This window comes from Rhizophagus irregularis, chromosome 17 (genome assembly GCF_026210795.1).
Source record: "Rhizophagus irregularis chromosome 17, complete sequence".
In the NCBI taxonomy this organism is placed as follows: Eukaryota; Fungi; Glomeromycota; class Glomeromycetes; order Glomerales; family Glomeraceae; genus Rhizophagus; species Rhizophagus irregularis.
In genome coordinates this window covers 3186514-3258602 of record NC_089445.1, presented here as the reverse complement: position 1 = coordinate 3258602, position 72089 = coordinate 3186514, and the positions used below count along the sequence as shown (strand labels likewise).

The following is a 72089-nucleotide window of genomic DNA, read 5'->3' as shown; positions in this document are numbered from 1 at the left end:
TTAGAACCATATAAGTAAGGTTGCTTGCCAAAACTAGGGTTTCGGCAGAACGGCGTATGCGAAACTGCCGAAACTAGTTTTGCAAAATCACCTGAAATGCCAAAACTGCTGAAACTGTTTCGGCGTTTCAGCATAGTATATCATATGACATACTATAGTTTCGGCATTTTGATAATCTATTGATAAAAACTGGCCAATCAATCTATTTTTTTTTATCGGCCAAAATTTTTTTTAATAAAAAAATAATTAAAAAAATTATTTTTAATTATTTTTTTTTCAGTTTTTTAAACCAAAATTTTTTTTTTATATTTCTTTTCCGGCTTTCTAAACCGAAATTTTTTTTAAAAAAATTTTTTTTTTATATATTTCTTTTTCGGTTTTCTAAAACCGAAATTTTCTTAAAAAAAATTTTTTTTATATATTTTTTTTCGGCTTTTCTAAAACTGAAATTTTTTAATTTTTTATATATTTCTTTTTCGGTTTTCTAAACCGATTTTTTTTTTTTGGTTTTATTTTTTAGGTTACTGGACTCCTTGGACGAACTGGATTTAGAATGTAAGTTGTAAAAATGGCGGGTATATTTTTAATATTAAAGAAACGTTAGTAACGTTTCTTTCTCTATCTTTTTTAGGTTACCGGACTCTTTGGACGAATGTGGATTCTATTGGAACGAAGTAAGGGCAGTTTTTGGTCCTTCCTTAGAGTGAAGTATGTGGTAAGTAGTTTGGATGGATGTATAATATGAAATGACATTATAAAACAATACTGACGACATTCTTTTTTTATCTTTTTTTAGATTTTCGGCTGTAGAATATGCGGTAAGTGAAGTTTGGGTGGGTGTATAATATGAAATGGCGTTATAAACAACATTAACAACATTATTTTTTTATTTTTTAGATTTCTGGCTTTCTCTTGAAGTGGGATATGCGGGTAGGTGTTTGAGTGGTGTGTAGTTGTGTGTTTTTAATATCAAGAACCATTCTAACTATACATGCCACCCAAATTATTTTGGGCTGCCGTAATTATAAGTAAAATCCCAAATTCAATTATGGCATCCCAAATTATTTTGGTACTTTATATAGTAAATTATATATAAACTGAATGAATTACGGCATCCCAAATTATAATTATGACATCCCAAAATAATTTGGGCAGCATGTATAATTCTAACATTTTCTTCTACTTTAGGTTGCCGGAATTCTAAGATGAGCTGTTGGCCTTGAATGTAAGTTAGAGGAAAAGGGGAAATATTTCTTAATATTTTAAAGAAACATATTAATGTTTCTTTCTTTGTTTTATTTTTTTAGGTTGTCGGATTTTTGGATGATGGGGAGTTATACTTAATTGCGTAAAGAAATATATATTTTTTTACTTTTAGGACATGAACTTAAAGGCATATCATTGATTTATAAGAAATTTATTGTTATTACAATAAAATAAAAAATACAATAAAACAATAAAATAGAATATGTTGATGTTTTTATTGAAGTGTAAGTAAAAAAAAATAAAGAATGCCGAAACTATGCGAAACTCATATAAAATATTATTATGTATTATGCCGAAACTATGGATAAATGAGGTTTTGCAGTTTCGCAAGTTTTGGCAGTTTCGCAAGTTTTGGCAGTTTCGCAGTTTCGGCCGATTTCGGCATTTCGGCATTTCAGCAGTTTCGCTACTATATACGAGTTTCGGCATTTCGCGTTGGGCCAAATGGGTTTCAGCAAGCAACCTTACATATAAGGATAAAGTACGACGCATCCATACAGATGGATTTATTCTAGAGGAACAGCCGAGTAGTCCTACACTTATCACTTGTCCAGAAAATGCATCCAAAGCATTGAAAGCTCTCAAGTTTGAAACCGCAGGATACTGCCATATGAAAAATGCAAACAAGGTTATCTGGACATGATTGCCAAGAATGCGGTTGGGTTTACAGTAGGTATATATATTTTTTCTTCCTTGAATGTAAAGTCAATTTGAAGATTCCTATTTATTACAAAGTACAAAAAAGTATAAGGAATCATGTCAACATATAGCATTAGTGATGAAGTTATTTATGATGCATCACGCAATCAGTTCACCATTGTCTCTGATGAAACTGTCCTCAAGATTATCCGTGTATTGAAAGACACTATAGTAGTCGCATTAGTATCTGGGTTTAGCAAAACCAGCTACCTTGTCCAGGATTATGTGAAGTATATCAAGAGAATCCAGACAGCAAAGTCTCCTGTATCATATGTGAAGTTCGTGGCCAGAAAACTCTTCCCAGATAATGCAGCATATACTGCTAAGATAGCAAAGATTCGTGAATCATACAAGAATAAACAAGCTCTTCTAGACAAACTTGAGGCCCTCTTCAAGTTGTATTATAATGTGACTAAGGACACATCAACAGGTCCCTCAAAGCGAGCTGTCACTATGAATGAGGCTGAGAAAACCTTAGCAGAACTTCTTGCATAAGCGGCTCCTGTATGAATTTAGTTTATATTTTTTATTCATGTGTAATGGGCATACAGTAATTAAAGATAGCTATAGTATAAGTAACATAACATCATGTTGGACCAATTACCAGTAAAAATAGTCAAACGCATTGTCGCAAAGATCCTAGATACTGACCTTATTGCAGCAAGTAAAGTAGATAGTGTGTGGTGGCAGGAGGTTCGTCAAGAAGCATATAAGAGATGGAAAAATTACGCTACTACAATTGGGCATATCCAAGCTCTTGGAAAGCCATTTGAAAAAAGGAATATTGATTGAATAACGTTTGAAGATGTAAACGACTTCTATAAAAGATGGATAAACCGCCTTACCGAGAATCAGCTTTATATTATGGAGAAAATGCTTAGGAATGGGATGGTCGTGAACCTCCAGGAAAGGGAAACCATAGAGTATGCATTAAGTGAACATAGATGGGGAGGCGATCCTTGAGGACTGGACTGGGAGTGGAATGAATGGACTCAACAGGAGTAAGCATTTTGTACTTGCAGATTTATATTTTTTTTTTGTATTTTTCAACAACAAGGGCTGATGACAATGTAACCTTATCATCAGGTATCCTTGCATTTTTCGACAAGGATTGATGACCATGTAACCTTATCATCAGGTATCCTTGCATTTTTTAATAAGGACTGATGACCATGTAACCTTATCATCAGATATCCTTGCATTTTTCGACAAGGACTGATGACCATGTAACCTTATCATCAGGTATTCTTGTATTTTTTGATAAGGACTGATGACCATGTCACTTGGTTATTATAAATTGAAGAAAACTATTAGGTATGTAGACACATACAGAAAAAAGACATGTCTTACTCTTATATAGCTAACCCTATAACTGGATGTCCAATTATTATCGGTAGAGATACCTTTAATCGAATAGTTATGGAATCCCATGATTATATTGATGGAAGGCTTGTCTGTAGACAAACTGCACCTCCACCCGAGGAGCAACCTGTATATTTTAATACAGATACAGGACGTTATCTTTGACGTGGTACTAGAACATATCATAGACTGATTGAGAGTGACTATGAGAGGACCTCGAACAATATATAAATAGGTCATAGGAAATTGGCAAAATTTTACTATTAGCTCTACGCATTTTTTCAGGGCCGGAATTATGATAATGTCAGTCAGTTACTAAATAAAGTAATATATTTCTTACCAACGTTATCAAAATTTATCTAAAAAAGGAAAGATTTTCATGATTATTTTAGCCTATTCTACGCGTTATTTCTTGTTACCTATTTCAGTATTGCTCGGGGTCCTACTATGAGGTAGTTGAGGACTACTACCTTGTCCATTATGAAGAAGAGGAGCTTATAGAGGAAATCATCAATGAAACACGCTATAATGAAGAAAATCTTGATGGGCAGCGGTTAACTTTCAATGATACACAACAAATCAGGACTGTTATTCATGCTGACCAAGATGAATATGATGATTTTATCTTACAGCAGGATATGACTGATATGACAACTATCGGTCCTTCCGGTCATCTATGAACTTTGGAGGACCATGCCCCGAGACTTACAGAGCTTAATATTGAGTTGTGTAGGGAATGTCTCATGCCTGTAAGCCCAAGTGACTTAACGGACAAGTTGTGCAAGAACTGCTCTGAATAGTTACTTAATTTTGAATAATTCTTTTTTACATAAAGAAAGATAGCCATGTTAACATCAATCGTAATAAACCAGTGCCAAAACTGTGGAGTAATCACTCCAAAAACAGCACATAGAGGATTATCCAGTGTATTATACAGACAGATTATAAAGAAGATTAGTGACGAGAATGATCCTCTACAAGCTTTAGGACTTGCTAGGGATAAGTTAGTTCAGATCATTCGTCGGGCAAGTAATGTGGACTTTACACAATTGTTTGCACAAAGACTGGATATGAAAATTATGGATGGAGAGCCATATGAAGATATTAGGAAGTGACTTCTCGAACAGCTTATAGCCATAGGTTGTGACAGTGGAGAAATTGCTTTATATCAATTTCTAAGGGATACATATCCAGATGGTATCGACGAGCCTTTCACTACATTCTATGAGAACTATGTAAATCATGTAAGTAATCCAATGACTAAGAACTTTGCTTCTTGTGCTTTAGGAGCAATAGGGTTGAAGGCTAAGATGTTAAGGATTGACTTTGAGGGCCGTAAAAAAAGTGCTATGATTCTTAGAGTTTCTGCAGATGAATTACTTGGTATTCTCACAAGATACTATTAATCCCTACTTGTAATGCTCGACGGTCCATGTGGCCCTTAGAAAAGATCTGTAGAAGGACTTCAATACCTTCTATTATTTTTTTATTATCCAGAGGGCGACTAGACTTCAGGGCTTCATATCGGGAGAATAACTTCTTCACATTCTCAGCTTTCAAAGTTTCAGTCTTTGCAGTTCTACCCTGTACTTTTGCTAAGAAATCCTGAAAGTCCCTTCCCAAGGTTTTACCAGAGAGTCCATAAGCTTTTCGAAAGACATATTTAATCCAGGTATCTGTATTCTTGGCTAAGACACCAGGTACAAGTAAATGTTTACATTCTTTAGGGGATGGAAATACCCGAGCAAATTCAATCAAGTGTCCACCTTTTTTTGCTTCAGATACAGCTTTCTGACCATAGGGACTAAACTTGGATTGAACTATGATCGAATTGGGTTCAGACTCAGATCGAACTGGGTTCAAACTTGAATCAAACTGAGATTGAACTGAGATTGAACTAGGATCGAACTGAGATTGCTCTGTGATCGAACTGAGACTAGTATCCCATTTTACTCGAATGGACAGTGGATCACTCTTGGACCGTCTAAGATCAAACACTACAAATTTACGTTGCAGAGTAAGATCATCAATTACTGGTGCTAATGACTCTGATTCTTCTGTATATAGGCGGATGATTCTCTTAGTATCTGTAAGGCTCCCATGACCTCCATGCAGTGAGATGTAGTTAACATTTTCTCGAATAGCCTTAGGAATGGCAAAGAATCTATGGGCTACATAAATACATGAAATATTTTTGTGTCGTCCATGTGTGAAGTATCCAGTGATGAGATCCTGGATTTTTTTAGGTGCATCCATCAGATCCTCGAAAATTACCAGAATAGCTTGAGTAGGGTCGAAGGAGTCAATCTCTGGAATCTCACTATGGGTTACTGCAGTGAATGGGATCTTCTCCTCTTTGAAAAAATCATGTACAACTGTTCACTTCGGCTCGTCAAGATATCTGCCAACTAAAAGTACTGCATCACATAGTACATACCGATTACCATCCTCCTTTGCTTTCTTGTCACCCATTAACAAGTTAATCATCATAGTTGTCTTACCTGAGTCTGAGCTACCTGCTATGGCTAATCGAAAGGGCCATGTTGGGGCAAACTCATTGCCTTGTCTTGAGTCGGTCGTGTACTCGTCCAAATTGTATACATAAAGATCCATTTGAATTTTATTCTAACTTAGTTTAAATACTATGTCGACATCAACACCAATTCCAGTTTATACTCCTTCAGAACCTATTAGACCGCCTCCTGCACACTTGACCAATGAAGAAAATGATGATGAATTAGTTAGAATACTTAAGGCTCATGCAAATTTATTGACTACCAGGGGTCGTTTAACTGTTGATTCAGAGATACAGGAGGCAAATAATCAAATCAAACATATTATTAATATATTAATGTATCGCTGTAAAGTAAAACATGAAGAACTTGGTATTACAAAAGATTTGTTAGTTTTTGCACAGGGTAAGATAAATGCATTTGATGAAACGTTTACTAATTTAGAATGTCAATTAGTTATTATACGTGCTGCCAATGATAATTTCATAGAAGAAAACTATAACCTGCAAAGAGATTATGATACTATAATAGAGCTTCGTCAACAGGCTATAGGTGAACGTAATCAGGTATGATATGAACGTAATGTATTACAAGCAGATTATACTCAAGCAGTAAGGGATCGTAATGAGGCTCAAAATGCTGTGAATCGTGGTAATATCCTTCTAAATCATTGGCGGCTGAGGGCTACTCAGACTGGAGGACAACTTGTATTGGCTAATGCGCAACTTGGACAGGTTAATGCACAGCTAGCACATGCTAATAATAGGGTGTGTTTTAGGATTCAGACATTAGGGAGACTTAGGAATAGACTTTTCCAACAGATAGCTGCTCTTAGAATTCAGGTACAATGGTTTTGAATTAGACAATTGAACCCTCCTCCACCTCTTTTAAACAATCCACTAGAGACGATATGGCTACCACTGCGATAGGATTGCCGATTTTTGAGGGTAAAGCTACTGATGATATTGATACATTTGTTAGGCTTTATATGGGTTATCTTGATACTATCAATCTTAATCCATACGCTGCTGGAGGGCCACCAGAGTCTTGGAAAAGAGCTATGGGTATACTTAGAAGCTGCATGGCTGGTGAAGCGGCTGAATGGTTTGATCGAGAAATTACAGGAAAAAATTGGGAACTTTCTGGTATCACTTCAAGAGGTGGAGTTAATTTAGCTGCTTTTGTAGCATTAGTAATACCAGAAGGTGCAGGAGGACCAAATGCAGGTACCTATGTAAATGGGTCTGAAGCACAAATCTATTCAAGAGATATAAATAATGCATTAGCAACTATTAGAGCAGCATTTATTCCTACTCATGATTTAATAGGTGGAGATAAAGCTTGGGGAAGAGCTGGTGCTCGTCTGACAGATACTGCTGCTCCAGCTACTGCAGATGCTGGTGTTGCTGCTAATAATAATCAGCCTATAGTTTTTCCAGGTATTAAACCTAACCAGGTGCTTTATTGGCTTAGAACACAATTCCCAACTATTTTAGATAAAAAGAAACATATCCGTTTTAACAGTCTTTATCAGGAAAATGAGCCAGTTGATGCATTTTATAGAACTGTAAAGAGGGCTGGAAAATTACTAAAACTAACTGATGATCTTATTATCGACCAGTTCTTTAGAGGTCTTTCGGCTGATAATATTTTTGAAGCAGAAAGGTTTAGTAATCTTAATCCTGATGATTTGGTTAAACATCTGAGAAATTTAGAACGGAGAAGGGCTGAAATGCGCTTGGGATTACAAAATAGAAATCGATGACTTCGAGCAGATTACAGTGATGTAACTCAACCTCCGTTAGGAAAACAGGAACCTGTCGTACTGACATCAAAGTCATCTGGGGTTACTCAAGAACAATTACAAGAGTTACTTAAGGCTTAAGCTGAGGAACTTACCAAGAATTTTCAGGTGCAATTTAAACAATTACAGGCTCGACCAGTTCGTAATCTACCAGTCTATAGACAGCAGATTAAACCTGTTTGACCAAAACCACAGAGACGTATTATTCAGGATCATCAGGATCCTGATTGGGATGATGGTTATGTAGAACCTGATGTTGGTGATGACCCTGATGCTCCTGTTATGACTTTGTATGATCATCAAAATGCTATTGATCTTATTATGGGATATAAACGTGGGACGTCTAAAATACTTACAAATTAACTTCAGAAAGCTAAAGATAGACGTGATGATCTGGATTTGGCCCAAGCAATGAGAAACCTCGATCTTAATGATGATGCTATGGACATTGATACTGTGAGTTTTGGTGAAAAGGTAGAATTGAGAGAAAAAGATGGTGATATCTATATGGTTTGTGTTGGGTTAAAAAAAAAGTAGGTTCGAGTATCTCAAAACTTCTTAAGTCATCGCCGAATAAGACAGCAGTTAGCTCTCCTAGTGTGCCCTTAAGGGGCAAAGCAACCCCTGTTAAGATTCCTGTAAAAGTTACTGGTAGTAAGTCTATACCTGCAAAAGCTGTTACTAAGAATGACTTATTAAACCTGTTAAGGTCTGCAGACTTTAGGAAATTACTCTGTGAGATTCTTCAGGAGGAGATGATGTCTGCTAGAAAAGTCACAGAGATTTCAGAGGTTCAGGATCTAGCTGAGGAGGAATAAGAAGAGGATATTAGGGAAGACGATCCTATGAATATTGATATAGCTCGTTTGGAGAATACTAAAGATCTTTTAGCACTGGATGGGGAGGTTAATGGGACAGCAATTCAGTGTTTAGCAGACACTTGTGCTAATGCGTCTTTTATTCAGAGAGAAGCTGCTAAGGAATTAGAGTTGAATATCGACAAGAGTATTACACACAACATATCTGGTGCTCCAGGAACAGGTAGGACATTCGGCATGGTAAAAGGAGTTTCAATCAAATTCACTCCTGAATGTATTATCACTGAGGACCTTGCAGTTTTAGATGGATACAAGCATAGGGAGATTGGGTTAAGCCAAACGTGTCTGAAACGTTACAATTATGATGTCCATGAATCATGTGAACATATAGCCCTTACCTGTGATGGGAAGAATGTTTTTATCCCAATAGTTCCTGATGTTAATCAAGGAGACAAAAAATAAGACCCTTTAATTCTTCTATTTTTTTTATTCCCAAAATTTGCGAATTAAGTCAGGAACATTCTCCTCTAACCGGTCAGCAGGTTCCCAAGTAGCCTCAGTGTCTGGATAGCGCTCCCACTTGACCAAGTACTGATGTTGACCTTTCCTAATGCGATGCCGAAGTATCTGCTCAGGAACAAATCTTTCAGGTTGTCCTCTTATCACAGAGTCAGGTGGAGGCTTTTCATTAATAGGAACTACTTGCAATTTCTTTTGGGTATACAGTCAACTCTCTTTATAGTCACACATTTGGGACAGTCCATATTTGGTGATTATAAAGAGATGTGACTATATAAAAAATTTCTTATATTTGTATATCATAATTCCGGCCAAAAATTAACATAATTTTGGCTAGAATTATACTTAAAACTTTATTGTATCGTAACTTCGCCAATATTAATCGTAGAGAAATGATCTTACCGCCATTCGATTCGTCTTGATGAGACGGTTCTAATTGTATAAAATAAGTCGAAATCCAATCACTAGATCAATTTCCGAAATTAAAAAAATATTAATGGTTTTTAAGTAATAACTCCGTCAATATTGATCACAGAGAGATGAGCTTACCACCATTCGATTCGTCTCGATGAGGCGATTCCAACGAGCTATAAATCGTCTTTTTACAATCACTAGGTACCGAAAAATCTAGCAAAATGTTAAATGGCGCAGTAAACGTAAATCAAGAAATATTATAATGCCGATGTTTAACATTTTGTTGAATAACTCGTCAGCCAGTTATCGGAAAAGGATAAAACTAACTCTCTCCCGTTCTGCTCACTTGACAATATTTACGAAAAAAATAAAAAATTTTTTCGAAGTTTTTTATTACTTTTTCTTTATATTTTCTTTATTTTAGATAACTACGACACTTTACAAATGGGTAAAGATAACAAAAAGAAAAATAACCAGTCTAACAAAGATACTACATCTAAACGTCCTGCCTCTAGCTCTCCAACTGGCAACGTTTCTGGTCAAGGTTCCTCTATGTCTGGCCCTTCGAACACTCCACCTTTGACCACCTCTACTAATAAACGTACCAGAGTCAGTGCTGAAGACTCTGTCATGGATGTTGATAAACCTCTCACACCTCCTGGCCCTGTTGAGACAACTTCCGCTGAGATACCTTCTCAACCCGATACCTTCTCTCTCGATGCTTCGCAACACGCCCCTGCTAACAACAACGATAAAGGCAAAAGCCCTGAAATTACTCCCGCAGTCTCCTTCCCTGAACGTGCTGCCTCTCCGGACGCGTCTCAAGCTGCAGTACAATCTCAACCTACACTTTTCTACGCCTCGGCCGCTCCTAATGACGTTGATGGCTTTTGGAATCACTTCGCTTCGAACCGCGATGCGTGCGACGCAGTTGATCGACAACTTTCCTTGTTCTCCTCTTATGGTAGTCATGCCACGTGTAGTGGATCCAACGATTTGAAGAGGATCATCGTCCACTTCCGAAAAAAAGAAGATCTTGACAACGTCACAGCCTCCCCTATGGATTCTTTATTTGGCTTGCATTTCCATGCATATGACCCCCAGGCTATTAAGGCTGATGAACACGCGCGTACCCTGGTGGTTACCGATATCCCCCTTTTTCTTACTGACGCTCTTTTGCGTGGTACCTTTTCTCGTTATGGCAATATTACTCGTTGCCATACCCGTTTATCTAAACTTTATCGTACTGCATACATTACCTTTGAATCTACTGGTGCTTTACAGAACCTTGACTCTACCTGGGGCGTCCTTTGTGGAGGACATTGTTTGCGTATCTGCCCCGCTACTTTCTCACCTGAACAACGCGCTGAAAGACGCGCTTATGTTGCTTTACTTGCCGGTCTCCCGCGTGGCACTATAGCGGTCGATCTTGCTAAAATTGCCGATGAAATTTCCGCTAAATCTATCAATGTTCCCTTCTCTATGAATTCTTACAATCCCAAACCTTACGCCTATTGCCATTTTGCCTCTGAAACGGCTATGGAAAATGCTAAATCTATTTCATGTGCCCTCAAGAAAGTTGGCCTTACCTGGCATTCTCCGGATGAAGTCACTTCTCTTTGTCATCGATGTGGTCGCCCTAATTGTAACCCTGATCGATGTGGTTCTTCATCTAGACCTAATCGCCCTTCTCGCCCTTGGCAATCTAATGATAAATTACGTGCTTTATATAATAAGCATCTACCTCCTTCTCATCCTGCTAAACGACATAACCGTTTTGCCCGCCCTGATAACAATAATGATGGACAAAGCCGTACCAATGCTTCTCGCCATCGCTCTAAATCCAGACCTAATAACCGACAACAATCTCGTTCTCGTTCTCAACATCGACCATGGAATCGCGACAATCTTAACAACAACAATAATAATCAACGTCGTCGTATTCCTGATGCAAATGAACTTGATCACTATGCTGATGGCATGGATGTTGCATACCCTGCTCCTCCTACTGTGCTTACTGATTGGAAATCTATTGGTGCTGCTCTTGAAAAAGTAGTTGAAGAATTAGCCCTTCTTACCACACAATTTGCTTCTATGAACAGCCGCATCACTAATTTGGAATCTGCTATGGCTGCTCGTACTCCTATTCCTGGACCTTTTGTCGCTAAACCTCCTTCCTACATCCCTTCCTCTATGCAAGGATGGGATGATACAGTGAATCGAACTGATAATAATATCCTCGTTGATGTTAATTCTCCCCTTTGCAATCAACAAGTGGTTTTTCCCCGATTCCTCATTTTGCTCCCATTCCACCTTCCAACATCGCTCCTTCCTCCCCTATTGATATGGAACAGCGTCTCTCCTCTCTTTCCGATACTGTTGCCTCTTTGGCTGGCTCGATTAAAGAAGGAATCCAACAAAACAACCTCATCTTAGCTCGGCAACAAGGCCAAGCTAATCAATAATTGTTCCCTTTTTTCCCCTTCTTTATTACCGATTTATCAGTGTGTAATAATGATGGACAACAATAAACATAATTTTTCCCCCCACCCCTCTCCCCTTATTAAATTTGGTCAATTAAATGTTAATGGTTTATGTTCCCCAGTTCGACAACAACATTTACTTAATTTTTTTCTCCACTCCTCTTTTGGTGCTTTATCTATTAATGATACGCGTCTTTCCCCTTCAAATGCAAAATTTATTTTCAAAAACGAACACTCCCAACATCACTTTAAATCCTATTGGGCTTGTTCATCTTCTTTTCGCCCTCATGATGGTGTTGGTATTTTGTTACGAAATTCCCTTCACAAACATGTTCAAACAATTGATCCTTGGAACGGTCGACTTCTTAAATTAGACTTGTTCTTTCATCAAACTAAAATTTCTATTATTTCTATATATTATCCCCCTTCTGGTTCTGTTCATCAATCTATTTGCAATGATCTTATTGCCAAACTTCTTTCTTGGCTCGATTATGCCCGAGCTAATAATTATTTTGTAGTTATTCTTGGCGACTTCAATGCTGATGTAATCGCTCATTCTAATTATTCACCTAATCATTTTAAGCTTCTTCGCTTGCTTTCTTCTTGGTTTTTTACCGATCATCAAGCTCACTCCTCTACAAATGGTCCTGATCCCACCTTTTTTCATGATAATGGATCTTCAAGACTGGATTATATTTGGTCCTCACCTGGTTTTCCTGCCCCTGGTCTTTTTTCGCAAGTGGTTACTTGCCCGGATCTCCTTGATCGTCCTTTTACAGATCACAAAGTTCTTTCAACTGTTTTTGACTTCAGTTCTTGCCTAGCTATTTTGGCTAAATCTCGTCTTAAACAAAAAAAAGAATTGCGTACTATTTTCTCTTACGCTTCCACTTCAGTTGAACAATGGAATAATTTTACCACTGAAGTAGATGATTCTCTTGGAGTTTATTTAGATAGACAATATCACCCTAATTTTGATTTCTCCTCTCTTTCTCTTGATCGTATGTGGCATGCATTGAAAGCTGCCATAATTAGTGCTGCAATTGAAACTTTACCCTTTCAAAAAGTCTCCAATACACACTGACATTCGTACTCTCCTGAATTAACTAAACTTATTGCTATTAACAAGTTTTTAGATCGATTTTTATATCGCCTTACTACTCGTCGTTCTAATCGGCCTACTCAGATTGCGCAAATGACTGCCGCTTTGCCCTCCCACCTTGAAAATCTTGCATCCTTACTCCCTGATTACTCAGTTCCTACCTATTCTACAACCCCTGTATCTGTATTTAAATCGTTTTTACGATCACAGAAGAATTTAGTTTCTGCCTTTTTATCTACTAAATTCGCCCAACACCTTACGGACTCAGTGGAATATTATACTGCACTACGTGACGAACACTTTTCGAACTCGCTTGGCACCTTTATAGATTCTGCCCTATCAGTAGAAAAACGCTCGATTGTTCTTGATCGTGTCCTGGTCGTACTGGACTCAACTCCTACTTTATTAACGGATCCTTCGGACATTAAACAAGCTGCTATTTCTCATTTTCAATCGATTGTTTCTCCTCCGTTGGTCCGCTATTCTTCCATCACTTCATTTCCCGCCCGATGGCAACAAGCTTACACTCCTCTTGCAAATGTGTCTGCTTCATTATATGATCCTGTTTTGGCGCCTATTTCCCTACAGGAATGGTCTACTGTGATTTCCTCCATGCCAAATAATAAAGCTTCCGGCCCTTCAAAAATTTCTTATGAGATGATTAAACACTTGTCCGGTGAAGCCTTGGAATTTTCTCTTTTACTTGCCAATACTTGCCTTTCTCGTGGTGATATTCCTGCTGACTGGCGTGAAGCCGTGGTTTATCCTATTCCTAAACCTCATGACTTTGATGCTCAACTTAAGAACACTCGACCTATTACCCTTCTGGAAACAGTTCGAAAATGTGTAGTTAAGGTCGTCACGAATCGTCTTTCCAACATCCTTGCTGATAATAAAATTCTTCAAGGTGGTAATTTTGCTGGTTTACCTGGTGGTTCTACTGATGTCCCTATCAAAATGCTGGATGCGATTATTCATCAACATAAACATGACTCTACTGATGATCAGGAACTATGGATCGTTTCTCAAGATATCTCTAAAGCTTTTGATTCTATGGATTTAAATATGCTTAAATTAGCTTTAGATAGGTTACATATCCCTGCACTTTTAGTGCATTTTATTTTAAATCTTTTTACACGACGAAATAATAAGATAATTACATGTCATGGCGATACAGCTGCTTATAGAGTATGTGTTGGTATCGATCAAGGAGAAATTATTTCCCCTCTTCTTTGGGTTATTTATTTGGATCCCTTACTCACTGTTTTGAATCAAGAAGCACGAGATCCTTTTAATTTAAAATCTTCAGCTCTTTTAAATTACTCTCCACTTGAATTTGAACAACATTCTTTACCAATTTCACATTTAACGTTTATGGATGATTCTACACTTATTGCTTCTTCAAAATCTGGAATAGAAGACCGTCTTTCTATTACTGCTGAATTTTATACTTTAAATAATGTTCAAGCTAATTCAGCTAAATATGTTCTCCTTTCATCTTCTTCCCCTTCTTCAAAGATTATTTTTGATCTTACACCTTCTTTTTTAGTCTCTGATTTGTCTCTTTCCCTTTTTTCTTTATCTTTGCATGCTTCCTTTCGCTTTTTAGGCGTTTGGTTTTCCTTATCCGCCTCTTCTGATTTTGTTCTCAAATAAGCGCGTTCCATGGTTAAAGATATGGCAGCTCTCCTGGGACCGAAGAAATTATTAGCACAACATGTGGCCTATCTCTATAATGCTGTCCTTCTTCCGCGATTGGAATTTCATCTTCAAACTACCCTTCTCTCTGAAAGTACTATTCAATCAATTGTCAAGCCCCTGTTTTCAGTACTTCGAAGAAAAGCTGGTCTTGCTACGACTACTCCGTTGCCCTTGTTATTTCTCAAACTTCCCTTTTCGATTCAAAATGCTTTCTATCGCTTTCTTTCTTCCCATATGGCATCTTGGCAAAAAATTTTCACTCATCCTGATTTCAAAGATTTTGCTCTTTATGCTATCTCCTATCTTCAAGGATATTTGGGTGCTGAAAGTTGCCCGACTACTATTAACTTAGAACCATGGTCACAGATCGTTTCTTTGCGAACGCACACTTTGTTTAATTCGTTATTGTTTTCTTCGCGCTTGAACATCACGTGGTCTCTTTCCTTCCGGCCTCTGAGGCATGATCTACAACCTGCTCTGCCACTCCGATCTATTCTACCTCATTCCATTTTTCAATCGAGTTGGAAACTTTGGAAAAACCTGAATATATTTGCGCTTGCTCAGTTGGTTTCTCCTTGTGGACGTCATCTTATGAATTGGCCTGACCTTCGTTATTTTGGCATTGTTGGTCGCAAAGGACGGATCCCTAATTGGTTTACTTTTATTAATAAAAATTTTCTCTCTTCTTCTTCTTCTACTTTACTTTTATCTTCATACTTTATTAATTCTTCTTTTACTTTAGCTTCTCCTTGTTTATTAGATCATACTGTTAAAGATTATTCTTTTTATCCTCAATGGGCTATTACTCTTGACTCTGCTACTCAAACTTTATCTGTTGGTCGTGTGTGTATCACTTATAAGAAACAAAACTCGGCTATTATGTCCCATTGGCTTCCTGTATCTACCTCGGCTGATGAACGATCCTATGACCCTTGTCCCGGTTGTGCTCTTAACATTCCCGCCTTATCCATGAAATCTGCCATCAGACAACGCTGTAATAGCGAGAAATGCTTTTTTAATGTAATTCTATCGGATACTGTGGGCTATCCTACCAGAAATGCCAAAGTTTTCGCAGCTTATCTTCTCATTACTCTATCTACTTCATGGAGTTATGCGACTTCCTTGGCTCTTGTTCATTTTTTGAACGCGTCTCCCGCTCTTTCTCCTCTCTTTAAGGATAGAATCGATAGAATTGAAGACACTATTTTACCACTTTCGGTGCAATCTCTGTACACAGATGGTTCGTTCCATCCTGCCAATGATTCTTCGCCTTCTTCCATGACTTCTGCTTGGATTGCTCTTGATGATGTTGGACTTGTTCTGGAATCTTCTTCCATGCATCTCCCTTCTTACTTTCCTTCCACTTTGCGTTCCGAAATTTCTGCTGTTCTATTAGGATTGAACGCCCTTTCCCGTGACTCGTCAATCTCTATTCATACTGATTGTAGTCAGTTAATTTCACTATGGACACGGTTTGTTGATGCTCCTTTCTCACCGAAGTTGCTCCGAGAACCTAATCATCTTCTTTGGCTTTCTATTCGACAACTTATCATGGACCGTAATCTTAATGTCGATTTGATTAAAGTCCCTGCCCATGGCGATGACATCTACAATATACAAGCGGATTCTTTGGCAAAAGCTGCTCATTCGTCTTTACAACCCAATATTCCACTTTCAACATTTTGTCATGCTCCATGCTTGTTGACTTTTAACTCCTTGCCTATTGACAAGAATATTCGACATTTTCTCCGCTCTATTGCAGATGCTCGTGCTCTTTTATCTTTTTGTTCACTAGCGCGTTTTACTGCTCTTGGTTCTCCTTCACTTTTTGATTGGGCTGGTATATATTTTTGCCTTTCACAAATTAAAGGTTTCGTTTCACATAAGAATGGTCGTCCTGAGTTTTGGATCTTCCGTATTAAACTTCTTTTGGATATGTTGCCTACCTTAACTACTCTTCAACAACGTAAACCTTACTTATATTCTCCTGACTGGCTCTGTCCGCAGTGTAATTCTGCTCCTGAAGATTTGAATCATCTTTGGACTTGTCCTTATATTTTACCAGATTTAAATCCCTGTTTAACACACCGGTCTGAAGTCATTAAATTTAGAGATTCTTGTTTATCTTCTTTCCTATCCTTGAAATCTTTGGATAATTCCTTTCATACTGAGTTCTTTGCTTTGGATTGCTGGAACTATGAAGCTCCTTCTTCATCCTGTCTTTGGCTTACTCGAGGATTGTTGCCTGCACATTTAACGGCATTTTTGAATCAATACTTTCCTCTCTCTGTTATATACAAGATTATTTCTCCCCTTCTTAATGACTTCCAAGTCGAATTATATGGTGAAATTTGGCTGTGTCGGAATGTTCTTTTCCATGCTTGGGAGGAGTCGCAGGGTATCTCGGCTGCTTCCAAATTACGTGGCCCATCTACAAATTCTTTCCCTAATACTACTTCTCCACAACAACACAACTCTTCTTTGGCGTCAGTTTCTCAGGATTCCTGGATTTCTTGGATATCCTCTTCTATAATTCGGGGTGGATCTTGGATCTCGCACTTGGATTTTCTGCGCCGCTTAACAGTTCAACCTCTTAGGATTTCTTTCTGGTAACGGACTGGATTTTTGGATGTTGGATAGTTGACTCACACTGGCCTTCGGGTAAAGTTGGGGTATGCGATTCTGTAATAGTTCAGTTTTTCTTTGCTTTAATTTTATTTTAGTTTAGATTTCTTTACTTGTATGAATCGTGAAGCTACTCTTTTATTTTTTATTAGTTTATTTTCTTATTTTTGTAATATTGTTCGATTACTTTTCGAAATCCAAAGTATAAATAAAAGATAAAGTCATAAGACTGTTTGCACAGGAAAAGGATAAAACTACCACCATTCGATTCGTCTCAGTGAGACGATTCTAATAAGCTATGATACATCTTTGTACGATTATTAGATGCCAAGTTATTTAATATATTCTTTATATAACTGTGATTATAAACGGTTCTTTTTAATATAAGATTTTTGAAGATAGGTGTGATAGTGACTATAGATAGATTGTGACTATATAGGATAGTTTTTAATAATAAAGTGTTTTGAACATTCAACTGGTGTGACTATATAGTAGAATGTGACTATAACGGGAGTGACTATAGAGGGAGTTGACTGTATGCACATCTGGATACACGTAATCGACCATGTGGTCCGTTAAGGAGATATGTAGGAGGCTGTTCGGGTGAAAGTATCATTTTTTTGATAACACGAATATTTGGGTTCCATCTTATGTCTCCTGTACGAAATTTTCCGTGAAGTTTGTTACCAAGTACAGAAATAGGTTCATCTAACTTGACTTTGACACGTATTCCTTCAGAGAGGAGGTCTGTCTTTTTTGATACTTTGGGTGACCCTATCGGAATATCTGAGGGATTTCTCTGCCAGAGTTCATTTACTTTACTCACTATATTATGGAAATCTTCTGACCATTCCACGGATGTCACCCCAGTTTTCAACTCCTGTGCCACCATTCGTTTGAGAAGGGGTTCTTGGATGGCTTGGATAGCTCTTTCAGCATATGATTGCTGTTTATGTCTACCTGGCTCTCTGAACCTCATCATTACCCCTAGGCTGTTCAGGAAAAAATCACGTACCTAGTCGTTAGTGAATTCTGATCCAGAGTCTGTCTCTAGTCGATGTGTTGATAGCTTAATACGATTTTTTCTGTAGATTTTAACAAATCCATTGAGAACCCTATTTGCAGTCTTATCCTTTAGGGGTTCTGCATCGACTTTCTTTCCTGCAACTTCCACCACTACGAGAAAATAGTGGAATCCTTTGGGGTCAACTGGCATCTCTGCAAGATCTGCCTGATGTGTTGCATTTGGTTTCCATACAATTACCTTTGGGCGTTCTGTTGACTTTTCATTTAGGGGCTTTTTGTATAGATTGTAGTACTCTTCATTTTTTAGAATTTGTACTGATATTCCAGAGAGATTGTAGTACTTATAGTAATTCTCTAAGTGTGATATATTACGACAAATTAAAGGAATGGTTTTAGACTTCAAATCTTAAGATGACACGTTTTTACTGCCTAAAGTGCAAGAAGGAAACTGAGACGGCTAGTGAAATACAAGATATGACTACAAATGGGTGCTACCAGCTGCATGGTGACTGCACAATTTGTGGTATGCATAAGAATACTTTTACTGGAATAGACTGGGTGATCAAAAAGAAGACTAAGGAGAAAAGGAAAGAAACCGCTGCTAAGAGACATCAGACGGCTTACAATCAGCAATGCAAAAAACTCGGACAGAAAATTTTAGATGCTGATGACACTTGCAAGCAGTGTATTGATAAATGTCTTAAAGAGGCAAAAAAGAGGAAGACGGATTAGTACTGCCTTCTAAAAGTATTCTTTATCATCTGAATCGTCTTGGTATACCCATTGTTCAATTACTTATTTTTTCTGACGGGGACAGGACAGGGTTAGTCTTACTGGTTCTACAGACCTTCTAGGGGCTTACCTGCTAACCTACCTGGTTTGCTGTCTCACTGCTTCTGACAGATGAATAGACTGAATCCTGATCATATGACAGATTTATAACAGTATGACAGATCTGGGGTAAAATCAAAACTTTTTTCTGGAAATTATCCTCTCCCGATATTTCTGAAACATCTGTCATATCTGTCATATCTGTCATACCCCTCTGATTCCCTCTTATTTTCCTCTCTTTTCCCTTATTTTATCGTTTTTTAGTATATTATTATATGACAGATGTTTATGACAGATGGTGACAGATATATGGGGATTCCTGAGCCCCGTAGGGGCCATATAGGTACTGCGAGGCCGTGAGGCCGAGGTGGGTGGAGCGGTAGCAAGATCCACATCCAGCCCGACGACTATGTAGTAATAACAGAATGACCATTAATCTTATCACATTCCCAAAGCTCACATAAACGTTCACCTGCATGCCTAAAATTACAACGTCCAAGATCTTCATCCACGATAGTAACTTTTCCATTGATACTTCCAAGATGTTTACTATGTGCAAATGCATCCAACTCGATGCCTGCTAATTTACCAGAAAGTGACGCCATACTTCGTTCTACTGGATTGTAAGCTGATTGTCCTGGCGCATGTGTCTGAATGGTAAGGTAATCGAGATCAAGTTTTTTAAAAAGTAATAAGTATTTCAATATATTAGCAAGGAACCGAGGTTTTCATCTGGTCCACCATCTGTTAACAAACACCAAAATGGCTTTACAAAATCTTCATTATGCGTAAATTCATGGAATGGCTTCTCCTTTGCAATCGACATAAGATCTACCATGTGTGTTTTGCAAGATGTACCTAAAAAATGTTCCAGATGAATAAAAATTCGTACTTTACCAGAACATAATGAATCATTACTATCAGAAGGATTTATCAACAAATAGACGAAAGGTATCAACTTGTGCTTTGTAGCTTTTAGAAAATCGTAATCGTGTTGTTTGTATAGTCTTGAATGTTCGTCCAACAGCAGTTATTCCAAGAGGAACCTGTAAAACTCGAAAGTACAACTCAAGCTCAAATTACAATAGAAGAAAAAAAAGGTAAACAAGAGTACCTTTGCTTTATCATCTTGCGAAATCAAAACAACGTCTTGAGGAAAAGCTAATGCAAACATTTTCACTTCTTTAACTGATGCCAGGCAATAATAATGTTCATCAACATGACTGTTCATTTCATTTCTCCTGACGGCTGCAAAACAAATCTGTGAAGGGTGATGATGACGTTGTATCTCTTTTGTTGCTGGATGTCTGGGCTGCATGTAATTTTGCAACATAGTTCTTGCAAGGTATATATTATAGTTTTCTTCCATTTTTTCACGAAGATGCTTAACTGTTCGTACTTTGATTGTTTCTTTTCATTGTTTATAATCAGCTGCTCCAAATTCAACACAATCATGCATCTTTTCCAAAAGATTAGGATCTTTAACGAAAAATGATGGGTGACTAGAAGCATCATATATTTCCACAACATTTTCTTCCAATGCCGCCTTCTGCTTTTTTTTCATGTTCGTTGCTGAGCTGCTGCATTATCCCTTAATCGCTTGAGCTTCTTTTCTTTTACCGTTACAGTCTCTTCCAATTTTTTAATTTTTAAAGTAAAACTTGAACGAAGTTTCAGTGTAGATGCTGCTTGTAGCAGATTATTGTATTCGCATAGATCGTTCTTGACTTTTTGAAGATTTTCAAGTAGATGATTTTGTGCCGTTGCATTTGATTTAAGTTGTATATTATTAGAAGGTTTGGGAAGATTATTTATAGGCGTCAAAGGTGGTCTCGTCAAAAGTGGTCTTGGAGGTTCTACAGTTTTTTTTTGCGAAATAAAAGGGTACTAGGGTGAGGGTTGAATAGGAGTATGGAATAATTCAAAAATAATGTTTTGAATGGTATCTTTATCTTTTATCTTAATTTTACACCAGTTATCTTGAGCTTGTAGTTGCAACTCTCTTTTGTTTGGTGCTTTATTATGACTTTTTACCATTTCTGAGAATGCAAAAGCATTCACGTATTGTTCATAAAGATTTCCAGGTTTTTGAATAAGGTAGTTTTTAGAATATATTAATTCTTTAAAATACGTTTGCTTCATACCGCCTACGAAAAATTACATTTTTGATTTTTTGGATGTAAATTTTTTAAGATAAAACCTCTTAATATATACGCCGAAGCATATGAAGCAGATGAAATTGTATCACCAATCTATCGTATTGTCATCTTTCCTAAAATGGAAATAAAGATCTTGTGTAACATCATCCTGCGCCCTCCCCCTCCCCTAATTAGTTCCCACATAATCATACCAAAACTATATATTACTGAAGCTTTAGTATATTTTCATCCTCTAAGGACCGCCATAAATCTCATTATTATCATCTAATGATTCAATTGCTGCTGTTATTGATGGATAGAAATTATAGATAAAAATTATGGATTAAAATATTTCCACTATGATAATCTTTGTGAATAATATTTGCATCATGTATGTTTTTAAGTCCAAAGATGTTATATCTTGCAAAATTGTAAAATTTTTGGTAAGAGGATTTTAAGTAATACCACAATAAGTGTTGATATTAATTAAAATGGAATATTGCCTACGATATGTTGATATCTGATATATCGCATCCTATATTAATTATGAATTATGTCGATCATTTTGATCACATGACTTCGTTAAGAATTTTCCATTATTAAAAAAATCCTGGCGTGAGACCGGCATATATTAGTATGTTGCAATTATTAATAGTATATCCGTGTAATACAACTATAAATAATATTGATAATCAAAAAATTTTTTCATATTGAACCTTTACTTTCTTTTTCAATTTCAAATTATGGATAACAATTTTATTAATGAATATAAATAAAGTTTCCATTTATTGGTTGTAGAGGACAAAGATTGGATAAAGAAAGATTTAATGCCATTAAAATTCATAAAACATACAATATATATACCCAATAGAGGGCGTGACAAAGGACCCATAACTCGCAATGTTCAGTCTAACAAATGTAAAGGTAATTAAAAATTATGACTTTATTTAATTATGATTTATTTTATTAATTTTTTTTATAAATTAGCTAATACACAGGTTAAAAATCGAACGTTACAAAATCAACTGTGAAATGTAGACGCGTAAATTCTAACAAGAAAACTAAAACAACTGTCACAATTTCTGATTCCGATGATAATTGTGATGATAATAATAATAAAGAAAATTTAAACTTAAATTTCAATGAGCTTAAATATCGAGAGGGAACTAGCTTTAAAAGAACGTGAAATTTTATTAAGAGAACATGAAGCAAAAGTTTGTGTAATGGAACTGTCCAACCTTGAGAAGGAGCAGGAGTTAAAGTTACATTAGAAGTTTAGAATAGTTTCATTGAAATTAGAATAGCTTTATCAATAGTAAATTATAAAAGTAAAAATTTGCATTAATTAAATAAAAATGAAATCTGCATTTTATACTAATTACTCTTTAAATTAATTAATATAATACATGTTTTAAATGTAAATTTCATTCATTATACTCAACATCAGTTATTACGTCATACAATACTCAATAGACAACCCATACTATATTACTATTCGTCTTACCTCATGAGACCTTATGCACTTACTATGTATTGTAAGAAACCTTATATAACTATGCATATTTTTGACTGCTCTACAAGTTTTCTTAATATATCAAAAAGGATTTAGAATGTCATTTTTGACTTTTATATGCAACATATTATAGGGTGCGAGATAACGTAGGTGCGATAAAAAACAAAACTCATGATTAGTGCTCCTAATGGGTCGGGTTAGGTCGGGTTTGAGAGATATTTGAATTCGATTCAAATATTCATGTAATTTGACTTGAAAATTCGGATTGATCAACTGTGTAATCCAAACTTAATTTGACCTGACTATAGTTTAACCCGGATAACCCAGGTCAAACTCGAATTTATATTAATTTATGATCATAAAAATTAATTGTCAAATTATACAAATTAATTTATGAAAAATTTAACAATTTTTGTAATTTTTATTATAACAATGTTTATTTATTCAATTAATATAAAATTCAGTTTAATTTCTTTGATTTTTCACGCCCACCAAGATTTTAAACACATACATGCATGAATAGTTTGTGTTTTAAGGCTGCATCTTTTTGTTGCCAGTAGATCAGCTCCACCAGAAAAAATTCATTCTACTGGAACACTCGTAGCTTTAATGAAATTAGATTATTAGTTAAATGATAAATAATATTATCAATAATTGCATACAATAAGCTTATTTACCTGTAATAGCCAGATAATCCCTTCCCATTTTGGCTAAGTTTGGAAATGTCGCTTTATGTGTCTAATAATAATACTATACACGTTAATTGAACTAATAATTTAAAAAATTATACAATTTATTATTAAATACACACCTTCCACCAAAGAAGAATATCTTCTTTTCGTAATGTTCGAGGAGTTTTTAGATATAATTCCACTTCATTTTCCTGATTTTTTTTTTGCTTACCAAAAAGTTGATCAAGAAATTCATCATTTTCATCATCATTAATATCTTCTAAGTGCCCATCAGTGGCGGAAGGTGCATAATTTGCATTGTATATGCTAAGAACAGTTTCTTTAGCATAACGTATAAAACTATGCTTCCATTTATTGTCTTCATAGTAATTTAGCTTCAACCGTGGATCAAGTACTATAAAATTTAATTATTGACATTATAAATTTATAATACAATTCAGTTAAAAAATGAATCATAATTTTAATGCCTAACTCACCAGTAGCAACAGTATACATATTTGTATCATCTGTTTTAGTATAATATGTATCTAATTTATTGATGCCTACTTTAACAGCATTTGCTATATCACTATAATTTGACTTATCACAATAACTTTCAAGTTTATCAATTAAAAAATTGTATATTGGTATAGTAGTAGAAAGTATGGGATACTTTGCAGAAGAAACTACCTTGGTGGCTCGTATAAATACCTATAATAAAGTTCTGAATGTTAACTTTCAAATAATTTTAGTAAATTACTAGGAAATTATTATTTCTTACTTTTAAAACAGACATGATTTCTTTAATTGTATTCCATTCATTTTCATTGAGTTCAAAAATTCGAAGATCTTTATCTGAACTTGCAGTTGCATCCAGTGCCTGTATAAATAGCATTATAATAAATATTAAAATATAATAAAACAAAAATAATTAATATTAATAATATTTGTATATACTAACTTCACGCATTTCTAATGCTCGTTCTAGCATATCATGTGTAGAATTCCACCAGGTTCTTATATCAAGAATAAGGTTGAGCCCCTTAAGATCAGCCGCTTCAGCTTGTCGCGCAAATCTTTCCTTATACTGTGGTGATGACCGAATTTTAACAATAAGCTTACGAAGCTAAATGTTGAATAATAGAATAAAAATCAATATATAATACAATTCATTATAAACCACCTATTTTAAATAATAAATTTACCTTTGGAATTATTTCCCCAGCAGGTATAGTTTCATCTATATTATCCAATATAAAATCTTCAGTCTGGGCTTCACCTGCTTTGATTTGTTTTAAAATATCTTGTACAACTATATTCATAATATGAGCAATACAACTAAAGCTCTGAACGGTTCCGGTTTGAACCGAGAACCGATCCGGAACCGGCAAAAAATTCGGTTCGGTTCTCGGTTCGGTTTTGGACTTAGAACCGTCCAGTTCGGTTCGGTTCTATCTGAAATTAAGAAAAAATGCGAAAAAACGAATATACGACTATCCAGTGATCGTACAAGGACGAGCCATAGCTCGTTGGAATCCTCTCATCGAGACGCGTCGAATGGTGGTAAAATCAAGTCTCTAGCATCGATAGATCACGAGATAGAACATGGTGAGTGTTTCTTAAAAAATTTGCATTAGAAAACGATCCGTTGATGCTAGAGACATGAATTTACCACCATTCGACGCATCTCGACGATACGAATCTAATGAGCTATAATTCGTCCTTTTACAATCACTGGATGGTCGTGTATTCGTTTTTTCGCATTTTTTTTTAAATTTTCAAACATCAAAAATTAAAATTCCGATACAAGCGATTAAACGCCATCTATTGATCACACAAAGACGAATTATAGCTCATTAGGTTCGTCTCACTGAGACGAGTCGAATGGTGGTAAATTCATGTCTCTAGCATCAATGGATCATTTTCTAATACAAATTTTTTAAGAAACACTCACCATGTTCTATCTCGTGATCTATCGATGCTAGAGACTTGATTTTACCACCATTCGACGCGTCTCGATGAGAGGATTCCAACGAGCTATGGCTCGTCCTTGTACGATTACTGGATGGTCGTGTATTCATTTTTTCGCATTTTTCTTAATTTCGGATAGAACCGAACTGAACCGGACAGTTTCGGTTCGGTTCCATTTTGGTTTTCGGTTCTACCCGAACCGCAAAAAAACCGAACCGAACTGACCCGTTCAGAGCTTTAAATACAACGACAATGGGAATCAATAGCATCAAAAGAAATACTTTCATTTTGACAAACATTTTCCAAATGTTTCATAAAAGTATCATTATTTGAAGCATTGTCGCTTGTAATCACAAAAACCTGAAAATAGTAAACAATTTTATTAATATCATGCTCATTTTAAGCAAAAAAAATCATATTAGGATAATAGGAAATTTACCTTTTTTAAAACTCCAAATTCTTGGCAGCTTTTTACGAAAGCATTACAAAGGTTTTCACCAGAATGAGGACCAGAAAGATCTATAAAATCAAGTAAACTGTCTTGAAGTACCCAATCTTTTGTAATCCAATGCATTGTAATGGCTAAAAATCCATAACCATTTGTGGATGTCCATGTATCTAGAGCAAATGAAATTTTCCCTGGAATACTCTATTAAAATTCATTGCAAATATATATATAAGTTTTAAGAACAAAAATTATTTTCGTGCATATTTAAAAACTTACTTGAAACAAACTTTTTCTTATTTCTTGCTCTTTAACAAAATTTTCCATAATATCCTTTTTTATTGTGTCTGCTTTTGGAACCACTGCATTTGGATTTAATACTTTCACCATGTGCCAAAATTGCTGATTTTCAGGTGTTGTGAATGGCTGATCGTCAGCAACTATCCATTTAGTAATAGAAGTACGAAATTCTGCTTGTGTAAACTACACTTGAGAATAATTAATAGAAGTAAAAATAATTAATAAATATTATAAATATTATAAATATTGAAGCTTACTAGCTTTTCAAATAAAAATTTAATTGATAAATTCTACTCACTTTAGATGGAATTTCTGCTTGACCCACAAATTCATCTAATGTACTTTGGCCTTCTGCTATTAAGATTTTTGCTTTTTTTAATTTTGGATCTTTATCTGGATGGTATTTCTCCAAATGACGCCAAAGATTGGATGTATTGGAGTCACCAATTTTTCGTAGCCAAGTCTTATTAACTCTAATTTAAATATACATTTAATATTATTTCATAATTCTTTTTAAAACTCTAAGTACTATACTTTAAACATTTTACTTACGGACAGTTAAGACACCTGACTACACGGTGTGTATTTGCGTCTTTATTTTTTGGTGGGAGTTCTTTCTCCTCAAAGAGATTTTTAATAAAAAGCTCACTACGTAAAGCTTTTCATTTTCCAAGTTGAGTTATTGGTTCAGCAATATCAATAGTCTCAGACATTATTTCTTATTTATTGATAAAGTTCTTTACAAACAATAGCAATAAAAAAAAACTCTCACATTTCATGGCTTAGTGATGGAAAAAAACGCGTCATCCAAGTTACCCAGGTTGATCTGGGTCAAAGTAACAGTACGACCCTAACCTGATGGGTCAGGTCATGCGGGTTACAAGTCATCAAAATGATTAATCCCGATTTGATTCAAAATTCGAGTCGGGTTGATCACCCGGGTCTGATCCGACCCGTACGGAGCACTACTCATGATATATAAATATTAATATAAAAAAAATAAAAATTAAAATGTATTGAATATTTATAATAATACATTACAAAGTAAAAGAGTATTAACTTATTACTACATTTGTTTACGTATAAATTTAGTAATCATTTCTTATAATACTCATAATACTATTTGGTTAGCAGGCCAAAATTTGTAGCTATAAGATTAACAGGGTCATTTTCTACGTGATTAATACACGTCCATATGACCCACAAAACGTATAAATCTTATAAATCATATATAATTCTCAAACTTCCTTAGTTTGCTCTTGTTAAAAATTTTTCTTCTCTCTCTTATGAAAACTCTCTTCTATGAAACCTGTATATTTGTTTAAAAAGAAAATATCATTCAAAGCTAAGTATTTTTTTAATTTTTAAATTATATTGTTATAGAAAAAGTTTTTATTTATTTTATTTGGAGATAAGGATCGTATTCCTGAAAATTACTCGAAAGAGTATCAATAAAGTTTACGCGAATACATCTCCGAGCCCAGTAGTTAGAAATGTATTATAGTTATTTTAACAGTATTTCTTGTTTACTTCAAGCCTTTTTTGTTGAACTCGATATAAGGTCTATTGATTATTCTGAATGTTATGTAATCATACGCTGAACGAGCCATCCAAGCGATTCAACCTTTCCTTATAACAGCCTTCAAAAAAACTTGTTTATGGCAAGCAAATCTGGTGTAAAAAGTAGTTTTGATAAAAATATTTTAAGATATTTTATTTGTATGTTAGAAGTATACTTACTCTTTTATTTAATTTACTGTATACAACTACAATTCCAATTGGAGTTGGACCTGGGAAACTAAGCTTAATACTTAACTGTTAATTAATGTAAAATAAAAATGGAAATAAAAATAAAATTAACATTATTAAATTAAAAATAAAGATTTCCGTTCTCAATGATAAAATCTTTTTCATCAGCCCGATTTTATCACAATTTTGGCTAATTTTTTGCGACTTTTTGGGTGGTTGCGATTTTTGATAAAATTTCATGATTTTTCACGATCTTTAAATTTGATTGGATGGCTGGATAACCATGTGATTATGATTTTGCTGAAATTCTGGCTGGCTAAAATTATGGCTTTTAGAAATTAGGCCAAAATTACGTTAATTTTGAATTTGCGAAAAAATTGTGAAAATCACGCATGATTTTAGAGTCATTATGACAACCCATCCTGAACACCCTATGACTGTTAAGAGATCATTGCATATTATGTATGATATATTTATTAATTTATTTATTAAATACTTTGTTAAAAAGACACATATAAAGTATTGAGCAGCTCTCTAGACTCATATGCCTATATTGCCTATATTAACTATAAAGTTTCAAATATCTGTATCCCTAGGAAACTTTGATTGTGTTAGTCATTATACATCTAATAATAAAAATAAATTTATTTTATAAGACGTGTGAAAAATTAGAAAATTAGTGAAACATTTTTATTTTTTTACATACCATGTATTACGAAAAAGACCCCGTTTTTACCGTATTAAAAAAAAAGAGAAATATTCATACTTTTTTTTTGGTTTCAATGCAAAAAAAAGAGTTCTTTCATATTTATTAGAATGATCGACTTGACGGGGATGTGTACATTGTATTTCGTTATTGAATCAGAAAGTACTTGAGGGATAATGTATTCGTGTAGGAAATGATATGACCAAATATAATTTTAACTGTACAAAATATTTTTTGATTTAATGTTTTAATTTTACATTTTATTAAGTTGATTTGATTTTGAGTTATATTCATAACATAGTAGAAATTATTTATAATTTGGACTATGCAATTTTTAAATTTATTTATATAAAAACTCGAGTGATTTTATACCAAGTATACTCATCAAATTATTTTTGTATACATTCATTTAGAATCTTGAACAAAGCAAATTTTCTCTAGCAAATTTATAATATACTGTACATCTTTTACTAAAAATGCTGAAAGTGTGTGCTTTCGGAAGCAATAGATAAAATTAAAAATATAATAAAATTATTGACTTATCAATCATATGACTCAGGATCCAGAAAAATACTTTAAAGAGCACCAATGTATGAGTATGTAACAATTAATTAACAAAAGGAAATTCATAAATAGATCTATCAAGAAAACGAATAGGAATTAAGGAATTTAACGTCACCCTTATTAGGGACCGCCAATTAGATACTAACTACTCCATTTAACATACTTTCCTCCAACCTCCAATAAAGTATGCGTATGAGATCCTTATCATGGTTCTGCCATGTAAGAGAAGATTTTGCGGTATAATTTAACCATTAAATTATAATGTATATTATCAGTTAGGAACAGGCCTTTTACATCATACTAAGAACGAGTTTACTTAAAGCAAGAGCTTATACTAACCGCACTAAAGTGTGTGAGTAAATAAAAAAAAAATAAATAAAAAATAAAATAATTTTTAAAAAAGAAACTTTTTGAAAAATATCCCCCGCGTAGTGTTTGAAATGCCAAAAATGGTAAGAAAACTATGAAAAAGATAGGTTACTATGGGTTCTATGGGTTACTATACTGGAAATAAGGATGGAATTTTTTTTAAAAAATTTTTCGGATGGAGAGGTATTTTATATAAATTTGTTATATAAAAATTGACATACAAAAGTTTTTTTTTTCTATAGTCAGCGTCATGATTAATAGATTTTAGCAAAATAAAAATTTTTAGAGATGACTCAATGACTCATTATCAATCATGTGATCATGTTGAGATTGTAAGAAACAAAATGAGATTTGAAACATGTGCATAACCAAGGATCATCTTTGCTAAATTTGTATGGCATAAAATTGATGACTTTTATAACGATTTGTATATTATAAATATTATATCATTATACTCCCGAGTACACGGTATGGTTTATATTTTATTTTAACCTTTGCAGCAAAATTGCTAAGTGTCCCATTAATGGCGGCTCCGCAGCTCCTAATTGCCAGTTTATTTGATTAATTAATTAGTATATATTTTTTTTATGGACAGATGTTAGTGATAGTGTACTTTGAATTAAAAATTTGTAAAACAATATTATTTTCTTTATTAAAATTTTCTGATAATAATTACCTTTTTTGTGTCGCGGTCAGTGATATCACGGGATAGAATATTACAAAAGCTACTTTTGCTCGATGATAATAATATCGTGATACAAATCGTTAAAACTACCTTAGAAAATGACCATTCTGATATGGTACCTGGAAATAAAATTGTTCTTTATTGTTCTTAATTCATTGTGAATAATAAAATAAGTAATGACAATGTTTTTTTTTAAAAAAAAAATAAAATAAAAAGTTGAAGTTATTTAATAATATAGTTTAACCGAGTAACATTAAAGTAAAATAATATAATCTAATCTACTATCAGTTAACCGTAATTCCTCTCATCCTTTACTTTAAGCTTTTAAAAAATTTTTCATAATTTAAAAAATTATTTAAAGACCAAAAAGTCTCAATAATAATTGCAAAAAACGGTACGTAACTTCCAAATATCTAATCCTAATACTGATATTTGAAAGTAATAAACTCTTTAAACACAATTTCTTAATGTAATCATCTTCATTCAAATTCTTTTTTTTAATACTGAAGAATACAAACAGTATACAAACACATTTGACTAAATCAGCTAGCTGCTCCATATTTTTTTTTTCTTGTAAAAAAAGAATTAAAATAATTCGTATTTTGCTCAGTTTAAAGTTACACCAGTTGATTCCAATTTTTCAGTGTTATAATGTTTTCCCAGTATGTAATAATTCGTAAACGCTTCCGGCTCTCAAATGAATTATATCTTAATACGGCAAATTGAGATTTAAATGACGTTACATGGATATTTGGATTCTTACTATCATCTATTGAAAAGAAATAGAAAATGATTCTCAAATTCTTTTTTAATATTGGTCCCGTCAACAATATCAATAATTTTATTTTAGTAATTTCAACATTGGGACTTGGGATTATAATAATTTTACACATTTTGGACGTTAATAAGAATAGAAATATAAAAATGACATAAATATATGTTTATGCGATGTAAGGAATTTTAAATATTTGCTGCTTACGTTAGTGAGGGAAATAATTTAATAAAACAACCCTTTTATTGTTTGATAGAAAAAATTGTTTCAAAAAATCAATTTTTATTAAATATAGTAATACATATAATAATTCCAATATCAATATCATATGATTATTTTTAATCAATGATATAAATAAATAATTAATTAATTATAAAACTGAACGTACCAAGAAATATCAAATAAAATATTTAGACACAAAATAAATTCAATTTTGAGTATATATTTAAATAGTGTAATAGCTTCTTGTTGGACATGTTTCTTATATTGTCAATATTATTTCTAAAATAAAAAAAATAAGTAAGCAAGGTAAATACACAATTTATAGCGGGCACTTTCCCTAAAGAGGAGCAGCCAGTCTCAATTCTACCGCTCTTGGTGGAGACTGGATTTTTCACGTAATATTTAGGCGTGGAATTTAAGAGTAAAAAGATGTCATAAATCAAAGAAGCCAATGCTATTTAAGAGCTAGCGAGAGAGCCCACTTCAAATAATTTAAGATACATCTTTTCATTTTCAGTTCCACCAAAAAGGAAAATGGACTTTTAAAATTCTCACCTTTGATTACCAATCATACATCTAGTTATTTGTCTTTTTGTGAAAGGTAAGGTTATTTGTTCATAAAAAATTGTTTAAGTTTCATATTGTAAAAAATAAATAAATAAAATTCTACTTGTGTACTTGTGTAGAAAATTAATTATGATGTGAAAAAAAATTTACTTGGATGAAGGTAAAGTAAGGGTATTTATATAGTTTTTTTTTTGAGGTGTATTTAATGATGATTAACTAATTATACCTGATGCGTCGTGACGCGCCAACGCGGCTGCAAGAAATTGATTAAATTGATTAGTCATGACTCAATATTATAACATACCACAACTCCATCTATATGACCAATATGAGTAAAGAAAGTCTATTTTTCGCAAAAGTGACTATGTCGTGATGTCAGAAGGTCGAAAAAAAAATTGAACAAATATTGAGTATTTACTTGATAAAGCACAGAGGCAAAGAAACCAGTATTTATTCAAATAAAAAATATAGTAGTTTATTATTAAATTACTAAAATGTTGTAAATATTTATTAGTAAAACCAAGAAATTATCAAAAATATTACCATCATTCAAATGAATCGTTAAGGTTAGTAACTATAACACCATCTCTTACTTCATTAAATTTTAAAATAGTGTATTATTCGAAATCATATTATACATCTTTCAAATTAACTTAATTGTTCAATGTTAAAATATATGAAATTTACTACAGTATAACTATTGTATATATAGATCTTATATATAAATCTTTTTTATTAAATAAAAAGAAACATCATAAAAAATTCACCTAAGAGATTATATAGAAATTAATTTTAAAAAAAAGAATTCTAGATCAACTAAGAAATTCTCAAGTCTTAATAATAAACTATTATATAAAGGGTTAAAATATGACTTTATGTTAAGAAATTCTGAATCTTTTATGTAACCGGTTTCTCTTATTTGATGAAAATGTTCCTTTCATCGTTATCGAGAAATGAGGTTTGATTTTTTTTTTAGTTAAGAATTATTATTTTTTTTTCTAATATTTTATTTCCGATTTCAACTAATTTAATTCATACTTTGGAAAAAGAATGAATGCAAATTTCGTGTTTCGAAATATTTATTAGTTTACCTCTAAATGGTAACTATATTTTCAGAATTTTACTATTAACCAAATTAAAAGTCATCATCATATTGAAGTCGTACAAACTACATTGAAAATCGATTTGTAAAGAGACGATTTTTTTTTCTGAGAGTTAATAAATACTACGTCTTTAAATATTTATATCCTTGAACTTTGGCAAGGTCAATTAAAAAAATATTTTTTTGTAGAAATTAACTTAATTTTCTATTTTATATTAATTAAATGAAATTCAAGATCTTTTTAATTTTCCAGACACGTATCTAAAACGAAATTTATCTTTTGATCTAACGGCTTGATTTTATCTTAAAAATCTATTTTATGGTTCGAGAATTTGGTAACTAAATTCCAATGAATTAAAGGCGATTAATTATTGAAGATCGAATGAAATAATATCAAAGATGGAATAATATCACACATACTATTCCTTAATTGTGAAAATTTTGGTATAGGTGTATGTGCAGGAATTAGTTAAATTACAGTATTTTAAAAATAATGGGCAACAAATAATAATAATTAATATTAAATAGACAATAGACTAAAATTACAGTCTAATATCGACATCGATAAATTTTTAATAAAAAGCCATTGGAAATTTCCAAAAAAGATATTTGTGTTAGTGTTACTGACGTTCGGTAGGTAGTAACAGAAAGAAATATAAGGATCAGTTAATAAAGAGCAGGGTAATATAACGATATATGACTAACGATAAGGTCAAAGTATATGCGGGTAAACCGTAAACGATAATAAATGATTGTAGACGATAATAAGTGAGGATGGTTGTGTGTATAAAAACGATTAGTTATACGGTGTATATGAATAATTAACAATGTACAACTAAAAATTAACAAATGGTAATAAATGACAATGATAGTGAACAATAATAAACGATAATAAACAAAAATAAACAGTGTGTCAAAAAATGATAAAACGTATATGAGCTATGCGGAAACAGATTGGCAGGTTTTTTATTAACAATTAAACAAAATACGATATTACTGCCTCTCTCAGCGCTCTGTAATATCCGTATATCTATCGGTTGAAAATACAACCTAAACTAATTTATGTTTAACTCTAACTGAACTATTAACTGCACCTCCAACAACGGTCCTTTTTATAACGTTAAGATTTTGGTGCAAATCTGTCTTTTCGACCACCCGGCCATTATCGCCACCCGGCCAATTGTGGCGATCTGGCACATTTGTCTATAAAGCCACTTGTATTCAGCCACCTTCCCACCAGGACCTGGAAAACTATATATAAAGGTTACCGCCAAAAAATCAAAAAAAAATAGGAGTGCGAACCATAATATGATTGGTTGTTTTGCTGTTTACTCACATGTTTCTATTTCAAATATAGTAATAGGGCCAAGAAAGGAAAGATTTTCACAAAAAAATTCTTATTGTTGCGAACCAACACGTGACTTTTACTAATTAATTTGGCGGTGACCTTTTTGAAAATTAATTATAGCCTCGAATCATGTTTGGCGGTAACCCCTATTAGAAGTTTTCCAGGTCCTTTCTCACCGCTAAGCTTCCGGATCACTAAATACCTAAAATAACTAAAAATAACTATACTAAAAATTAACAAATAAAAATAAGAGATAAAAATAGATGAAAATAAAAAAAATAAATATATATCTATAAAAAAATTATCCCGTGACATTAGTATATCAAATTTTCATTAAACTTTTACCGTAACAATCGCTTTTTTTTAATAAAGATAAATTCTTTAGTTTTTATTTATTGTAAATACAGTTTTTATAAATATAAATGTAAAATAAAAACTAATAATAATTAAAAATGTGAAAGTAATTAGTAATCCAAAATATCATCAATAACTAAATGTCAAACCCGATTTCTTTAGTAGTATAATCTATACATATTTAAATAAAAATTAGCAATTTAATTACTAGTACCGTAATTGTTATTGACCGTAATACTATTACTTACCACTGTTGTTAAATTTGCTATTATTAATATTATTATCAATGTCAAATTCAAGTTCTTTTGACAAATAATCTAAAGGAGATAAAATTTGGTTAAATTACGATATTAAAACAAATAAAACTGCGCACAAATAAATTTACCATCGTTTTTGTTTAATTTAATTTTTTTAATGGTTTTATCTAAAATAATTTTTAATAATGAAAAAAAAATAATTATGATCAATTAACTTATTAATAGTTTAATCATTTTTTTTACCAATATTTCCAGTGTCTTCATTCGAATTATTATCATTAATCATTCTTTTACCCTCTTAAAAGAGTTTTGTAAGATTATTAGTATTTAATATTAACAATAAGAAATATTAAATTTAAATAAAAGATACCATTAAAAGGTTTATATCCTAAAAATAAAATAAACATATTACTTTACATTTTTTTTTAAATGATGCAATTAGTAAACTAATTCTTACTTTGAATCTTTAAACTCCTGGTTGATTCTGCAGATTTTATCATTGCACTTAATGGCCTGCTTTTATAGACGGCGTTTGGATTATTTGTTATAGGTCCGATATCTGGTGACTTTATAATTTTAGTTGGGTTTTCAAATTCTGGACCACAATCTAATTTACCATCTTTGACAAAAATCTTAGAGAGATCATTGGCTGTTGGTCTTTTATTTGGATCAGAGTGCCAACATTCTTTCATCAATTCAACATAACCTTTAGGTGCATTTGTAACTACTGGAGGACGAATTCCGTCACATATTTCGATAATAAGTTCTGCATCATGATTTTTATCCCAAAAAGGTCTTCTACCTGTCATTAATTCCCACATAATCATACCAAAACTATATATATCTGAAGCTTTAGTATATTTTTGTCCTTGAAGAACCTCTGGAGCAACATAAGGAATAATTCCATATATCTCATTTTCATCATCCAATGATTCAATTGCTGATTTACTTAATCCTAAATCACCTGTTGTAGCTGAATAAGAATATACAACAAAAATATTTCCACTATGATAATCTTTGTGGATTATATTTGCATCATGTATGTTTTTAAGTCCTGATGCAATATTATGCAAAATACTTAGCTTATTATACCAAATATAATTAAAAAAATCATTAGCTATATAATGTGCTAGATCTCCCATATCATAATATTTTGTAATTATCATAAAATTTTTGGTAATAGGATTTTGGGTAATCCCATAACATATGTTGATATTATTATAGTCACTAATATTCACATAATAATTTTTTCTACTTTTGCGATCCTCTTTAGCATCTTCTTTATCAGGTTTCCATTTTGAGACGAAATTGTAATATATCTTGAGCTAAAAAATAATAAATTCAATAATCTATTTATTGCATCAAAATATTAGTAATATAGAATACTGTACCTCATTTAGCTTCCTAGAATTTATGTTCTCAGAACTATCAAGTTCCTTAAGTGCAACTGTCATTTCACCATAACGATTATACTTTTGTTTTTTTTCATTCCAATCGACTATTGGACCATCAATCCAAGTAGCCTTATAAATTTTGCTAAATCCTCCTTCGGCAATAAATTTTATATCCTTAAATTTTTCATAAGGAACAAATTCCATTCCCCCCTCTTTTTTACAGTAATTAGTTAACGTGAACTTTATAAAATCATCAATAACTTTATTTCCACTTAACGGAATCTTTTTTGCTTTATAACATTGGACGCAAATCTGATCGATTTCATTGAAAACTTTTCTTCTTCGTTTGCATCCATTACATTTCTTATATATTGATTTAAGTGTACTAGTTTGTGTCTGATGATTTAAGGGTACATCGCTCGATATTAAAAAGTCAGTTTTTAATTTATAGTTAGTTTGTTGGTCCATAATTTTTCCGTTTTAAAATTAATTTAGAGAATCCAAAATAAATATCCTATGTTTATATATACTTTTTTTTCTATATAATAATAAACTTTAAAAAATTCTTTATTCGAATATTAAAAATTCCGATTAAAATGAATATATCTTTTTTAGAAATAATCAAAGTTGATATATCTTTTTCTGGTATGTTTTGAATAAGAACTCCGAATCGTATTCCATTGAACCATTCGATGCATATTGAAATTACACAAAAACTTTTTCTAGTATGTTTTGCCGAATATCATGTTTCAGGAACTCCGAAAACGTATTCCATCGAATCATTCGATGCATTGACATGCAGCGTATAAACAATGTCACGTGTCATTCGTGACACGATGAAATTTTGGTTGACAAATAAAATTAAGCAAATTTTGTCTAAAAAATTTCGAGAAAATTAACAAGGTGATATAAATTTTATAAATTATTCAAAGATCATCTCTGCTCTAGAAAAAATATTGTCCAAATACTGTTCGGTTTTTTGTTCGGAAAATCGACCCTGTTCCGGACATTTACTTGACATTCATCATGATATTGTACATTTTTTATGTGGTTAAAAATTCTCAATCTCCGCATCTTGTATTAAATTGTAACAAATATTGTATAATAGCGTACGAGTGTCCAGAAATTGACCCCATTCCGAATATTTATCGGACAAACATTTTTTATAGGGGTGCGGAAATAATCTGTTCACTCGACTATGAAAAAAACTGGATAAACACACTCCAAGCCGGAAATAATCCTAACAATGATAGTAAAATATCTTTCGTCCACTAATCTGACAATCGACACACGATTATACAGTACAGTCAAACCTTTATATAACGATATGTCGGGACATATATGAAATTTTTAGAAAATATCGTTATATCAAAGTTATACCGATATTTATATGTCCTCACATATAGTGGGAAAATAAAATTTTATCGGTATATCAAGTTTTTAATAGTATATCGGTATATCGAATATCGGTATATCGAGGTTAGACTGTATATACGTATATGATTTACGAAAAAAAAACAATACTGAGGGTTCTGATATGGAAGTTTCGTCAGCTTGAATTATTGAAGTCAAATGACAAAAAGGAATTAAAAATTGGAAAATTCTGTAAGAGGTATAATTGCACCCAAATTCAATTAAATTTTAATAGGGGTTTAATTGATATCGAAGGAATGATACGTGATATTTTATGGAGAGGAACTGGATGAATATGAAGAGGCCTAATAATTAAGTGTTGGTCTGCTGAAACTGAAGCTGTACAGTATTAAACTGTGTATAATATTATTACTGAACTTGAATGAAAATAAACTTTAAAATCCCACATTTTACTCTTGTTATTTGATAAGTTAGCATATGTATTTTCTTAATTACACAATTATTGACGTAGTATTCTATTTTGAGACTAGAATTATATATTTTGGCTTATTGATTTAATTAAGAATTCATTATTATAATTTTATTATTATTACTGTTCATAAAAATTTATCTAAAAAAAAAATTAATTACATACAGACAGATACATAATTGATTACCCAATAGAATTTCCATTTTGGCCAGCAGAATTAGCATATAACGTACTTTAATGCCGGCCGGAATTAAGGTTTTAAAAGCAATTAAAGGTCCAACTCACGAATCAAAAGACTGAATTTTATTGAAAAAAATTATTGCTGAATTATTAAAAAAAATATGATTATTAATATATACAACTTTGGAGAACAAATTTTTTTAAATTTTTTTATTGCTCGTAATAAAATTTGATAAATTATAAATTATAAAATAAATACTAAAATTAAGTATTATATTATTATTATTAATAATAAGGATTAAAAAATTTTTTCAATTATTGGCCAAAACATTTTTAAAAATACATCTTTCAATAATTCATGTTGACGTGTTCTATTACAATTTACAAATAGAAAATAATAAAGGTTTACCTAATCTTTTTTCACAACCATTCAAGAATAAATTCAATGCTTCAGTATGATTACAAGACCAATTTTCGGATAACCACTTCATTTTCAAATTTTTTGGTATATTCTTGCTAATTGCTTTCATTACGTTACTTATGTCATAACATAGTGAACCATTACCATTATTATATATATAAATATTCCAACTTTGAACATTTTTGAAAGAATAAAGGTAAAAAATAATAATACCTACAGATGCAAGGTATTCTGTAAGATTAGGACAATACATGATTATTATGGAGATTAATAATGAGAAATTATTTGTATTTGTGTATCTTATGGCGTTATCCAATATAAATATATATACTTGTTAAACTTCCACCCGTATTCTTAATCAAGGTTGATATCTGATAAAGATAAGGAAAATCTAATTGAAGTTGAAGTTCATAATTTTCGAAACTTAGAATTAACAAAATTTCCATAAGATCTTTGCCAAAAGGTTCCACGTGAGCTATTATTAGTTTTTCTAAATTATTGCAGTTTGATACAAACACATTCGACTAAATCAGCTAGCTGCTCCATATATTTTTACTTGTAAAAAAAGAATTTATTTTGCTCAATTTAAACTAAATTTAGTTACACCAGTTGATTCCAATTTTTCAGTGTTATAATATGAATATAGGTTTTCCAGTATATAATAATTCATAAACGTCAAATGAATTATATATTAATACGGCAAATTGAGATTTTAATGACGTTAAATGGATATTTGAATTCCTACTATCGTCTATTGAAAAGGAATAGAAAATGATTCTCAATTCTTTTTTAATATTGGTCCAAATTACTCCTGTCAATAATATCAATAATGTTATGAAAACGAATGAATCTAAATTTCGTGTTTCGAAATATTTAGTTTACCTCTAAATGGTAACTTCATATTTTCAGAATTTCACTATGACCAAATTAAAAATCATTCCATATATATTGAAATCGTACAAACTATAACATTGAAAATCGAATTGCAAAGAGTTGCTTAGTATTTTAGTTAATAAATGACTATGTACTATTTAAATATTTGTATCTTTGAACTTCGGCAAGCTTAGTAAAAAAATATTTTTTTTATCGAAATAAAACTTAATTTCTATTTTATATTAATTAAATGAAAGTTTAAAATCTTTTTAATTTTCCAGACACGTATCTAAAACGAAATTTATCTTTTGATCTAACGGCTTGCCCTGTAAAAAAAGTCAATCCGTTTTTTATATTCCATCTTTTTTCCGTAAAAGACTCATATTTCCGGAATAACCTTATATCACGGAATTTATCGAAATATTTACATTTTCCGTGAATGGATCCGTGAAAGGCTCATTTTACGGAGTTTTTACAGAAATAACGGATAAATTTTTTTATAGAGTTGATTTAACTTAATAATCTAGTATTTCATTGGTTCGAGAATTTGGTAAAGAATAACGTTTAAATTCGAATGAAATAATATCAAAGATGAATTAATGGAGTCTGTATGAATAATATCACACATACTTTAATTGTGAATATTTTGGCGTAGGTGTCGGTAGAAATGGTATGTATGGTTAAATTACAGTATTTCAAAAATAATGCCAACAAAAAATAATAATTAATATTAAATAGACAAAATCACAGTCTAACCTCGTTATCGATAAATTTTTAGTAAAAAGTCATTGGAAATTTCCAAAAGATATTTGAGTTAATATATCAAATTTCAATTGATAAGAATTAAACGATTACCGTAATAGTCGTGATTAATTACCCAAATCGCTTTTTTTATAATAAAGGCAAATTTTTTAGTCTATTTATTGTAAATATAACCTTTATAAATAATATAAATGTAAAATAAAAACTAATAATAATTATATGTGAAAGTAATTAATCTAAAACATCATCAATAACTAAATGTCAAAACCGATTCTTTGGTAGTATAATCTACACATATTTTAAATGAAAATTAGCGATTTAATTACTAGTAATTGTTATTAATCGTAATACTATTACTTACCACTGTCGTTAAATTTATTAAATTTGCTAATATCAATATTATTATCAATGTCAAATTCAAGTTCTTTTGACAAATAATCTAAAGGAGATAAAATTTGGTTAAATTAGTACGATATTAAACAAATAAAACCACGCAAAAAATAAATTTACCATCGTTTTTGTTTAATTTAATTTTTTTAATGATTTTATCTAAAATAATTTTTAATAATAAAAAAAAAAATTATAAATAATATGATCAATTAACTTATTAATAGTTTAATAATTTTTTTTTACCACTATTTCCAGTGTCTTCAATCAAATTATCATCACGTTTTCTTTTATCCTCTTAAAAGAGATTTGTAAGATTATTAGTATTTAGATAATAACAATAAGAAATCAAACTTGATTATTAAATTTAAATAAAAGATACCATTAAAAGGTTTATATCCTAAAATAAAATAAACATGTTACTTCACATTTTTTTTAAATAGTGCAATTAGTAAATTAATTCTTACTTTGAATCTTTAAACTCCTGGTTGATTCTGCAGATTTTATCATTGCACTTAATGATCTGCTTTTATAGATGGCATTTGGATTATTTGTTATAGGTCCAATATCTGGTGACTTTATAATTTCGATTCCAAGATGTTTCCGAAAACATAATTTACCGCCATCTTCGTTAAAAATCTTAGAGAGATCATTGGCTGTTGGTCTTTTATTTGGATCAGAGTGCCAACATTCTTTCATCAATTCAACATAACCTTCAGGTGCATTTGTAACAATTGGAGGACGAACTCCATCACATATTTCGATAATAAGTTCTGTGTCATGATTTTTATCCCAAAAAGGTCTTCTACCTGTCATTAATTCCCACATAATCATACCAAAACTATATATATCTGAAGCTTTTGTATATTTTTGTCCTTGAAGAACCTATGGAGCAACATAAGGAATAATTCCATATATCTCATTTTCATCATCAGATGATTCAATTGCTGATTTACTTAATCCTAAATCACCTATTGTTGGACCTTTTTATTCTATAAGAATGTTTCCACTATGATAATCTTTGTGGATTATATTTGCATCATGGATGTTCTCAAGTCCCGATGAAATAAATAACAAATTACCTAGCTTACTATACCAAGGATAATTAAAAAAGTTATCAGCTATATAATGTGCCAGGTCTCCAGATTCATAATATTTTGTAATTATCATAAAATTTTTGGTAATAGGATTTTGGGTAATTCCATAACATATGTTGATATAATTATGATCATTAATGTTCACATAATAATATTCTTTATTAGATATGCGATGACTTTTGGAATTTTTATTAGGTTTCCATTTTGAAACGAAATCGTAATATACCTTGAGCTAACAAAAAAATAATTCAATTATTTATTGAAAAAAATTAATAATTTCGATTTATATGGAATACTGTACCTCATTTAGCTCCCTAGAATTTATGCTCTCAGAATTATTAAGTTCCTTAAGTGCAACTGTCATTTCACCATAATAATCATACTTTTGATTTTCTTCATTCCAATCAATTATTGGACCATCAATCCAAGTAGCCTTATAAATTTGGCTGAATCCTCCTTCGGCAATAAATTCTATATCCTTAAATTTTCATAAGGAACAAATTCCATTCCCCCCTCTTTTTTACAGTAATTAGTTAACGTGAACTTTATAAAATCATCAATAACTTTATTTCCACTTAACGGAATCTTTTTTGCTTTATAACATTGGTAGCAAATCTGACCAATTTTATTGAAAACTTTTCTTCTTCGTTTGCATCCATTACACTTCTTAAATATTGGTTCAAGTGTAGTTTGTGTCGGATGATTTAAATGTACATCACTCGATATTAAAAAGTCGATTTTTAATTTATAGTTAGTTTGTTGGTCCATAATTTTTCCGTTTTTAAAATCAATTTAGAGAATCCAAAATAAAAATCCTATGTTTATATATACTTTTTTTTTAAAAAAGAATTCTTTATTCGAATATAAAAAATTCCGATTAAATGAATATATCTTTTTTAGAAACAATCAAACTTGATTTTTAACATTCAACTTTTTCTAGTATGCTTTGAATACATGTTTCAGGAATTCCGAAATTGTATTCCATCGAATAATTCGATGCATACTGAAACTTTAAAAACGTATTCCATCGAACCATTCGATACATACCGAAATTACGTAAATTTACATTTTACATTGTTACATTCCACAATAAATAATGTCACGTGACATTCGTAATTTTTGGTTGACAAATTATATTAGGTTTTCTTATATTATTTATTGATAACTTATAATTTATAATAAATGTAATTTAGAAAATGTCATTTGTCTAATATACGAATGAGCAAATGTTTTGAGAAATTCTACCATACAATAAGAAATTACCATTTTTTTTTATTTTTGTTATTTAATAAGCTGAGCATATGTATTTTTTTAATTACACGATTATTGAACGTTAAAAAATATAACTTTGCTAGAAATTTTTTTCACTGTTCAAAATTATATTAAAACTCCCTTAATCTCTTTTTTTTTATAACTTTATATAATAATATGAACAAAATGAGCGAGTTGATATATTAAATTCTTATTTATCAAATCAAAGATATTTTTTTTTTTTTTCAAATAAATTCAAACTTCGAAAAGCAAACATACTAATATAGTTGAATGTTTAGATTTTTTCTTCAATTTTTACCAAAATCTTGATTTATTAATTTTTTAATTTGTTAAATGTATATTATATTTACAAGTCTATGGCTGGAAAGCTTTTTTTTTCATATTTTAACAAGTAATTTTAAATGAAAAATTGATATCACCTCATACATGAATCATAAGTTCTTTAAAATTACATTGTCTAAAAAAAAAAAAATTTAATGCAAAATCTTTCAAATTTGTTGTGATATCATTTTGCGTACTTGAGATTTGAGAGAAAAATTTATCCACATGACTCACATGAGACGATGACTCATTATAAGTTTATAAATCCGATAATATAATTGTTTATAATCAGCTAGGCACGAAAATCTGAGTACAGTTCACGAAAAAATACCGAATATGCAGTACTTTTCTAACATATATATATATATTTTCTGTTTGTTTTATTAGCAGCATCGATGAAAAAAATATATTTGCGAGAAAAAAAGTGTCGCAAATAGATAATTATTCAAATTGCGACTTTATGAAATGCCGCATAATTCACTTAATCCCACCCCTACGCATCGCTAATAATCATCTCAAATTTTTTCGCTCACGATAAACTAATTTCTTTCATTTTTCGTTACAAATTGATTGGGACCTTCATCAGAAATCAAAAAAAATCCTAAATATCCTTTAATCATCATAAATATAACATTATACTTGAACATTATTATAAACTATTAAATTCATCTTGGAACTACGAATAAATTATACGTGATTTATTTACTAAAACATTTTTTTTAAAAAAAAAAACGTATAAAAAAAATAGTGATAAAAGTACAAAGTGAATATGATGAACCCTAAATGATTAATTATACAAACCTAAATTACATTTAAATAATTATATAACAATAATCCAAATCAGCCGCATTAGCCCAATATATATATATAAATTCTAATTAATTTTTTTTTTTAAACTACATATATATATATATACGTATACATACATATATAAATAAAAAGATTGTCCATTATTATTATGTTTTTTTTTTTAATTACAAAATGTCTAATAACCACCACCACCACCATAAAAATTATTTGGATTATAATAATTCTGAGGAGGAGAAGGGGAATTTCTTGGATAACTAGGATCAATACCAGGAGAATTTGTTCTAGAATGATGTGGTTGTTGATAAGGAACTCTATTAGGAGGTGGACGTGGATAAGGTGGTTGAAATGGTTGTTGATAAGGAGTTTGTTGTGGTTGTGGAGGGAAATAACCTTGCTGTGATGCAGGTGGAGGAGATGAATTATTATAACGTGGACCATTATGATATGGGGCGCCACCAGAATATGGTTGTGATGAAGGAGAATATTGTTGTGGTGGAGGAGGAGGACGATTATATTGTTGTTGTTGCTGTTGATACTGATGCTGCTGTTGTTGATGGTGATGTTGTGGATGATGTTGTTGTGGATGATGATGTTGTTGTTGATGTTGTTGTTGATGTGGATTTTGTACAGTACCAGGAGGAGGGAATAAACCAGTATGACTTGTAGGATTATAATCAGCGTTTGGTAATGATGAAACAGGAGTTCCGCTTCCTGGAGCAGGATGATGAACAGTCATTTGTTCGTGAATTGAAACATCATCAAATGATTGGGGTTTTGCTTTTTGTTTAGGTGCTCTTGATCTCTTTGAATTCCAATACCAAATTAATAAACCTAAAACTATAAGGAATGATATACTTGTAAATATTCCTATTAAGACTTTTTTCGCTGTACCAGCAGTATCATTCTTATCCGATAATGATTGATCTTTTATTGGTGGACCAAATATGAAACCAAAATTTCGACAAGATCTTTGATAATCTTCAAAGTTTGCCGTCTTTATATTAGGATTTTCATTTGAAAAACATGTTGATATACAAGATGATAGCGTATCATACGCTTCTTGATTACACATACAACTCGCAGTAGCACTATCTAAAAAAATAGAAGAAAGTTAATATTTTTTTTTCAAAATAAATTTAAATCCATAAAAATAACAACGACGACAACAATAAAAAAAAAAAATATTTCTTACTATCAACACTATATTCTAATGATGAGACATTACTAGGAGGAGGACCGAATTTCGTATCACAAGGAGCCAATAAATCATTTAATTTTACGCAAGGAGAACCATCTTGAGTCGAACAAGTTTCTGGATCTTGTGCTTGAACAAAATTTTTTGAATTTACTACCAGTAGTAAAATTAATACAAAAAATTTGTTCATACTTTTCTTTCTTTTTTTTTTAAAAAAAAAACCTGTTAAAACTTTACAAATAAAAAAAATATTTAAAATAGTTTAGTTTATAGAATAAAATAAAAAGGTGTAAAGGTCGTCGTTTTTTTGAAATCTCGAGTTCTTTTGTTAATTCCGAACATGTATATGTTTAATATAGTTTGTGAACTATTTTTTTCTCAACGAAGAGAAGTTAAATAAGCGTGAATTTTTTTTTTAAAACTTGTTTTTCATAAACGATAATTTTCATACAAGAACGGAACGAAGGAAGAAAGAAGACAGGTTAAGTTTACGGAGGAGACTGAAAAAAAATTTTTTTATTAAGCAAATAAAAGTGAATTGCTCTAAAAAGAGTTGTGTCAAAAAAAAAAATAACATGCATATTATGCATCTCCTCATTAAGCACCTTACCATATTAATATACGACTAGATTCGATTACACCAATTTAGATTGTTTGTTTATCAGTAATGTAATGATTACAAAACTGTACAACACACCCCAGCTTAAAATCCTTGAAACGGAATTTGCCGGTGAGCACAAAAGTGGTAAATCAAATCTTTTTCAAAAAAAAAAAGGCACCTATTTGTTGTGTGCTATTTATAGATTCCCCTTAGCAGAATTTATAAATGATGACCATCAGGAATTAAGTTTTCCTGAATTTCACCATTTCCAAAAATAAATTTATTGCATAAAAATAATTAATATTTTATTACAATGAACCAATAAACCAATTGAAGATGCACAAAAGAAATAAAGATAATATAAATTTTACAAAGAACTAAAAATTTTATATGTATAAAATATAAGAGTAATGAAGATTCTTGCGGGTGTTGATTCGATGATCTTTTTTTTGGAGGCAAATTTTCCGAATAGAACAAATAAATTTAAATCCGGTTCTTGTTTATTTGATTTACAGACCCTCATTTTTAAGATATCTATTATTAATAGATGATATTAAGATTTCGGAATAAAGTAGGGGAGGTAGCACAAGTTTTGTAATCTGCGGATTTTACATGTATTTATAACAATAAAAAAAAAAAGATTTTGATTAATAATTAAATTAATTAAATTAATAAATTTGATGAACTTTGTCAACTTTGAACTTTAAAAAAAAAAAAATTTTTTTAGAATCAAAAAAAAAAAAAAAAAAGATTATTACAATAATGATATCATATTGTGGTACTATAAATATTACAATAATGTAATTCAGATAATAACAAATTCGTGGTTACAAAAACAAGAGTTTTCTTTCTTTTTTTTTAAAGAAAAAAATATATATATAATAATAGGGATACACAATTTTTCGTGACCTTGTTTGTTTTTATTTGCCCGATTCTGTAACCCGGAATTTTTTATATTTTGCATCTGCTGATATGAAAATCAAAAATGTTTTACTAATAATATCATAAATAATAAGATATAAATGGTATAATGAAAAATTAAATTAATTTTAATTAAATTTTTTAATAAATCTAAACCAAGTAAAATCATTAATATTATTAAAATAAATAGTAAACACGTTTTAAATATTATTAATTGTGTTTTTATTTTGGAATTATCTTTTCAATATAAACTTATTTCATTATGAAATTATTCAAAAAAGGTAACATTTTTGTGACATTATTTAAAAAGGTAATATTTTTGTAATATGAATAATAGAGTAATTTGACGCCAAGATAATCGGGATATTTTTTTTTTCATATTTAAATAAAATCTTGATCTTTGCAATGACTTTCTAAAATTAAATAAACTAGGACAGTCGAATATTCGAAATATTTGAGATACTGTATATATCAGATATATAAATAGTAATACCCAAAGTCTATAGTAATAGTAAATGTAATAAATTTTAAAACGTAATGAGAAATAGCACTAACATTTGTTTCACAAAAATTACAAAATTGCATAATGTCAACAAACGGTATATTTTCCGCTAGAAACCTTCTCGTAAAAATAGTATAGTACGTTATTTAGTATTATTATGTACTTCTGATACACATAATATAAATAAATATGTAGACGTACTGAAAATGTCATTGAAGAAGAATTTGTGTAACCATAATCGAATAATGATTAATGAATAATGATCAAAAAAAGGACGTTATTATTTCATTTTTTAGGTAATTTATTAAAACTTACCATAAACATAATTAGTTACGATATTATTATTATGATTTTAAACTATTTCTTAAATAAATTAAGTTATTGTCAATTTTATACAAAGTTCAAAGAAAAAATTGTTAAATTACTTCATAAATTATGATTTTCCACTGACTTTTAGTAATTATTATGAAAGGGTTACATGAAAATCATAGTAGTAAAATTTATATTTTCCCAAATAAGCTAAAATTTAGGTATAAAAAATCAAAAAATAAAATGGAAATGAAATATGGTACCCTGTTAGGTTTTTTAATAGAAATTTTATGTTTAAAATTCTTTATGAATATTTCAGGGGTCACTTCGAAGGTAAAATTCATATCTATGTTAGAATCATATAATAAGGAATATATTTTATTCTTTTTTGAATAATAAAAATAAGAAATTTGTACACGTTTTTTTTTTTTGTTATATTAATTTAGGAAATTATGAATAACTCCTATTTTTCTTTTCATTTTCGGCCAAGAATTAAATATATTTAAGTAAATAGTGGTGGTTGATCATTACATTATCTTACCGTTCTGGTCAAACTTAAGTTTACTATCAATTACTAAAAATGAAATTTATTAAACATGACTGACTGAAATATATGTATCTGTAAAATAATAGGTGAATATTTACAGTAATTTTATTCCTTGAAGGCTAACTTACAAGGAGATCCAAAATCCGTCCATCCGAATAATTCGATGCATCATCCGTTATTCTGTAGGTAAATCCGGATTTATCCATCAGATGAATCTGTTATCCATTATTATCCGTTGATATAATAAGGAAATATCAATACTCATCTTTTTAACAGTTTTAAAAAGTCTCAAAAATTGTGAAGGTATAGTCATGTGATTTTAAATGCCGGCCAGCACTATTGATGTTCTGCCAACACTATGATTAACTTCGGGATATCCGGATATTCATGATCGAATATACGGGCTTTCCGGCTATCGGGTTATCTACGGTTATCCCGATCGTACATTTATAAAAAAGAAAAATGAATAGATCAGCGTAATCTTTTATTAAAGCCTAAAATTTTTTCGTAATAAAAAAAGTTAAAGGGTGAACAATATTAAAATAATGTAACTAAGAGAACTTCAAGATTTTTAACTAAATACAAGAAGTAATTAATAAAAGTATTGATGACATTTCCAAAGAAGTGTTGCTCATCCAAATACTGTAAATATGGATTTCGTTCTAAATGTGTCATAATTTAATAATAAAGAATTTAGTTAGTTTAAATTATATAAAATTATCACATATTAAATAAATAATATTGTCAACTTTTGTGATCCTAAACGATTTCATTTATATAAAGGGTGGAATAACGAAAAGCAAGAATGATTTATACGTTCAGCCATTATATATTATAAAATATATCGAATAACTTAAGATACTAAAATATTTTAATACTAAAATAATTACAGTATACGATATGATACTATAGTTTGCGTATAATTATTAGTCGCACAAATTGTGATTATTGAAGTAAATCTTTCTATCATTTTAATCGAACTTCCCATATCATTAAGATATCCCTTGAAGTTCCTGCTGCTATTGAAATGTAGGCAGTGCACGAAATTTAAGTCGAATGTTTCATGCGCAAATGTGCAACAAAAAGTCACGTGCAATTTGCGTAAAATTTTTTCAAACAAAATAAATGATATTATTAACTATTAAACATAATAAATTTATTTGATAATTATAGTATTATACTGCAGTACTGCAAATTCACAAATTATAACTCAATTTATATTGTTTAATTTAATAATACAATGGGTAATTATGTGTTTCAGAATATGCGCAAATTTTAAGGGTTGCGCAATGCGCAGATCGGAATCAAAGCATCAAAAATGTAATCTGCGGAAGTAATCTGCGGAAATTAAAAATCAAAGGTTGCGCTCCGCAGATTCCGCAAATAGATTAAATATAGGTATTTATAATTTTAATTTTGTTTACAAAAATGTTTTCACTATCAAATTCTTTTTTAAGTTTGTTAACGGAGTTCTCGGAAAATTTGTTTCGGAATTTATTAAGATTTTATTAAAATTTCCGGTTTAAAATATTTAAAATATTTCTATAAAAAGGTTCTAAAACCATATATATAGAATTTAAACTTTCGAATAATTAATAGCTATCATATACTATTAATAAAAGTATATAAAGAAACAAATTTTCACGAATCATTTTTGAAATTAAAATTATGGATCAATCAAATAAATCGAATAAAACATCATTAATTAATAATCAAAAACAAAACATATTTACACCAATTCTTATATATAGGAAATGTAATGAATGTAATAAAAATAGAAAAAAATTCGATAAAACTCAACAAATATGTCACTTATGTATTAAAGCAAAAACTATTCCATTAAGTGGAAATAAAGTTATTGATGATTTTATAAGGTACACGCAAACTAATAATTATGAAAAAGATAGAAGAATGGAATTTGTTCCTTTTGATAATTTTAAAGATGTATCATTTGTTGCTGAAGGAGGTTTTAGTAAAATTTATAAGGCCATATGGATTAATGGTCCAATAACTAATTGGAGTGAGAAAAAACAAAAGTATAATCGTAGGAAAAATATGACAGTTGCTCTCAAGGAACTTAATAATTCTAAAAATCTTAATTCCAAAGAATTAAATGAGGTATTTTACATATTATGATACTTATATTGATCATTAATTTCAATGTAAAATAACTATACTTTTTTTTTATTTAGTTAAAAATATATTATTCTTGTAAATATAGAACTGCATATATCAATAAATATTATGGAGTAACTCAAAATCCTGCTACCAAAAATTTTATGATAATTACAAATTATTATGAGTTAGGAGATCTTACACGCTATATAACCAATAATTTTTTTAATATTACTTGGAAAGATAAGCTAAGTAAATTATTTGATATTATTACTGGACTTAAACTTATACATGATTCACATATTATTCACAAAGATTATCATAGCGGAAATATTTTTATTAATCCATCAGCAATAACAGGTGATCTAGGATTAAGCAAATCATCGTTAGGAAATGATGAGGATAACGATATATATGGTATTGTTCCATATGTTGCTTCTGAGGTTCTTCGAGAACAAAAATATACCAAAGCTTCAGATATATTTAGTTTTGGCATGATTATGTGGGAATTAATGACAGGTAGAAGACCTTTTCGGGATAAAAATCACGATGCAGAACTTATTATCGAAATATGCGATGGAGTTCGTCCTCCGATTGTTACAAATGTACCTGAAGGTTATATTGAATTAATGCATCAATGTTGGCACTCTGACCCAAATGAAGACCAACAGCCAATGATCTTTGTAAGATTTTTGAACGTAATAGTAAATTAGGTTATCGACGTGAAGAGAGCAATCCAACTAAGATTGCCGAGTCACCAGATATTGGACCTGCCACAGCAAATAATCCAGATGCCATCTATAGAAGCAGATCTTTAAGTGCAATGATAAAATCTGCTGAATCTACAAGAAGTTTGGAAAGTCAAAATATTCGTCTAAAATTCGGTAGGTAATTTATCCTTTAAATTTACTGTACAATTATTAAATTTTAACATACATTTTATTATATAACCTTAGAAGGCAAAAGAAAGTTTAATGATAGTTTATTTAAAGGTAGAGTATAATAAACATTTTTTCATTATATAACTGAAATACTTAAATCTTTGAATTAATTAATTTTATTTTTATTAAAAAAAAAGCAGATGAAATTAATAAAAAAATCAAATTACCTGAAAATAATGGTAAGATATTAATTATTTTAGATATATGTTTTTATGAGATATACTATATATTGTCATAAATTATGTTATCCATCGACGACAGAACTTGAATTAGGTATAGATATTGATATTGATATTCAATCTAACAATAATGGTATGTTTAAACTATCGCTTATTAACATATAATTAAATTTATTATTTCATGAATCAAATTTTTATAATTTGTAGATTATATTACTGAAGAAATTAATTTTGATATTGACATCCCGGCGGGTTGAAATTGTTAAAACAATCAGTTTTTTCAAATATATTATTTTTTTTTTTTTAAAAAAATAAAAAATTATATACTGTAAATAAGATTATGATATAAATTTCAATTCTTTAAATATGTATAAATCAGTGTAAATTAGCATTTTTTAATCTAAAATAACTAGGTATGAACCAGAATAAAAGGAATCATTTATAATTGCCATGCATCATCATCTTCAAGTTACAAAATTCTTTTAATTTGATCGGTTTCATTTACGATCTATGTTAAGATCTTTCAAATTATAAATTCTAGCAATATTAACACTTTAATACACAACCTAGTTTATGGTTAACATTATAACTATCATTCTTTTAATTAGTACTTCGATTCAAGTGAAATTTGCCATCTAGTAAGTTAAATAATGATTTAATCTGGATGGATGAAACTTTGTTTAATGATAATCTGAATAAAACCATTATATTAAAATTTTAGTCTTATCAACATTAAATACTATTAAATATGACGTTAATAGTTAAAATCTGATTATTAGTTTCAAAAATAATTTTAAATTTAACGTTCCAGATGAATCCTGACAAAATCTGGTCCAAACCACAAATTTAAATATTAATTTTCAGTTTAATGCAGATCAATCCAATGAATTGACCTCAATGACCTGTCTAAAAAATTGTCACTAATAAGATCTCATTACAACCTTCCCAAAACATTCATAATTATTATAGTTGATATCTTGATAAGTAATATCTTGATGATTTTATTTTTAGGTATGAGAGTAAATTATTAATCATTGTCGTATACAACATACAATAAATATTATTATCAATAGTGTTGTAGATTGCAGATTTATTATTTTGTACATTATTCTAGAAATTTTTTCGATAATGGTGTGTGTTAGCCGAAAAATAATTAGCCGCAACGTAATCCGGACCCAGCTCAGGTGTATATCGTGCGTCGTGGAATTCCAGGGGATTTTCTGTGGTTAAACCGGATCCGGATGATCGGCAGTCAGGAATTCGGCTCCGTTTCGGCTAACTACACCATTATAATTTTTCGCGGCTTTTTTCAAGTTTAATTTTGGTCGGAATTTCAAGATTTTTTTAGCGAAAATTAATGATAGTTATTATTTGGTAGGGACTCTCCACATTCGGTTTATGATACTTAATTACTATAGTTTCAGGCCTTTTACTTGGCTCACCTTCTTCATCTTACGGTGGATTAATTACCACCCACAACTTGCGTTAAATATCACCGAACTGTGAAGCAGTTCGGATAATATTCTATTAACGTATAATATTTTACCTGTAAAATTCAATATATGATATTTAATCTAAATGACATAATGCGTCAAGATATTTATGCAATAGTAATTTATTTGTACCTTAATCTAAAAGATATCAATATATCAAAAACAGCATGATCCTATTTGGCTGCATATAACAAATATAATATTTAGTTTACGAATCACGCATCACACTTCAGTAAGCGTAAGTGCGTAACAATTGATAATTACTGCGCAACTTGAACAATTTCATATACGAAATTTTATTTTTTTTTTGCCTAGGGAACTTCTTGCGAATGTTACTACTATCAAATTTGTTTTGTTTCGAAGTAATTTGAATTTTGAAATTTTGGAATTTCGTTTAAAAATATTTTATAAAAAGTTAGTTCATCACGCAACCTGATTATAGCATCATAATTATATGATGACGAAGAGAGAGTTTTCCTTTTTGTTGAAAATGTATTTATAGGTTATTGTTCCATCGTATATATTATATTTATAATTTATTGTATACATAATTGTATTTGTTGTATGTGTTGTCTTTGGCGTATTTGGCGTTAAAGTTTGCAAAGTAATACATACTAATTTATATTAGTACCATTTCTCTTTTTTTATATGTTGTGGAGATAAAAAAAAATTCTTAGGTTATTATTTATAAAGATAAGGCGAAAATCTTTAGGTTATAATTATTCTGAAACGTTTAGAAAAAAATCTAATGCAAGATAAAATTATATTTTTTTACTTGTTACTAATTCGTTGTTATAATTTGGTTCGTTAATCGAACGTTTTAAAGTTTTAAGAGAGTAAGCTGTTTTTGTTCATGAATAGGAGAAAAAAAGAATTATTCAATAAGAGATTAGAAGGAAAGGATTTTTCTTTAGCTTATTTTCCTTTGTATTTGTTTTACTTTTTCAATTTTGAGAAAGAAATTTAGTTATAGTAGGTAATAAATAAAATAAAAAAAGTAAACTTAAGAGGACCCAGCAGCGTAAAATAATGTGTAGATCCTTCCTTCTTTGGATAATTCCAGGCGACATTATGTAATTCCGGCCCTGAAGAGGTGCGTAGAGCTAATAGTAAATCTCTTGTTGCCTATTTATATATTACTGTTAGCATAAGATGCAGTATTTACAGTATTAGGTATTAATGGTATTTAAGCTCAAATAAAGAATTCTTTAATAAATATCTTATATTATTAGTAAAGGAAAAAAGTATATATAGGAATAAGATTTTACAAATCCATAAATTTAAATTTTAAAATTATGGATCAATCGAATAATATAAATCATTAATTAATCAAAAACAAAACATGCCTAATCCAATTCTTACATATAATAAATGCAATGAATTTAATAAATAATTAAAGCAAAAATTATCCTATAAGTGAAACTAAGAATTTAAGTCACATAAAACCTTGACCTATAATCATTATTCATATTTTACTTACAATATAAAATAATTCATCAATCTTAATTAGAAAAGGGATCATAGAGAGTATAACCTAAGTTGTTTCGGAAAGCATTAATGATACAACTTCAGTAAACGAATTTTATGATAATATAACTATTACAATTTATAAGAAATAATGATTATAATATTACTCCAAGGCAATAATATTAATAAAATTTTGAAGTATAGGTTTAAATGAAAAATAAAAATATAAATGAAACTTAGTTTCATATCATACTTGTATTTAATCATATTTGGTTCTATTTACTTTATTGTAAAAACTGTAAAAGTACATACTAATAAAAATCTTTTCCATAACAGAAAGATAATCCAACAAATTAACAGAATTATTAATTCTTAATTATACATTCCAAGCATTCAGAATCTTCTCGAACTAAAATTTCAGTAAGTTGCGACTTGTATAATATGCTTGTGAATGATTTTGTGTAATATAAGCTTTTGTTTGTTCCTGTACTAAAGCTTTGTTCGCTTCTACAAATTCCAACATATCATTTTTTAATTGATTATCAATGTTAAATACTTCATACTTATAATTTCCATCCCTATTTATTCTATAATATTCACTAATAGATCTAATCCATTCAGTTATAATACTTTCAAGCATTATTATGGTTGGTCTATTGGAAGGATTTGAATCCCAACATTTTTTCATTAAATCTATATAACATTTTGGAGTATTTTTTATAATTTCAGGACGTTCCCCTCTACAAATACTCAAGCTAAGGTGATGATCATGTGCTTCATGATTAAATGGAGGAATACCCGATGTAAACTCCCATATTATCATTGAAAAACTATAAATATCACTTGCTGGAGTATAGGGTTTTTTTCTTAATATTTCAGGCGCCATATAAGGTAAAACTCCATAAATTTCATTAACTTTTATATTATCAGAATCTTGTGAATCACTTATAGGTTTACATAATCCTAAATCAATAATAAATAACTCATTGTAATTATCTGACATTAAAATATTACCATCATGAAAATCACCATGAGTTAAATTTGATTCATGAATTACTTTAAGTCCTAATATAATTTTTTTCAATAATTTTAACTTGTCTTGCCACTTAAATTTAACTATATCAGATAAACATTTTCTCAAACTTCCTTTTTTTGCATAACTCATTACTATTATATAATTTAAATTATTTGGATCTTGGGTAATTCCAAAGAATTGAATAAATTTTGAAAATGATTTTTTCTGACAATTATAATGATATTTCCACTATACATATAATGATAAAAAAATCGTTAGATTTTTGAAAAAAAAAAATTTACTATTAAATATAAGTACTATACCTCATCCAAAAATTTAGTATTTAAACTTGATGAATTATTAAGTGATTTAAGAATGACCTCATAACCTATTTGCCTATTCCATTGTTGCTTGTCAAAATTCCAACTATAAATAGGTCCATCTAGCCAGATAGCTTTATAAATTTCGCTAAATCCTCCTTTATCAAAATAATTGACATTTGACAATTTATTATAAGGTATCCACTCTAAAATTTCGTAGCTGTTTTTAGCATTTATTTGTGCTTCTTGAATAAATTTATCAATAAATTCATTTTCACTAGACCACTTTGAAAAATCTTGTTGAAATTGTTTAGTATTACATTGTTGGCACCACTGGTAATCAGTATATGGTTGCTTGCATTTATCACATAATTCAACACCATTTTTAGGGTTCATTTTGTTACTTTCTACTGCTTTTTGATGCCAATAAAAGGCTCTTTCTAAATTATTTCCTGTTCCTTGTCCATCTTTATAGCATATGGCTAAACTAAACATTGCATTTTCATCCCCATTTTCTGCTGCTTTTTGATACCAATAAAAGGCTCTTTCTAAATTCTTTTCTGTTCCTTGTCCATCTTTATAGCATATGGCTAAATCAAACATTGCTTCTTTAACACCAAATTCTGCTGCTTTTTGGTACCAATAAAAGGATTTTTCTAAATTCTTTTCTGTTCCTTCACCATTATTATAACGTATGGCTAAATTAAACATTGCATTTTCATAACCATTTTCTGCTGCTTTTTGAAACCAATAAGAGAATTTTTCTAAGTTCTTTACTGTTCCTTTTCCATTTTTATAACATATGCCTAAATTAAACATTGCTTCTTTAATACCATTTTCTGCTGCTTTTTGATACCAATAAAAAGCTTTTTCTAAGTTCTTTTCTGTTCCTTCTCCATTAGAATAACATACAGCTAAATTAAGCATTGCTTCTTTAACACTATTTTCTGCTGCTTTTTGATACCAATAAAAAGCTTTTTCTAAATTCTTTTCTGTTCCTTCACCATTTTTATAGCATATGCCTAAATTAAACATTGCATTTTCATTATCATCTTCTGTTGCTTTTTGATACCAATAAAATGCTTTTTCTAAATTCTTTTCTGTTCCTTCTCCATTTTCATAACATATACCTAAATTAAACATTGCTTCTTTAACACCAATTTCTGCTGCTTCTTGATACCAATAAAATGCTTTTTCTAAATTCTTTTCTGTTCCTTTTCCATTTTTATAGCATACGGCTAAATTATTTATTGCTTCTTTAACACCATTTTCTACTGCTTTTTGATACCAATAAAAGGTTTTTTCTAAGTTTTTTTCTGTTGCTTCTCCATTTTCGTAACATATGCCTAAATAATACATTGCATTTTCATCACCATTTTCTGCTGATTTTTGAAACCAATAAAATGCTTTTTCTAAATTCTTTTCTGTTCCTTCTCCATTATTATAATATATGCCTAAATAATACATTGCTTTTTTATTACCATTTTCTGCTGCTTTTTGATACCAATAAAAGGCTTTTCCTAAATTCTTTTCTGTTCCTTTTTCATTTTTATAGCATATAGCTAAATAAAACATTGCTTTTTCATTACTATTTTCTGCTGATTTTTGATACCAATAAAAGGCTTTTCCTAAATTCTTTTCTGTTCCTTCTCCATCTTTATAACATACGACTAAACTAAACATTGCATTTTCATAACCATTTTCTGCTGATTTTTGATACCAATAAAGGGCTTTTTCTAAATTCTTTTCTATTCCTTCTCCATTTCCATAACATACGGCTAAACCAAACATTGCTTCTTTAACACCATTTTCTGCTGCTTTTTGAAACCAATAAGGCGACACAAAGTGGTAAAAATGGTTTTCATGGTCCGGCCGGGTCAGTTTTGTTAAGTCTTAAAAAAAAATTTTTTATATTATTACTATGCCGGGTGAGAATTTTTTAAAAATTGAAAAAAATTTTCGCATATAAAATTTTTGAAAAAAAAATTAAAAGCCGGGTTGCCGGGTTATTGATGAAATTTTTATATTATGAAAACCATAAAATCAAGTTTGTATGGCCTAAAAGGCTTTTTTTAAATTATTTTCTGTTCCTTCTCCATTATTATAATATATGGCTAAATAATACATTGCTTTTTTATTACTATTTTCTGCTGCTTTTTGATACCAATAAAAGGCTTTTCCTAAATTCTTTTCTGTTCCTTCTCCATCTTCATAACATACGGCTAAACTAAACATTGCATTTTCATAACCATTTTCTGCTGATTTTTGATACCAATAAAAGGCTTTTTCTAAATTCTTTTCTATTCCTTCTCCATTTCCATAACATACGGCTAAACCAAACATTGCTTCTTTAACACCATTTTCTGCTGCTTTTTGAAACCAATAAGGCGACACAAAGTGGTAAAAATGGTTTTCATGGTCCGGCCGGGTCAGTTTTGTTAAGTCTTAAAAAAAAATTTTTTATATTATTACTATGCCGGGTGAGAATTTTTTAAAAATTGAAAAAAATTTTCGCATATAAAATTTTTGAAAAAAAAATTAAAAGCCGGGTTGCCGGGTTATTGATGAAATTTTTATATTATGAAAACCATAAAATCAAGTTTGTATGGCCTAAAAGGCTTTTTTTAAATTATTTTCTGTTCCTTCTCCATTATTATAATATATGGCTAAATAATACATTGCTTTTTTATTACTATTTTCTGCTGCTTTTTGATACCAATAAAAGGCTTTTCCTAAATTCTTTTCTGTTCCTTCTCCATCTTCATAACATACGGCTAAACTAAACATTGCATTTTCATAACCATTTTCTGCTGATTTTTGATACCAATAAAAGGCTTTTTCTAAATTCTTTTCTATTCCTTCTCCATTTCCATAACATACGGCTAAACCAAACATTGCTTCTTTAACACCATTTTCTGCTGCTTTTTGAAACCAATAAAAGGCTTTTTTAAAATTCTTTTCTGTTCCTTTTCCAACTCCATAACACATGGCTAAACAAAATATTGCATTTTCATTACCATTTTCTGCTGCTTTTTGATACCAATAAAAGGCTTTCTCCAAATTCTTTTCTGTTCCTTTTCCAACTTCATAACATATGGCTAAAATAAACATTGCATTTTCATAACCATTTTCTGCTGCTTTTTGATACCAATAAAAGGATTTTTCTAAATTCTTTTCTGTTCCTTTTCCATCTTCATAACATATGGCTAAACTAAACATTGCATTTTCATCATCATTTTTTGCTGCTTATTGATACCAATAAAAGGCTTTTTCTAAATTCTTTTCTGTCACTTCTCCATCTTAATAACATATAGCTAAATTAAACATTGCATTTTCATCACCATTTTCTGCTGATTTTTGATACCAATAAAAGGCTTTTTCTAAATTCTTTTCTGTTCCTTTTCCATCTTTATAACATATGGCTAAACTAAACATTGCATTTTCATAACCATTTTCTACTGCTTTTTGATACCAATAAAAGGCTTTTTCTAAATTCTTTTCTGTTCCTTTTCCAATTTCATAACATATAGCTAAATTAAACATTGCTTTTCATAACCATTTTCTGCTGCTTTTTGATACCAATAAAAGGCTTTTTCTGTTTCCATTTGGCTGTTTTGGAATTTTTTTTTTTAGAAATACTTTTTTTTTATACAATATGTCATAAATAGATACTAAAGAAATATTTTAACTAAAAGTAGGAGTTTAATAAGAAAAATTCCGATGCACTCACTGATTTGCATTGAAAATTTCTTTAAATCATATTTTGTGTAACAACTGTGGCTGTCTTAACTCTTAAGTGTCTTTGTGATTCATGTGACGTAAGTAAACAAAACAAGAGGTAAAATTTGTTGATTTTCTTAAATATAATTTTTTATTACCAGTTACCATTAGGGTTGGATTAATCTGGTCTGGTTTAGCCTGGTCCCAAAAAGACTGGTCTTTCAACCTGGACTGGACTGGATTGGGACCAGACCGATTTAAACTTAAGAAATTTGTCCCTATGATTTTAAGCTTCTAAATTATGCAACGTTTTTTATTAAACAGTTAAAGAATGTTGCGGAACATTTTTTAACATGTAATTTAACAAATGAAAAAACGTTTCGCAACATTTTTTATTAAAACAGTTAAAGAGCATTGCAAAACGTTTTTTAACATGCAATTTAACAATAAAAAACGTTTTATAACGTTTTTTTATTAAAACAGTCAAAAAATATTGCGAAACGTTTTTTGACATATAATTTAACAAATAAAAAATGTTTCGCGATGTTTTTTTAATTATTTTAACAAAAAACGTTGTGAAAACATTTTTTATTAAGTAATTTAATAAAATAAAATGATTTCTCACATTTTTAATTATTGTCCGAAGCGTAGCGGAGGACATTAACGGTTAGACACATTGTAATGCAAGGTATATCTATCCGCATACGTAATTAACAAATAAGATGTATTATTGATTATTATCACGTAATCAGATTTCAGTGACGCGTCTGACACGTGAATTTAAATGAGTGCTTCGGACATTGCAACGAATCCTGTTACCTAGTTTTAATGAGTCATTTTTATTGGATATTAATTATATGGATCGGTCTCCGGTCTGGACCGGTCCTCAGATCTCAGACTGAAGACCGTGAAGACCAGTCCCAAGACCAATGCAGGACCGGTCTTTGCTAGGACCGATCCAACCCTAGTTACCATATATGTACATTATTTTATCCAATTTTTGTTGGTCCAAAAACTTAGCCACCTTGTACAAATTATATATCTGTCTGTTTTTTTAGTAGATTTATATAACTATATTTTAATGCAAGCTGTTTTCCAGTATCAAAATACACAAATTCCAAAAATTTACAATTTCACAATATTTATTTGTTCAAAGTTTGAGAAAAAGCAAATAATATTTGGAATGTTTGTTTGAACTACCTTTGCTGCTTCTTGTGGGGAGTTGATTATTTATATATTGTGAAATCTAATTTTGCATAGTTTGAACATTGGCCCACACCATCTTCTACATTTTGTTTTAGTTGAACAAGCATACTTTTTGCAGCATGCCCTGTTACTCTTATTTACATTTTATTCTAAAAAATATCCTTGTAAAAATTTTCACTCCTACTTAAAATATACTTACCACTCTTTACTTCCAAATTTTGATGCCTACTTATTATAAGTCAATGGCCAAAGCAAAAACTGAGCTATAATTATCAAGATAATGTTAGTTTACCATATAGAATTATTCAACACCATCATACTCTGAATATATGATAATCACAGTCAGAAGATCTTATTAGCTGAAAAGATAAGTTAAAGAAATTACTAAACATTGCGAGTGAAATTAGTTATACATAATACAAATACTATTATTTGTAAAAGATTTTATTTTTATTACTGAAATTACATTTATATTAGCAAACAATAACAGGTAATTTAGGACTAAGTTAATTTTAATTATTATGAAAATAATAAAGTATATGCCAAATGGTCTTTAAGGACAATATATACATATATAGCTTTAGTATGATGATGTGGAACTAATGACGGACATGTAGCTAGAAGACTTTCAAAATCATGATGCTTATTATTGAAATAAGTGGCGGTCTTCCATTTTCTAACTGTTACATAATGCAACTAAAGGCATTGATGTGCATTGGAAGATTGGAAGCTTCTTTAATAATTTGTTAGATTTTTTACGCTTGGAATTCCAAGACAGCAACCATCCGTATATAATAATTGAATAGGTTCTTTATATTGTAGGTTGCAAAGCGACTTAACTAAAAAGGAGGAAGCGAGTGCAGGTAGATCTTACTATTCCAGTGTAGATTCAGGAAATTTAAAAGTCCAACCTATTTTTATAGATATAAAAGAAGGGAGAATACAACAAATAAACTGAAAACTTATTTTCTGGAGAGGTTCTTAAACGATTTAAAATTTAACCATTAACAAGCTATGTGAGCGCATCTTAAATTAATAAGTCCGAAGTATGATGTTAATATTAGTTGATATATCAGTTCCTTGATTATATTTTTTTATTGCACTATGTTAAATAAAGTAATAAACCCGAAGTGAGCGGAAGTGGGCGAATTCTTTTTTTTTCAGGTACAATTAGGGATGGGGGTTAATTAACCACGGTTAATTAACCATGGTTAATTAACCGTTAATTTTGTTAGTTATGATTGATTTAAAATGGTTAATTAACCGTTATTTATAATTAGCCAATCAAAATGCAGAATTTAAATCATGTGATTAAATGATAATCCATTATTTTGTTACACAATTAAATATTAATTAATATAAATATTGATTAAATCTATGATCTACATATTGCATGATCTTTTTTTTAAGATAAATTTTTTTTAAAAAAACACTTTTTTTTTGCAAATTTATTGTTCATTATCATGGTAAAAAAAAAGGGAACTGTTTGGAAACATTGGACAATAATTACTGAAGCAGAAAGTAATGAAGAAAGTAGTAGGTCTAAGAAAAAAACACATCCTTCTGTACGTTGTAATTATTGTTCTAAAGTTTTTGAACAAGGTACAGCTAAAAGAATGCAAGTTCATCTTAATGATAGTTGTCCTAGAGCTCCAGAAAGTGCAAAAACAAAGAAACAACAAATTCCTGAACTATTAGAAACTTCTGATGCTACTACTTCTACTTTTATTCCTACAGTAAAAACATCAAAAAAGCATTTAAAAAATACAACAATTGAGAATTTTGTTGATCGTATGAGTGAAGAAGAACAAGATACTCTTGAAATTTTACTAGCTCAAGCATTATTTGCTGCTGGAGTTCCTTTTTCTTTTCTTGAAAATAATTATGTTATTCAGTTTTTTCAACAATTACGTCCAGCATTCAAATTACCTAATCGAAGAAAACTTGCTGATGAATTACTTGATGATGTTTTTGATGAAGTTAAAGCTGAATGTAATGAACAAATTTTACAAGCTAAATCTCTTACAATGGTTTCAGATGGTTGGTCTAATATTAATCGAGAATCAGTTCAAAATTTTGTTATTTGTACTCCAAAACCATTATTCTTTGATGCTATTTATTCTGGTGAAGAATCTCATACAGCTAAATGGGTAGTAATTTTAATGAAAATGAAGAAGATAGTAATAATAGTTCTGATAATGAAAATAAAGAAGATGATAATAATAATAGTTCTGATAATGATAGTATATTTGGATTTGAAGCAAATGTTATTAATTTAGATGATGAAGAATAAATAAAATATATTAAAATTTTATAATATTTAATAAATTATAAATTTATTTTAACTTCCTTAAAATTATATATACAGGTTATTTATGGGTTAATTAACCGTTAACTAACCGTTAATTAACCGGTTAATTAACCAAATTCATAACTAACGGTTATTTTACCAACCCTAGGTACAATAGTTCAGTATATTTAATAAATTTAACTTTTTGCCGTCAAACTTTAGAAAACATCAATATGAAAATTAAATATTTGAAAAAAAAAAATACTGGTGAATAACTTATTAATATTTCTTTACAATAATGCTCTTCATAATTTAAATATTAAATTTCTTTAGATTATTTGACACAAAATTTTGATTTGATATTAACAATAATAAATAAATCCTAAAAATGCATACAATAATGGCAAGTAACATTATCTGTTATTATTTAGTTAATAAGTTCGTTAATTAATCAATTAGTATTATTTATTTCATGAGGAGTTGGAAATAAATGGGTAATCCGCAGGAGCGTGTCACTAACAATTTTAAACTAAAATTAGAAATTTCCAGGCTATCTATATATAAGACCGGGAAATAAGTATAAACTCAGCTAATCACTCACAATTTTCAAAAATTAGTATGAAGGTAATCATGAGTGACACTTAATGCGACAGGGATTAATAATTTTGATTTACATTATAGGGTATACTACTGGAAAATTGATTTTGATATTTAATTCTCTTCTCTTTCGATTATCAAGTTTAATTATTTTATTATATGGAAAAAATATATTTTTATATAATTAACGAGTTTATTTTTATTTATTGTTAAATAATACATAAAAAATTTAATAAATAGCTAATAGGTATTTAACGTAAATTAAAGAAAATATATTGCTAAAATTTCCTGGCTAAAATTTATAATAAAACATCGAAATCTTCAATTGTTTCATCGATCCCCTAAAGTTACGAATGTCTCCTATCCTACGTTAAAAAATTTAATTTGTATAGGTAATAATATTCATATTAAAAACTTATCAACAATCTAATGTCGAATACGTATGAAATTTTCAGTCAAATTATCGTGAAGTCCACTATGTAATTCATTACCCTATGAAGGTTATGACGAATTTAGTAGTATATAATTGGATTAATGATTTTGTGACTTACTGGTATTGAACAAAAAAAAAATATAGATTTAAAGAAACTTAACTCTTTTTAATATTAAATTCAAAGTTAGTAGTATTCAACATCCGATAATTTTGTTTAATTTTTAATTGCCGCATACAGTATTACAATCTGCGTAACGTAAAAAATAACTATTAAGTAATGATGCATTGAATCGTGCATATGTTTTGAAATATTACAATTAAATCAAAATTCGCTTTATCGTATCGGGCGTAAAGAAACTTTAAAATATTGTGCTACAAATATCCTAATAATTTTAACCATAAGTAAATAAAAAGTGCATAGATTCAGATGCATTTTGCATAAATAATTAATAATTAAATAAAAGGCAAAAAAAAAATTTCCCTTGACCTATCGGAAATGAAACATTGTTCCGTAATTATATAATGTTACTATAATGGTTATCTTATCAGGCATGAATGATAATTCCGTAATAGAATGCAGATTTTAATTGTTTAATAATAGATTATCATAATCAAGAATCAAGAAAACTTAGTAATTCTTTTAATAATTACTAACCAAATTGATTCTAGTTGAACTTTACTTAAAAAAAAAAAATTTTATGCGAGATATGATTTACACATCACACCAATGCATAATACAAATTATACAATATAGGTGTGACAATTAACAGTGAAAATTTTTTATGCATGATCCAAATATGAAGTTCACATATCTTGATCCGGATCTTTTTTTTTTATTGATGATAGTACTTTATGAACTTTATGTTGAACAATACTTCTAAGAATTCTATCTCGGAACTTTAAATTGCATGTTAATGATTACAAATTTAATAAAACCAATTATTCTCATTATTCTCAATAATTCCATAAAAAGTAATGGCTAAAAAATTTTGATGTATTAAGCTGATCATAGAAATCCCCTACAGAATTTCAGAATTCGGTCGAAGTAACTTTATTTATTATATAATTTTTTTTTCTATGGAAAAAAAAATTATATAAGTATTAAATTATTTATCATGCTCTCAAATATTGAATATTAATTCGTTTTATAATAAATCATTTTTTTACATTTTTTATTAAATATGAGTATGAGTGATTCAATTAATTATAAATTAAAAATTGATTTTTTGATATCGAATAACAACACACCATCAATTACACTTAAACCGAAATTAAAGAAATGTATTGAATGCAATTTAAGAAGAAAACATTTTGATGGAAATAATCAGATTTGTGAGATATGTTATAGAGCAAAAACAATTATACAAAGTGGAAATAAAGTGATTGATGATTTTATAAGATATACATTAACCAATAGTAGTAATATACCCATAAAAATGGAATTTGTTTCTTATGATAAATTTAGTGACATAACATTCATTGCTGAAGGTGGATTTAGTAAAATTTATAAAGCTACTTGGTTGGATGGTCCAATATCTAGGTGGAATAATGAAAAACAAAAGTATTGTCGAAGTGGTAAGATGACAGTTGCTCTTAAGGAACTTAATAATTCTAAAAATATTGTTTCTAAAGAATTACATGAGGTATCTTATAATATTTATTTATTTGGCTTATATATAATGTTTATACTGATAATTAAGATTTAATTTAATTGATTTTTATCTTATTTTATTTAGCTCAAATTATTTTATAATTTTGCCCTTAACCAAAAATCACATAATAATGGAGATGTAGGATTAGGATATATTAATAAATATTTTGGTATTACTCAAAATCCTGTTACCTCAAATTTTATGATAATTACAAGATATTATGAATCTGGAGATATTACAAATTATATAACAAAAGATTTTACTAAGGTTAGCTGGCATGATAAGTTGGGCAAATTGTATTACATTATAACTGGACTTAAAAATATACATGAAGCAAATATTATTCATAAGGATTTTCATAGTGGGAATATTTTTATTTATTATCATGAAGCAATAACAGGTGATTTAGGAATAAACAAATCTGCAATTGAAACATTAAATGGTGATAATGATAATGAAATATATGGAATTATTCCATATGTTGCTCCTGAAATACTTCAAGGACAAAAATATACTAAAGCATCAGATATTTATAGTTTCGGTATGGTTATGTGGGAGTTGATGACAGGTAGAAAACCATTTTGGGATAAATGTCATGATAGTGATCTAATTATTGAAATATGTGATGGTCTTCGTCCTCCAATTGTTACAAATGCACCTGAAGGTTATATTGAATTAATGCAAAAGTGTTGGCATCCTGATCCAAACAAAAGACCAAAAGCTAACGATATTCTTAATATTTTTTGGATTTTTGGTAAAATGCGTCAAAATGAGTATAAAAATCCAACTGAAATTGTAAATTCTTCACATGTTGGGCCTATAATAACAAATAACCCTGGCACTATATATAAAAGTAGATCTTTAAGTATGATGATAAAATCTGCAGAATCTACAAGAACTTTAAGAGGCCAAAATATTATTTCAAAATTTAGTAAGTAATTTAATTATTGATTTTATTGTAATTTTAAATAGCTAACAATCTTTTTGTATTTCATTAAATAAGATAAAAGAAGGTTTATTGATAATCTGCTTGGAGATGATAATAGCAAAGGCATAATAATTTACTTTTTTTTCATGATTTTTTTTTATTAATTAATTAACTAATATTTTTTTTCTTTATTATCATTTAGATAAAAATGTCAAAAAAATAAAATTATTGGAATAAAGATATTAAGATATTAGGATTTAAGAAACATTTTTATATTTATATATTATTTATTAGAAAGTCATTGATTATTCAGCAGAAGTACTTGAATTAAATGTTTAATATTAAATCCAACAATTAATATGAATAACTAATAATACAGAATTATATACCATTATGCTTACTGAAGATATTAATTGAACAAGTGGTATCAAACAGCAAATTATCAGTAGATTACAGTATCAATTTTATCTTTTGTATCTTTTCAACTTTCAATCATACCTTAGCTAATAAACATTCTTAAGAATTATTCAAGTATTACTTACAATAAATAAGCAAATTCAATCTATGGCATTATCACACTCAAAAGTTTAATTAAGAAATTGAATAAGAATAACTAAATTTTCAGTAATCAACTTTTGTATAATTAAGCAGCAATTTGTATTCAAAAGCATACTATTTATTGGATTTCTCCACATGATACGAGACAAGGCACTCATCTATCATAAAAGAGTTGATTCAGTAGTTACTTATCAGTTCATTAATATAATAATAATAAGATAAAATATTTTATAACATGTTATATATAACCAAATATTATAAGGATTATGTTTTTTTAAGTATTTAGTTGTGATATCAATGTATATCATGAAGCATGATTAAAAAATTTAATGAAAGATTGTAAAGCTTGATTAATTTATTTATATATGTCAGGAAACAAGGTACCTAATACTAGTTAGAAATGTTCACACTTTGGTGCAATAAGGTGGAAACTTTATTTCTTTTTTATTTAAAATTATTAAGTTATAGTTGTTTGTTTCAATTATAAGTTATAGACGACTTGGCATTCTTGTATGTTTAATTAAATTAAGTTAATATAGATTGCGTAAATAATTAAATGGTAGTAGTCGTAATCCGTTAGAACAATCCATTAAGTAAAATACAATATCGCCTATATTTCAGTATGCAAAAGAAATTAACACAAAATAATAAAAAATAAATTGCAAAAATATATTTGAAAGGCTAAATGTAATTGATTAAGTTGAATATTAATCAAGCACTTCATCAGGAGAATAAAATAAGCGTAGATCTACAAAATAATACATATGTGAAAAACTACGCAAATCTACACCACTCGCGATGATATACGAGTGTGAAAATTTTAGAGAAATTTTCAATGGTATAAAATAGTGTATTCTTAAAAATGACGTAGTTTTTTAATAGTAAAAAACAATATAGTTTTTAAACAGTAAAAATAATAAATTTTCTTCTTTATAATTCTTTTTCTAACTTTTCTTTACTTGTGTATTTTTCCAATATTTTTCTACATTTTGCTATTTTTTTTTTACTTACACTAAGAGTCGAACTATTAATTAGATTTTATTTATTTTTTTTTTTACCTACACTAAGAGTCGAACTGAATACCTCAAGATAAATTATTAATATATTAAGTCTCATTATCTAACCACTACGCTATTTATTCTTTTTTTTTAATTATTAATATTATATTTCATATTTATCTTAGAATAAAGACATGCCTAAACCTTTTACCTTTGTATTTATGTATTTATATAATTCTTTTAGAGTGTAGATTACGAAAATATATTACCAAAGTTACCTATTTGTGTAAATTTTACATAACTTCAAATTTATTCAAAATATTTTTACATTTTCATGCGTGGGTTATGCAATATCATGTATTTATGCCAATTTCTAAAGTGTAGATTACTGAAACTACCTACTTGTGTAGAATTTATGAAACTTTTTAAGATACAAAATCGATGAAGTATTTCTTAAATCATTTTTATGTGTAGATTACTTAAAATCGTATATTTAAGAAATTTTTTCAAGATGTAAAACTTCGGAACTACCTATTCATGTAGAATTTATGAAACTTTTTAAGATGCAAAATAAATGAAGTATTTTTTAAATTGATTTTATGTGTAGATTACTTAAAATCATATATTTAAGAAATTATTTCAAGATGTAAAACTTTGAAACAACCCATTCATCAATAATTTATGGCACTTTTCAAGATATGCCTTTTTAAATAACCATGTTTAAGTGTAATTTATACAAAACCATATATTTATAGATTTTTACGGAGCGTAAGTTTCCAGGGATTATACATATTTGACAACTTTACGCTAATATTCGCCTCATATAATCTCCTGATGTTATTCATAGCAACCAAGTCACCAAGAATAAATATCTTTGTTTGTATTCTAAAATATATATTTTTTTCCTATATCTGATATTATTTATTGAAGCTTTAGATCGCTGTCCCTCAGCTAAAAAATGATAATGAACTGTTAATTTTTGAAGTATTTTTTTAAATGACAGTAATTAGGTAATAGAATTATTTGTTGAAGTTGAACCAACTGCTGCACATCATAAATAACGGATAAAGGAACAAAGGATTAGTTGTAAATTATAATTAACTTTTAATCAAACAATAGCGATATAAACAATTATATTTCATAATAAAAAATTTAATAAACAGTATATTTTATAAACGCAATGTTCTGTGCATTGTTTTGTGATGATTGATGCTATTTTTTCATTGCACTGTTTTGTGTTGCTTTCATAGAACAATATGATTTGGCATTGATCTGTGCTAGTATAAATTAATGTGCAGTTTCACATTCTCCCAGCTTCCTGATGTTGATGCAATATCATTGCATGGGAAAAAGTATTCAACAAGAATTTTCAATAGTTGGTTTAACTTCTATTTTGATTAAAATATTCCTTAGCTTCTTAGGAACTCATTGTTTAAAGACATAAATATAAAAATTACGCTAAATAAAGTAAATTTTGTAAATAATCTAATGGAAACAAATTTAGCAAATTAAATATCTCAGATAAAGATTCCAATCACAAATATTGTTCGTATATACTTTTACTAAAGTTCTATACTCTATAGTGTAAAGATAGAATGTGACCCATTTAAAATAATTGAAGCAAGGATGAATCAGTAGAAATTCTAATATTGCTAAATTTATTAAAAATACAATGCGTAAACCAGCAGGATATAGCAGATATAAAGTACTAGTTTACTAGTTACGACTTTCTTGAATGGCCATATGATAGATTTACAAATATAAAAGAAATTGGTGAAGGTGATTTTGCAAAAGTATATTCTGCAACTTGGATTGAGATGAAAGTCTTTTGAAAAGGTTAAATGGATCACGAAATACGTCAGACAAATATTTAAAAGAAGTACGTTGTTATTTCTAATTTAATTTAATCCCTGTAAAAAAAGCAGATCAGTTTTTTATATTCCGTAAAAGGCTTATATTTCCGGAATTAATAACCTCATATCACGGAATATTTTCATTTTCCGTGAATGGATCCATGAAAGGCTCATTTTTATAGAGTTTTTATAGAAATAATGGGTAAAATTTTTATAGATTGTTTAATATTAAAGAATTTGTTAATAATATTTTTATTTGAAAAATTTATTGTAACCATAGCTTAAGATACATTGAATTTATCTAAAGAGAGCGGATTAATGTTTTATGAATTAACTAATGGTCTAGAAACTAAAGATTTTATAATGATTACAAAACTTAAGGAAATTTGAGAAGTAATCTTTTAAATAATTTTAACAATATCAATATTATATGGAAAGATAAAATTCATTTATTGTTTGAGTCATTAATTGACTTACAAAATTTACATGAATTAGGATATTTACATAAAGATTTACATAGTGGAAATATCATACAATCTAGTGTTAGCTCATATATTTTAGAATTTGGATTATCTGGACCAGCAAATGAACAAAAATCAAATGATAAAGTATATGAAGTAATGCAATATATTGCTTCAAGAAATCTTATTCGGTGAATCATATGGACTCAGACAGAATTTAAATGAAAGACCAAGAGCTGAAGAATTAAAAAATATATTTAGGTTTTGGTATTCTATTAAAGGTAATAATGATGAAAAATAAAAATTCGGTTATGAAGAAAAAGAAATTAAAGCAGTATTTTGTGAAACTGATCAAGAAATTCCAGTAATTTATTATTATTGATTCATATACATATTAATGAGGAAAGTAATGAAGATATTAATTTTATTTTCAAAATTTATATTAAATTAAAATTTTAATAGTCACAAATAATTTAACTAATTTTGATGTTTTAATAATTCATGATTCTCAATTAGTCGACTTGGAAATTTCTAATGTAAAGACCCTGTAAATGGTAATTATAATTTACGGTGAAAGCAGTGTTTAAATTGAATATAACCCAGAATTTATACTTTTTTAGTCTTATAACTTTATTTTACAGATATTTACTGATTTATGTTAGTACAACGAGCCGCGTTCTTGTTTTTTTCATAAAAAAAATTTGAACATAGATATATTATCAGAAGCCAATAAAGGGTCAAATTTTATTGTATTAATCATTAATTATTGAGTTTATTTGTTTAAATATTTCAAAGTCATTAAATAAATGAAATAATTAAAAACAATTGATTAAAATAATTTTTTTAAAAAAAATAAACAAAAGAAATCTATTATAAAATTAAATAACTGTTTGAAGATGCTAAAATTTCTAATTATAAATTTCAACACTATTTTAACTTACAAAATAATATAATGCCTTGTTTTCACGCCAGATTCTTCGTCAAAATTTCAAATAACGGTCAAAAAACAATTATATAGAGTATAGCGTTTTAAAAAATGAGTTAGTTAATTAGAAAATTTTTCCTGTAAAAAAAAAAATTACAAAATTATTATAAAATAACAAGTAAATGAAAAATTCATACTGAAACTTACAAAACTACCGCCTACCGAAAACGATATCTAACATTACTTCTCGTCTATAAAATTAAAAAAAAAATAATATATATATATATATATACAAAAATTTTGATCATTAGTTAGGGAAAATTTTATATAATATTAATTTCACATATTTTATGTATTATGTTAACAAGATTTTTATTTCGTTGTCTCGCAACAAGTTAAAAATATATTTTATTAATACTCACGATATCATTCTAGCACTATTCTATGAAAGTGTAATCTAAGCGTGTTCGTTCTGTGTTCTAAAGTATGATCCAAAGTGTGATTCAAGGTCAAGCAGCAAATAGATTGGAAATTTCTACTAAAAGGATTGTTTATTAGAATGCACCAAAAAAAAGAAAAAATGTTTTTTATGTAAAAAAAAGTTGTG

The 72089-nt window shown here is 29.5% G+C and overlaps 14 protein-coding genes across 14 annotated transcripts in view; 6 read left to right on the top strand and 8 right to left on the bottom strand.

Annotated features, from left to right (window-relative positions):
* Window positions 1–18, top strand: part of OCT59_009413 (uncharacterized protein) — a gene marked incomplete at both ends in the record, with an annotated part of 3703 nt that extends 3685 nt beyond the window's left edge. The window contains one exon of the mRNA XM_066133534.1: window positions 1–18. This exon is cut by the window's left edge and continues 378 nt beyond it. Coding sequence (XP_065999965.1) covers window positions 1–18 — 18 coding nt within the window.
* Window positions 19–2022: 2004 nt separating this feature from the next.
* On the top strand, window positions 2023–2460 carry OCT59_009412 (uncharacterized protein; the record flags this gene model as incomplete). Its single annotated transcript, XM_025327530.1, has 1 exon — window positions 2023–2460. One exon carries the CDS (start codon window positions 2023–2025, stop codon window positions 2458–2460), a length of 438 nt encoding a protein of 145 aa, XP_025170838.1.
* Window positions 2461–2553: 93 nt separating this feature from the next.
* Window positions 2554–2757, top strand: OCT59_009411 (uncharacterized protein; the record flags this gene model as incomplete). The annotated part of the gene is made up of 1 exon (XM_025327529.2): window positions 2554–2757. One exon carries the CDS (start codon window positions 2554–2556, stop codon window positions 2755–2757), a length of 204 nt encoding a protein of 67 aa, XP_025170837.2.
* A 16631-nt stretch (window positions 2758–19388) lies between these two features.
* OCT59_009410 (uncharacterized protein) lies at window positions 19389–21200 on the bottom strand (the record flags this gene model as incomplete). Its single annotated transcript, XM_066133533.1, has 2 exons — window positions 19389–19570; window positions 21134–21200. The coding sequence occupies 2 exons, from the start codon at window positions 21198–21200 to the stop codon at window positions 19389–19391; spliced, it is 249 nt and encodes an 82-aa protein (XP_065999964.1).
* Window positions 21201–34775: 13575 nt separating this feature from the next.
* On the bottom strand, window positions 34776–36758 carry OCT59_009409 (uncharacterized protein; the record flags this gene model as incomplete). The annotated part of the gene is made up of 7 exons (XM_025331203.2): window positions 34776–34810; window positions 34888–34956; window positions 35025–35063; window positions 35140–35193; window positions 35267–35284; window positions 35354–36221; window positions 36288–36758. The coding sequence occupies 7 exons, from the start codon at window positions 36756–36758 to the stop codon at window positions 34776–34778; spliced, it is 1554 nt and encodes a 517-aa protein (XP_025170835.2).
* Window positions 36759–40616: 3858 nt separating this feature from the next.
* On the bottom strand, window positions 40617–42621 carry OCT59_009408 (uncharacterized protein; the record flags this gene model as incomplete). Its single annotated transcript, XM_066133531.1, has 9 exons — window positions 40617–40657; window positions 40731–40808; window positions 40880–40918; window positions 41003–41053; window positions 41139–41156; window positions 41224–41565; window positions 41839–42085; window positions 42155–42331; window positions 42418–42621. 9 exons carry the CDS (start codon window positions 42619–42621, stop codon window positions 40617–40619), a joined length of 1197 nt encoding a protein of 398 aa, XP_065999963.1.
* Window positions 42622–44431: 1810 nt separating this feature from the next.
* OCT59_009407 (uncharacterized protein) lies at window positions 44432–45641 on the bottom strand (the record flags this gene model as incomplete). Its single annotated transcript, XM_066133530.1, has 2 exons — window positions 44432–45348; window positions 45449–45641. 2 exons carry the CDS (start codon window positions 45639–45641, stop codon window positions 44432–44434), a joined length of 1110 nt encoding a protein of 369 aa, XP_065999962.1.
* A 4358-nt stretch (window positions 45642–49999) lies between these two features.
* OCT59_009406 (uncharacterized protein) lies at window positions 50000–51823 on the top strand (the record flags this gene model as incomplete). The annotated part of the gene is made up of 7 exons (XM_066133529.1): window positions 50000–50449; window positions 50524–51061; window positions 51160–51330; window positions 51403–51438; window positions 51525–51566; window positions 51649–51699; window positions 51774–51823. The coding sequence occupies 7 exons, from the start codon at window positions 50000–50002 to the stop codon at window positions 51821–51823; spliced, it is 1338 nt and encodes a 445-aa protein (XP_065999961.1).
* Window positions 51824–54935: 3112 nt separating this feature from the next.
* OCT59_009405 (uncharacterized protein) lies at window positions 54936–55166 on the bottom strand (the record flags this gene model as incomplete). Its single annotated transcript, XM_066133528.1, has 1 exon — window positions 54936–55166. One exon carries the CDS (start codon window positions 55164–55166, stop codon window positions 54936–54938), a length of 231 nt encoding a protein of 76 aa, XP_065999960.1.
* A 607-nt stretch (window positions 55167–55773) lies between these two features.
* OCT59_009404 (uncharacterized protein) lies at window positions 55774–57652 on the bottom strand (the record flags this gene model as incomplete). The annotated part of the gene is made up of 2 exons (XM_066133527.1): window positions 55774–55790; window positions 56182–57652. 2 exons carry the CDS (start codon window positions 57650–57652, stop codon window positions 55774–55776), a joined length of 1488 nt encoding a protein of 495 aa, XP_065999959.1.
* A 267-nt stretch (window positions 57653–57919) lies between these two features.
* On the bottom strand, window positions 57920–58204 carry OCT59_009403 (uncharacterized protein; the record flags this gene model as incomplete). The annotated part of the gene is made up of 1 exon (XM_066133526.1): window positions 57920–58204. The coding sequence occupies one exon, from the start codon at window positions 58202–58204 to the stop codon at window positions 57920–57922; it is 285 nt and encodes a 94-aa protein (XP_065999958.1).
* A 267-nt stretch (window positions 58205–58471) lies between these two features.
* OCT59_009402 (uncharacterized protein) lies at window positions 58472–59404 on the bottom strand (the record flags this gene model as incomplete). The annotated part of the gene is made up of 2 exons (XM_066133525.1): window positions 58472–59106; window positions 59203–59404. 2 exons carry the CDS (start codon window positions 59402–59404, stop codon window positions 58472–58474), a joined length of 837 nt encoding a protein of 278 aa, XP_065999957.1.
* A 2999-nt stretch (window positions 59405–62403) lies between these two features.
* On the top strand, window positions 62404–63080 carry OCT59_009401 (uncharacterized protein; the record flags this gene model as incomplete). Its single annotated transcript, XM_066133524.1, has 2 exons — window positions 62404–62827; window positions 62962–63080. 2 exons carry the CDS (start codon window positions 62404–62406, stop codon window positions 63078–63080), a joined length of 543 nt encoding a protein of 180 aa, XP_065999956.1.
* Window positions 63081–65288: 2208 nt separating this feature from the next.
* OCT59_009400 (uncharacterized protein) lies at window positions 65289–66893 on the top strand (the record flags this gene model as incomplete). Its single annotated transcript, XM_066133523.1, has 5 exons — window positions 65289–65750; window positions 65844–66026; window positions 66447–66690; window positions 66763–66772; window positions 66890–66893. 5 exons carry the CDS (start codon window positions 65289–65291, stop codon window positions 66891–66893), a joined length of 903 nt encoding a protein of 300 aa, XP_065999955.1.
* Window positions 66894–72089: the final 5196 nt, after the last annotated feature.